The sequence below is a fragment of the Polyodon spathula genome, chromosome 6, assembly GCF_017654505.1.
Source record: "Polyodon spathula isolate WHYD16114869_AA chromosome 6, ASM1765450v1, whole genome shotgun sequence".
Classification (NCBI taxonomy): domain Eukaryota; kingdom Metazoa; phylum Chordata; class Actinopteri; order Acipenseriformes; family Polyodontidae; genus Polyodon; species Polyodon spathula.
In genome coordinates, this window is record NC_054539.1 from 40,561,296 (window position 1) to 40,614,207 (window position 52,912).

General features: G+C 39.6%; 1 protein-coding gene across 1 annotated transcript; it reads left to right on the forward strand.

The window, feature by feature from the left end:
- Positions 1–12,575: 12,575 nt before the first annotated feature.
- On the forward strand, positions 12,576–38,454 carry LOC121317674 (cation channel sperm-associated protein subunit epsilon-like). Its single transcript, XM_041253836.1, has 14 exons — positions 12,576–12,992; positions 14,171–14,663; positions 15,691–16,067; positions 16,211–16,269; positions 16,648–16,726; positions 19,757–19,809; positions 20,023–20,076; positions 20,165–20,198; positions 22,904–22,983; positions 24,569–24,668; positions 26,551–26,646; positions 26,951–27,108; positions 31,054–31,107; positions 38,328–38,454. The coding sequence occupies exons 1-14, from the start codon at positions 12,576–12,578 to the stop codon at positions 38,452–38,454; spliced, it is 2,181 nt and encodes a 726-aa protein (XP_041109770.1).
- The last annotated feature ends 14,458 nt before the right edge of the window (positions 38,455–52,912 follow it).

Genomic DNA, 52,912 nt, shown 5'->3' on the forward strand with positions numbered 1-52,912 from the left:
TATCTGTACGTCCTCTTTGATAGTTGTTTGTCTGTACCTATTGGTCCTGGTGTGCGGCTGAGGGAGGGCCAGTGGGATGTGCCCGAAGTCTGGTACTCTGTTTGCATAAGGAGGTGGGCTAAGCCTATAAGAAGGCACTACAGCGAGGGGTTGTTGTTGTCCTGATTGCCACGGTTGTTGTGCTCCTGTATGTGAATCCTGTGTTGTTGACAGAGCTGTGGTCTCTGGTCTGGGTGCTGAGAGATTGTCCAGAGAAATAAATATAGAGAAAGGATTTGAAAAAGGAACCAGCATCTCTGTTTTCTGCCTCCTATGAAACACTGCATTGGTGTCAGAACAGGATTTGGGCAAACCGATGCGTGTCAAGCAGGAGCAGGTAGAAGACTGGAGATGGACCAGTGGAACCGTTGCAACCCCGACCCATTACAGAACTGTTGGAACCCCTTGGTGGCCTTGAGGATCAAACTGGTTCTTTGGCTGTGAGGAGTTCGGGCACTAGGTGCTACGCTGCACCTTCCAGGAGGAAGAGGAGGTACTGACTGCCTGTCACAAAGATGGCTGCAGTGGGTGACGTCAGACCAGAAACCAGGAACCAGGAATGAAACAACAGAGCGGTGGTGTTTGGTGAAGCTGAGCGATTGGTACCGCTCAGCATTTAATAATTAAACAAGCAGAAAATAAAAGGTTGCAAAACAAACAAGACCCGGCACTTGTAGCCAAAACAAAAAGACAAACAAAACGGACTATACAGACAAAACACGGTGAGCTTCTTTTTATTATATCTATTACAATTAACTCCGTCTCCAATCCCGTTCTCCACTCACTGAACACACAACCCTGAGTGAGTGAAAACATGTTGCTTTTATGCAGCTGTACCGAGACTCGATTGCTAATCAATCATTCAGTTGGAGTCGCCGTACAACTGCACGTGAATTAATAAAGTGCAATTCCCTGTGCTCACATATTATTACATTTTACTTGCACGTGAAGTGCTGTGCAATCCTCGTGCCTAAATACAAATATACATTTTAAACACTCGTGTTACACAGACCCGTTTATATCCCATGTACCAATGACTATACACCAACATTAACACACAACATACAACACCAAATACAGACAGGGGCACGGCACTTTGCCACACTGCCCCAAAGCGAAGGAGGAGGAGGGGCGGCCGTTCTCAGAGGCAAGCCAGGGAACCGGTGCCGCTGCTGTATAGGACTGTGACAGAGACAGAATGAGTCTTGGTGATAAATCTCTCTCCTGACCTGTGAGGGCGCTGTGTAAAGGGAACAGAGTGCCCTGGACTGGATGGCTAGACAATTCATTCCCAGGGTTAGAAGGAAGTCGGTCATCTAGAAAGGGGGCGGAGCTATGATACACTACGTCATTGACCTGGAAGGGAAACGACGTGGCAACTGGGTATTGGAGGAGTTATTGCGCTAGTTAACCAAGGGATCATGATTAATGGTACAAAAAGGGGCGTAGCGAAGTGATCTGTTCCTTGTTATGGTTAAACTCTGAACTGGAAGGAGACCTGTATTGTAAGAGTAATTGACCTGAGTGTTTTGTTTGCTTGTCGTGTCTAAAAACTGTTTGTTTGTTATTAGACAACTAACATGATCCATGGATAAACTAATTTAAAAAAAATAAAAACTCAAAAGATAAAGTAATAATTAGTGCTGGATTTTTTTTTCTCTGTAAAATGTCTTATTTCACAACAGTTGCATCAAGGTCGGAGTCTGCAGAAGCCTCATTGCATCAAGGTCGGATTCTGCAGAAGATCTTATTATATTTGCCTACTACTTCTTTCTGTTTACTATACCACTCATTTATCTTTGGCAGAAGGAAGTACTAAATCTTGACTTTTGGTGTTGCGAATATATTTAAAATGAGATGCAAATTCTGATCTCTCCTATATAATGAGCAGTAATTTATGCTGTTTATAAACTTGCAGTAATATTATGGTAATTGTTCATGAAAAAGAGCTGTTTTGAGCTGTAAATCGCATGCAGAAATTCTCCGAAGGTTGGAGGCTACGTATTTGCAGTATTTACGAACAGAGATAAAATTAGTACATAGAGCCCATTCTATTTTCTCCATCAGTAAATTATACAAAAAAATAAAAATAACAACAGACACATGAAATGTCCCCTTCTTATAGTGGACAGAGTTATCTTTAGCAAAAATATTCCTGATCTTTGATGCAGCTGCTGCCTTTTTCATTGAAGATTCAGTTTAATGAAATTGTGCAGCTTTATGCAGTGTGTTGATCCGCTTATGCAGTCACATTTACATATAAGTGTTGCTGTATTTTACTATTTTAATGTGTTTTTTTATATATATATATATATATATATATATATATATATATATATATATATATATATATATATATATATATATAGCCTATAAAAAATCTACACCCCCTTTCAAAATTTTCACCAACTTTTTTCATTTAATCTACACATCTTAGCCCACACCTTCTAAGTGAGAAAATTAAAAAATAAAAAGAAAATTAATTATAAATAAAAACTGAAATAGCTTGGTTGGATAAGTGTCCACCCCCTTGTAACAGCAATCCTAAATTAGCTCAGGTGTAACCAGTCACCTTCAGAATCACACACCAAGTTAAGTGGCCTCCACCTGTGTTAAATTGTGGTGATTCACATGACTTCAGGATAAATTCAGCAGTTCCTGTAGGTTTCCTATGTTGGGTAGTGCATTCCAAAGCAAAGACTCAACCTTGAGCACCAAGGCGCTTTCAAAAGAACTCTAGGACAAGTTGTTGAAAGGCACAGATCAGGGGAGGGGTATAAAAAAAAATATCAAAGGCCTTGAATATCCCTTGGAGCACGGTCAAGACGATTATTAAGAAGTTGAAGGTGTATGGCACCACCAAGACCCTGCCTAGATCAGGATGTCCCTCAAAACTGGATGACCCAGCAAGAAGGAGTCTGATCAGAGAGGCTACCAAGAGACTAATGGCAACTTTGCAGGCTTTTATGGCCAAGACTGGTCAAAGTGTACACGTGACAACAATATCCCAAGCACTCCACAAATCTGGCCTGTATGGTAGGGTGGCAAGAAGGAAGCCATTACTAAAGAAAGCCCACCTTGAATCCTGTTTTAATTTTGCAAAAAAAAAACAAAAAAAACACAGGAGATTCTGTAGCCATGTGGCAAAAAGTTTTGTGATCTAACAAAACTAAAATCCCAACACAGCGCATCACCCAAAGAATACCATCCCTACTGTGAAGCATGGTGGTGGCAGCATAATGTTATGGGGATGTTTCTCATCGGCAGGGACTGGGGCACTTGTCAGGATAGAAGGTAAAATGAATGGAGCAAAGTACAGAGAAGTCCTTGAGGAAAACCTCCTGCCCTCTGCAAGAAAGCTGAAACTGGGATGGAAGTTCACCTTTCAGCATGACAACGACCCAAAGCACACAGCCAAAGCGACACTGGAGTGGCTAAGGAACAAAAAGGTAAATGTTTTTGAGTGGCCCAGTCAGAGCCCCGACCTAAATCCAATCGAAAATGTGTGGCATGATTTGAAGATTGCTGTCCATCAATGCTCCTCAAGGAACTTGACAGAGCTTGAACAGTTTTGTAAAGAAGAATGGTCAAATATTGCCAAATCTAGATGTGCAAAGTTGGTAGAGACCTATCCCAACAGTTTCACAGCTGTAATTGCTGCCAAAGGTGCTTCCACCAAGTATTATCTCAGTGGGGGTGAAGGCTTATCCAATTATGATCTTTCAGTTTTGTATTTTTAATATATATTTTCTCAGTAACCACGTAAGGTATTTTAATATGTAAAAGTATCAAACTTTTTCCCCCTTAACAGTTTGGAGTGTGGTGTGTAGATAAGTGGGAAAAAAATCCTCATTTAAATGCATGAAACTCTGAGGCACTGACACAACTCACACACACACACACATACACATATATGGTAATGGGTACATTTCACTTAAATCTCGATAACTGTGAAAAAACACAGCCTTTTAGTAATAATACTCACATACTGTAGCAACTTAGACTTGCTAGCTTGTAGAAAAACAAGGTACAACAGGTACTCCACTGCCAACATCAACACATCGGAAATGGCTGGTGTTGCCTCGGAGATGCCTGGGTCCCACTGGAGTGTTTGTAAAAGATCTGGGGTGGAATCACATTCCAGTGCTTCTGATCCTTTTTTTTTTTTAAATAAATTTAGTCCTGGTTTTCTTTAGAAATTTTACACTGGTTTTCTCCCCAATTTGGAATGCCCAATTATTCTTTTTATCCCAGTTTACTGCTGCAACCCCCTGGTGGCTTGGGAAATGGAGACTGATGCATGTATCTTCTGACATGTGTTCCTGCCAATCTGTCATTTTTTGCACTGGTGATCCACAGAGAAGCCACCAGACCTATAGTGCCTGAGGGCAACACAGATCTGAATGGCTTCACTGCCAATCTACAGGCTGGTATGTGGTGAACTGTGGATTCCCTGCTGACCTAATCCCTCCCTACCTTGGCAGCACTCAGCCAATTGTGCTTTACCCCCTGGGAACCCCTGGTCATGGTTGGCAGTGACATAGCCTGGATTTGAACTTGTGATCTTCAGGCTATAGGGCACATCCTGCACTCCATGTGGAGCCCCTTTACTTTATGCGCCACTTATGAGCCCCTTGTGTCTTACCCTTTTAACTTGTTTTTTGCCTTCCACGTTTGTGTAATACTATTTTGATCATTGATCTCACAACATTTAAGCACACTGCTAAGAGCATATAACTAAAGTACACAATTACAAAAAACAATAAACAGTTGATGGCTGATTTATATTTTGATATCAATTTTTAATGTTCATGTTTCAAAATTATGATTTTGTTTGTTATGATGTTTATGATTTTAGCCGGTGCAGTATCAGTTTGCAGTTTTTGTTTCAGTTTACTATATATATTGAAAAAAACAAAAATAACATACAATATGTTGATCACAGTGGCGTAGCAAACAAATTTTAGTCCCGTTCGGTTTACACATACATTCATAACTTTATTCTCTGCTCTCAACTGTAAATCACATGTATGTCTCGAGACCACCTATTTTTCTGATCTCGGGTCACATTGTTTTTCAGACCATGGCAATGGGACAGGATTGGCACATGAACACACGTAAATATTTATACTGTAAGACACCCACATTTAAAGATCTAGCCATGTGCCCAGGTTAAACAATAAGTGAAACAGCTTAGGATCTCTAGTTACTACTTGGGCAGCTTTGTAACTGTGGGGACTCTTAGAGACCCTATAGTTCCCCAAAAATGTAATCTTCAGACTGCACTGATGTGCTGGAACTCTTGCTGATTCAAATACTGATTCTCTGCTAAACTCATTGTAGGTTTATTTTGTGTCATCCTCTTTTGTAAGCACCCAGCAAGGCATGGTTGAATTTTTCCAGAACAGGTCAGGTATTGTTGATTGTACATGCTTTCTCCAGTTTGGAAGTTGAACTCTCATAACCACTGTCAAATACATCATATTATCAAACCTCACCTGATCCAGGATAGCAGCCTTGACTTGGTTGTAGTCTTCTGTATTAGACTGTGTTTTCTTGTACAAATGCTTCATTTTCACTTTTTCAGCAAACACCAACAAAGGTTAAAATAACCCCCCACAAAAAAGGTCACCTGCATAAGTTATCCAGTTCACAGTTAGACAATTATCAACGTAAAGAAGGAATCAGATATCCTTGAAGTTTCTATTTTCCCTGTTACCCTCAAACTACTTGTCTTTATAAATCTCTGACAAAATAAAGAACACTTGTCGTACCTGGAACATCTGTTTCATTGGGTAAGGTATATAAACCCTGTCCCAATCTGTAAAACAATGTTGCATATATGTAAACATATGTAACGGTATGTTATATATTTTGTCTTATATAAATCCACTTTCATAAAAGGGTGTAAGGATTTCTGTTTTCAGATATATGAACCTGTATTGTAAATCAGTTCAATAGGAACAATAAAGCAACATATCTGAACCCTTCTTCAAAGCTGCATTTTTTTCAACTCGAGGTCATCAAAATCTGTTATTTTTATTAAGGTTATACGAGTATGGGCAATGGATCCAGAAAATGCAGACCCCAGAGAGAAGAATAACACTGCATTATATCCTTCCAGGGTAAGCTAAATAGACATTTAGGAAACAGGACATTCTTTAACACAATTTATTTAGATATCAATGGCCCATATGCATACAACTTACTGTCTCCTTTATCGTGCCTGAAATAGTGTTTAATGTCGGTAATTTACTGTCAAAAAACATTTCATCGCAACATTACAATAATGTGCCCTTAGAGACCGATTTTCTCATTAACATATTCGTCTGATGCATAAAGCTGTAGTAAACTGAGCACTATAAATGTGTTTGTGTGTGTGTGTGTGTGATTTTTTTTTAAATGTATTTTTTTAAACCTGACATCTCGATATTTTGGACAACAAGTCTGTCTCCCGACATGTCCGGTTTAGAGAGGGACTACTGTAGCCATAATGTGATGATATAACAACTTTAGTAGGGGACACAGCTTATTTACATACCTCTGAGATACAATCTCTCGTTAACAATCTGTGGCGGTAAATCACATCTAAAACCATTATTGCTGGTAAAATAACAAAGCTATAATTTTATAAATCATGTGTTAAATACCGCCCAGTAATTTTTTTTAATGGCCGGAAATCACTGCATACAGGCCTTCATCTCATGATTTGGTTTGTGCATACAAATGTATCTTGTGATCTTGAGGTAAGAATTTTTAATGTTGAGATCCTGGGATAATTTTTATTGTGATCTCAACATACAATAATACTTTGAAATGCAGAGATCCTGAGAATTTATTTTATCATTAAAACATACAGTAATAATCTGAAATGCAGAGGTAATTTATCTTGTTGATTCTGACATAGCAATTTGAAATGTTTCTCTCCTGTGATAATTTAAAACAAATGTATTTTTATTACATAAAACAAACAAAACAGTTCAAGTAAATTGTACCTGATATGTATTGTCATCAGTTTAAAAATCTCCCAGTTTTCTCTAAAAAAGACAAACACATTATAGTAAATGTATACTTTATTATTTAAAAATGATAATTTACTGATCATTCCTTACTAATGTTTCAATGCTGCACTTCTGGTGTGACCACACATTCAAATTCACAAGGTTAGATGAAGAATGCAGGCAATGCTAATAAGTGACTCATTGAAAAAACTTTGGCTCTCAATGCAATAATTGCAGATTTTCCTGTGACTCATGTTTTCAGTGTCACTGCTTTCCTTCATGTAACCTTTTCAATTATAACAAAGGAACACAGAGGTGTAGAATTATAATATCTGCAAGAATCCATATGCACATTTTTTAAATTGTGTTAAATAGTACAAAAATGTAGTGTGTATCAACTGTATTCTATGATTCTCTCCATGGGGTATCAAGTAGAAGTTAACCAATAACCATTAAATTATACAGATATTTTTCACATATCCATTTAACTTAATGTTTACTAACCATTCAGTCTTACATGACATTCCCTTTACAGTTTGTTCCCGGGTAGTCATTGTTTTTTGATAACAAAATCTAATTTTTCTGTTAGTTGTACTGTGTGTGCTGAGCCACTGTGTGTTGCTGATATGTCCATATTCAGTATAAAAAGGGTTAATGTTGCTGTGAGATAAAATGGGACTCCAATTCCTGTAATACATGTTTCTGGAATTTTTGTCCAGTTTTAAAGTGTCCTTTATACTACATTATAAGTATGAGTATTATACTACAGTTGCAGGTAGTGTAAGTTATTTTAGGTCATTTACTCAGTTTAGAAATTCATTGTTTTTATTTATTACAAGCTTAGGTCAAGTTTATTATCAGCACTTAACTTTGTATAAAAGGAAATAATTTGAATTAAGCTCAAAAAAGTATAGTGCTGCTTCGTTATCATTTAATATTGTAGCGTACGGTGGAAAATGAATGAAGGAAACATGCTCAATTTGCAAGTACTCTAATCCATAGTTTATCGGGACGATTATTCCCAGCCCTGGTTAGCGTGGGTGACACCAAAAACAACAAAAAGTCTTCCACTCTCACAGCAGCACACTCTCACAGCAGCACATTCACACAGCAGCTCACTCTCACAGCAGCACATTCACACAGCAGCACACTTTCACAGCAGCACATTCACACAGCAGCACACTCTCACAGCAGCACATTCACACAGCAGCACACTCTCACAGCAGCACACTCACAGCAGCACATTCACACAGCAGCACACTCTCACAGCAGCACATTCACACAGCAGTTTGTCTCACTCTTCAGCACATTTTTTTCCAAGAGCAGTCCTGTTTGGAGTCAATCTTGTCAAGAAAACCTCTTTGTTTTTCTTCATCTTTTAGCCATCCACGCTAAATATAGATTCTGCAACATTTAAATCTTTTGAAACTGCTGCTTGAGTTTCACCTTTTCTTACTCTGCCCACCGCATCGAGTTTCATTTTAACAAAGAAAGATTTTCGTTTATTGCTGTCTGACATGCTTCGTACTGTATATCTGGAACGTTCATCCAAAGTTTGCGAGTCAAATGGGGGAAATGAGAACCTCAACCTTGCTGTGTTATAACCGATTTCGCACTAGAACAGGTTACGTTGTAATGGGTTAGCACTGTATATTGCTTACTATTTGTGTACTACAATAACATTAATATACTACTACCATCTGATGATAATGTTTATATAAAATGTTTCCTTTTATGCCATATTTTGTGGTGATGCTATAGTATGTGACGTGTGTGCTTTTCTGTTGCAGAACTCAATGTTTATTAGCAGGCAGTTCTTCTCATTGGGACAGGACCCTGTTGTTAAAATAAATGATACTTGGACAATTCAGCTTTATTTTGATTTTGTTGAAGGGTACGTTACAACAAATATTTAAAAGTTGGAGTTTAACTTCTGTGGTAGACATAATGTATTTTTCAATGATGTAAGCTCATTTTGTTGCAATAGATTCTCTGAAATGTAGTCTTAAGAAGACATGGGGTCAATTGCAGTGCACCAAATTTAGTGCACTTGATGCGCCCAACATGGGGATTAAGTGAGTTTGATCCTGTTACTTGGACTAAAGTTAGTACCATTGCTAGTCCCAATTATAGTACCAAAAGTTGATTAGATCATTGGGATCATCAGTTAAACTATGATTACATCACCCAGGATTACTGTATATTTTAGTAAAGACATTTTTTAATAGATATCTTTTTAATAAGCATTTTAACCTTCTAATACAACCTCGCAGCCCTGGTCATTTTACAAGGTAATATTACATTTTCAAAGGCTTTTCTAATATTAGTACTGTTCATTTACACTTACTCTGCTTACCATACCTCCTCATCCATTGTGCTTTACAATGTTTTCGTATATTAAACTGTGCTATGTTGTTATAATTTTATTATTATTATTTTGCTTGAGCTTTTATTTTTAATATTTGTGTTTCTCTTAATAGACTGTATAGATTTTAAAGACTATGCCCTATCTAGCAACGTCCGCAAAACTCTTTTGCAGACAGTTAGCACACCAAAATCAGGCGCACTTGTAGGCAAACAGACTTTTACCCACCTATGTGATTTAACAACCATGTTTTAGTGCCCACCTGGCAAGCCAGCGTTAACGCTGGACACGTGCTGAACATTAGGGGAGTGTGCTCATTTACATACAAATGTAACAATTTAGCAAACCATTAACAGTGTTAGCGTTTGTGTTTCAATTGACATGAAAACCAGGTTTCTAAACTGTACGCAAATTACATGGTTGACAATAAATACAGCTGAAACTACCAGGGAAACAGGTAAAGAAAAGAGCATTTTTCTGAGCCTGTCTGACACACAATATATGCAGCAATTTTGCCTCAACACACAAACAATCACTGACATCTGCCAGCTGCTTCAGGCAGAGAGCACACTATTTGCCTGTAGCACCAACGGTAACATTTTATGCCACTGGCTCGTTCAAACGTACTGTGGATTACTGTAAAGCCATAAATATTTGTGACCAACATATATGGCGAATCACACCCATAAAACCTAATTTACTCCAGAAATTGGCTATCTGTTGCAATACACAAAGTATGTATTGTTAGTGGAATTTGATTTTGTGCCAAGAATGTTTGCAGTTTTTTTTTTCATAGACAAAAAATGCATAATAAAAGGCTTGCAAATATTTATGGCTTTACAGTATACTACAGACATGAGCCAGTCGGTTGTGCAGTGCGAGTTGTACCTACAGCTTTAGTAAAGTGGGCAGGATAATTCATCCATTTCCCTGTCTTTCACAAGCTGAAACAAAATACAAACAGGGTTTTCTTGGGACTGTGGCAAATTGGTTAATAGTGTGCAGCTGCAGGTGATCAATGAACAGACAGGCAATTATAATCCAGGTGCATGGATTGTTTTGTTTGGTTTCTGTCCAGTGCCTGATGGTAAAACAAACAATAAACAAAAAAGCTGGTAAGTAATACAGCGGCATGTATTACTTTGTAATCCCTGGGTTGGTCCCAAAATAATAGTCCCGTTTATTGTATCCCCACTTAAACACAAAACACATAAACAAGTCTGTAAGTATGTGAATTAGTGATTGTGGTACAAATACAGTTTATGGTGATATGAGTGCAGTGCTGTTCCGGGTTTGTTAGCTGTCTAATAATAACAAGCAACAATTAGACAAAACAAACAAACACTCACGATACGTATATTCACAATACAAGTCCTTCTGGCTTCTTTTACCAATAACCAAAATGAAGGAACCGATTACGTCGCTTCGACCCCTACTTATTCTGTCACGCATGGCTCCTTGGTAAATGATTGCAGCAGATTCCAATGATTCCATTCCACGGCTGCCACATCATTTCCCTTCCAGGTTGATGAGTTAGTGTACCGAAGCTCCGCCCCTTTTATAAATGACGACTACCTTTTAACCCTCATAACTAAGTGTCAGGCCATGTAGTCCAGGGTACTCTGTTGCCATTACTTAGCGCCCTCACAGGTCGGGAAAGAGATTTACCACCAAGAATCATTGTCTTTTTGTCACAGTGACCTATTATGTCAACGTGCAAGTATGTGATGCCAACAACTACATCACAGATGTGTATGCAAACCATCCTGGTTCATGTGAATCATTGCTCTTTTGTCTGTTTTTTTAGATTTCAAAATGCCATCCGTTCGCTATTGTAGACGCACAGGTGCTTTTAAAAGGAAAGTTAAATCCTTACTGGTTGTAACCTTACCCTCCCCCCACCGTGCTTTGATTGGCTCGGTGCATGATTTGTTATTTCTAAATCACGTTTTCGTGCACTATCGCTGCGGTTCACTAATGTCATTTTTGCCCTAGTGAAAGTGGCTGTGCACATATTTGCTAAATAGGGCCCTATGAATATTGTTTCAGCTTTGTACCTTTATAATACATTTAATCTATAACAATAAGCCATGTTGAATCTATAGATATAATAACATAAGAAATGGTGAATTTTCACTAAAATGTATCTTTTCTTTTATTTGTGAAATTCCTCATGCTAATTATGCATATTGTTAATTTCAATGGGGATGTGTAGATTGTCCTGCAAATGTATACTGTTTTACAGCATGTGGCACAGATAGTGGAAATTGGTGGATTCCACTTATCTTTTATATGACAGATAATATTAGTTAAGGTCCTGTCAATGTTAAAAAGTAATACAGGGGAAAAAAATGAGATGATGTAAATCTATATTAAAGAGGGGGAAATAATTTGGTTGAATTCTATTTGCACTGCAGCACACGGATAATGTTTCTTGAAATCGTCTAGTGTCCTGGTTTATATTTTCTATGTGCTGGTCTATGGGATGGTTCCCATGATCATTTTAACTTGGTCCACTTGATCACATCAGCTAAACTAATCAACGACCTCCTGATTAGTATGCTGCAATTGGGATTAGTTTACTTAGTTCTGGGGAAGTTAGTCTGCTTGAAGTGGACCAAACTACTGGTATGCTGCAATTGACCCAGGGAGATTTAAAAACAGAATGACAATCGTCTAACCTAAATGTGTCAGGTATAGGGAACCTGTAGATTACATAAGGACGATGTTTTTTCAGGTAAATCCTGTCAGATGTAGCATCCAACATATTTAGCAATCCAAGAAACCTATGTCACATGAGTAGTAACTTGCAATAGCTAAATGACATATTTCAATTCAAATTATTTACAGGTTTCTTCCGTGTTAGATCTATCCCGATACCTGCTACATAAAGACTAATCTATGCATGAATAAAAATCTCAGCGTAAACTTGAGAAAACATAGGTCCTAAATATATTTTTAAGATGGAAAACAGTAATCTTAAAATGTGAAAAATCTTGAGTTGATGAATATTATAAATGCTAAAATATTATTGAAATCTTATAAAACAAACAAAAAAAAAACATAATTATATTTTTTGTAGGTATTGGCAATACTTACCCACCGGTTTGGGAGTTATTTCGAAGTTATGGATTTCGGGAAAGCCGCTAAATTTCCAAGACTGCTTCATCATGTCCAGCTCTTGGTCTGTCTCTACCTATTATGAAGAAGGTCAGCCTGCTGATTCTGAATTTCCACTAATCCTGCCCAGAGGAAGTAGCCTGTTGCTGACGCGGTACACTTGCTTTTTCGACAAAGCGATTCTCTTCACCGACTCTGGTACTTTTATAACACACAATGGATTTCTGAAAATAGAGGAGATAAGAGTTGTTCTTGTTGGCATATCCCCACCTGCATCAGGCTCCTTCACAGTAACAGATGCAGCATTCTTAGAAACTGGCATTCTTTTCCTGATAGAGGACCGTATCTACAAAAGGGAAAGTACTAGAGAGCTCTGGCAAGTTGGGGAAGCACAAAATATTCCAGCCAGCGGATTGCAGGGTCTACAGTCCCGAACATCGTGCTCAACAAATAATTACCCAATTATTGTGAGTCTATCATACTCTACACCAGTGATCTTTTTGTGTTGGTGGTCTTTGTTAGTAGTTAATGAGAAAAGTTGCTTCATGGCAATTCATAGTATAATTAAGCATTAAGAGGCCTTTAACCCTTTAGGGGTGTGATTATGTCATGTAAATATTTGATGCAACATTTTTTAAATATTATTTTATTGTTTTGTTTTATTTTCTTAATGTGTATATGTGCCTCAATGTTGTTGAGAAATAAGTTATTTTAAAATCATTTTTAAATGAAAGACCTTTCGTTGCCAGTGCTGTGGTGGAGAAACTCGGGCTGCTACCATCAGAAATTTACTTTCAGTCTTTTTTGCACACGTACAGGACCAAAAATAACATCTGTATTCTAGATCAGAATAAATGCTGGTTACTGTCCCACTGTAGCAGTTGATTGTATTACTGTCCCACTGATCAATTGTATTACAATTGCTGAGCATCTCAGTCTGCAAGAATCAGTCATGAGAGATTTATCATTTTGAACAAAGTCCCATTCCATTTCATATCCTGTAACATAACATAACTATGTACAGCCTCCACTATGTTCCCCTTGCTGAGGATATGCATTCCCATCAATTGATGATTGGAAGAAAAATGTATTTAAAAGCCTTAATTAGCTTACTTTGCTGATGAGTGAATGCATGAATGCATTTATGAGTGGATGCATGATTTTTTGTATATTTTAAGGTAAATATAACTTCCCATGATATCCTTGAATAAGCTTTAACTTAATCTTGACTGCCATCCGTTATATTAGTAAATTGATTTCTTTGACCTGAACATTTATTTTTGATTAACACCTAAAGTGACTATAATGGTCAAGTGATAGACCTGTGTACACCGTTTTATGAAGCTAATCGTATCATTATCTCCGGTCAGTTCAAACCACTTGCTCCCGTGTGGGCGGGGCTTTCCAAAAACAAAGCAAGGCCGTGGACTAGTATCAGCAGCTGTGGATAAAAATAATTTCAGAATGCCACCATCAAGCGTACTGAATAAAATCACGTGTATTTTATCTACACATATTTTCAATGCAATTAGAATATATTTAGTTGTATGTGCATTTTTAATGATATTTGTAAAAGTCTTATGTATGGATGTATAGTTTTAGACATGTACGTTATATGTCCATCTTTTTCTCTCTTTTGTGTTAGAATGTTGAATTCAGCAAAGTGGCCGTGTGGACAGCAAATGAATTGTACCTGGGGAATGATAAAAATAAAACTAAGTTTGTGAAGAAGGCAGACTTGGCCCTGTTTACAAAGATTTTACGCTTACCATCAAACTATTCTATAACAATAACTGCAGTAGCTTACGGGTCTCGTCCTCCAGAGTTGGGGGTTTTAGTTGAGGCCTGCTATGTTTGTGACTCCACTGACAAGAGGCTGTTTCTAATAATTTTTAACGAGGAGACAAATACTTGGATCCAGAGTGCCTTTTTAGCCAAGCTCAAACCTCACTCTGTGCCACAAGGCCCCTTTAAGATGAAGTTTATCTTGTCAGCATGGCCTTCCCTACTGCTCTGGAACGATGAGCTCATATTCTACAGCTACAAAAACAACAGTGAATACGGCAACCTACATGTGTCTGGCGCCTCAAACCTCAGACTGCTATCTGGAGGCAGCAGGATCCACCAAGTCGTTTTAGGTTGAGTATCTATTGTCTTGCCATTCTAGTTCATTGTACCTCGTTGCATGAGGCAAGTGAGACACAGCCCTGTGGTAATCCCCCCTAAAACAGTGAGATTTTCTGTTACAAATCTTTTTTTTTTTTTTTTTAACAATTAAAATGTTCTTAATATGTACAACATAAATAAATACAGTTATATTAACTATTTACAAAAAAAGCAAAAGGGAATATTTATGTCAGAATAATGTCCTAGCAGGCGTGGCAGTGGCTGACCAAGTGTAAGCACTGGCATTGCACAACCTGGCTGTTGTTTGGTCCAGAAGAACAATGATTCAGAAGGAATGCAATCTAATGCAGCTCTGAGGTTAACCAGGATCAGTTGCCCAGGATCCCGACACTATAAAAAAGCTTTCTAGCTGCTGAGAAACCCACCAGTAAAAGCTTACATGTACTAAGGGTCAGATGGAACTGGGAATAATTAAGTAGGAGCAATGGGTTTTCAACGGTACCTTGGGATCTGAGAGAATAGAAACTACATATTTTAAGAAGCTGCTTATCATAGGTGCAAATCTTGACTGAAATAAAGAGTATAGGTGGTAAAAAAAAAGTTCTAGTACAGTCAACCAAGCCCCACAAAAATTAATTTACACATACTGTATGATAATTTGTTTAATAAATATATGTAGACAGTATTGAAATGAATCTCACGTTTTGGAACAAAGCCCATTGTTTTCACACATATATTAACAAACATTCTAGGGTTAACTCTAGCGTCTGTTTAATTAGAGTCTGGGTTTTTAAACTCAAAGGACATCTCATCTTATGAATAAATAAATTTATATATATATATATATATAATATATATATATATATAATATATATATATATAGATATAAGTATAGAGATCTTTTTCAGTCAAAATGAAAAAAATCATTCACAAATTTTTCCCAGTAAGTAAGATAATTGGAAGCCTCTAAGATAATGACCTTTGTGAGGATTTGTTTTCTTCACAAAAACTCCCATGTTTTTTTTCCCCTCATTGCAGACGATTCTTGGAATATAGTGGTGAAGATGGAGAACAATGTTTTTTTTTACTGCAAAGCTGGCATGGATGAGCTTGTCAGACTTCACAATTGGGAAGAGAAAAGCACAAACATGATCTTTTACTTAAATAATAATGGACATCTGTTAGTCCTTAAGCTTAATGGGTCTAACATTGAGCCACACAGATATCCTCTCGACATGGAGGTTAAGAGTTCCATATCCACAGTCTGCACCTACTTGACCTTCCAGCACAGCATGAACAAGCCCTGGTATTTCATTGATAAGGGAGAACAACTGGATTTTTGGGCTTTGATCGTTTACCCAGAAAATATGGGTATGAATCTGCAGACATTCGGCTACAGGCTAGACTTGCTTCAAGTGAAAACTAGGACGCAGTTTGAAATAGCTTACCAAATTTGTTCTAAAAACATGGTAAATATTATTGAGCATTTTGCCTCATACTCAAATTCCTGTTTTTGGTTTAAACTGCAAAAAGCTTAATTTATTTTTTTCTTTCTCAGACAATAGCATTCCACCATGATCGTGACTACATCAACACAGAGAAGTATTCAGAACTCATGTAAGCCCAGACTGCTTGTTTTACCCCACTTGGGCTGCTTTTTTAAAAAATACCAATATATTGGTATCCCTGAATAAGTCACCCTTAGATTTGCAAAATATCAGATTATTAGCATCGTAATTAAACAGTAATTACATTTAACTCCGAATGATTCTCCAACAAACAGAGAGGCTGCACTTCCCTTATGTTTTACTTCAAGCAATGAAAATTTATATACAGTATTTTATTTGTTGATTCAGATTGTGTTTAAATTATATATTTCTTCTGTTTTATCTCTTAATGCTTATGGAAATTATTCTACCTTTGAGTTTTTGATAATGTTTAAAGCATTATGTCTAAAACTATTTCTGCTAACTGTTCATGTTATTTAACATTTAGCAACCAAACAAGTGGCATTGCCACTTTTGAGATGGTGCCCAATATACCTGGGAATACTTGCGCCTTGCCAGCCGACAGGGTAAGTGCTATAGGTAGAGAATGCATTTAACAGTTTTAATAACCCCTTGTTATAGACTGCTGTATTCAACGACACATTACTGAGAAACCCAATTCATGTAATTTTTTGTGTTTTCCTGTGCTGTATTCTCAATATTTTTATGACATCACCTGGTTTAACACAATCGCTCACCTTCATCAGTTATTTAACGGTATTCTCCTTATCAAACCTTTTCTTCTTTTTAATGATAAAGGTTGCTGATAAAGGGTTGCCATGAATGGAAACAAATATTGTTGGATTTTATAAATTTGTATATTAACAATAAAGCAATACCGGTATCCATAGAGGTATACATGTATAGAGACGAATAAAAAATGTATTACGATGAACAGTCATTCAATATTCAGTTTATAACACAAGAATATATTTTTTAAATAAATAGCTATGAACAGGCTGGCTGCAGAGGTGACGTCAGGCCAGGAAATTAAAACCAAAACACACAGCAACTGCTGGTGATACTGAGACGCTGTGGCGCTTAACATTTTATTAACACACAGAAAATGAAAGGTTGAACAAAACAGCATACGGCACTTGAGGCCAAAATAAATAGACAAACAAAACAGACTAACACTATACAAACAGTGACTAACAGACAAACAAACACGGTGAGTCAGAACAAACACGTATGCTGGTCCTTCCAGCACGAAATAGCAATTGTGTTATTTATTTTATTTATCCTTTTATTTAATTCTCTTCTCCACATCTGCTCTCCACTCACCAAACACACAACCCCGAGGAGTAAAACGTGCACCTATATATACTGTTGTGCCGGGATTCAATTACTAATTAATTATTCACTTGAATCTCAGCATGTGAACTAATTTGTGCAATGCCATGCACACATACTATTACATACTTTGTCTGTACATGAAGTGATTATGCAATCCCTGTGCCTAAATACAGCTGTATATTTTAAATCACTCGTGCTACACAGACCCATTTATATTCTGTACACCAGTACACTAACATTAACACACCATATGCAACACAACACATAACACACACATGGGCGGGGCACACTGCCACAATAGCAATACTATATATATATATATATATATATATATATATATATATATATATATATATATATATATATATATGTTTTGTTTTTTTTAAATCAATTAATTCAGGGATTATTTTACATAAACCCTGCTGGGGCTCATGGTTTACTAGGACATCCTCTGGTCAGAAATAAAAAACATATACCACGAACAATCATTCTATATTCTGTTTATACCACAAGTATATTTTTTAAATCTATAGCAATACAATTTTTATTTTATTTTTTTTTATAAAATCAGTTAATTCAGGGATTATTTTACCTGGCAGATCTTTCATTTTCAACAGATTATGCTTCCATGCAGATTCATTTCAAACCCTGTTCATGGCCTAGTGACGTGAGTGGTGTGGTAATGAAGAGAATGTCCAGACAGCACTTATGTGCAAAACGTCTGTGTTTATTAACAAGACAAACAAACAAAACAAACAGTGCTTCGGCTTGTTATTCTCATTCAGTGTAGTGGGCTGTACTCACGTGGCTGCATCCCTTTTGTACTACCAAACTCCTGCATGCCCCACGGCTGACCACAATGGAGTTGTTTAGTTTAAATTCACAACTACACACTTCCTCCAAAATGGCCGACTTCAGGTTGCCACCTGCCATCGAGTCGCCCCGTCTATGGGAAAGCATACCACCAACCTTGCACAGCAATCTGGTAGGGAGGGAGATTTGCAGCTCAGATTCCTTCTCTTTCTGTCACAGGCCTCTTCACTCACAACTGTCTATTTAGATAGAACCAAGCTTGAGCATTTGAAACTAGTCCCTGTAAGCATGTGGAATAACAAAAATGAATCCCACATTAGATATACCCACGCTTGTGCCTTGGTCTGTTCACTTCTACTTGTGCTGATATTTACCTCGTACACCTCATGAAATCTCCTATGAGGGGGATATAGTGGAGCCCTGTGATTTACATGCTTTCAGTATGCCTTTACCATTCTGCACTACACTTTGCTATGCTTTTAGTGTAATACACCACAGGAAACTTTTCAAAATGTAACAGGTAACCCATAGGGAGAGGGGCATGCACTTCTAAAATAGTATTTTTGATTATTACCGTTAAGCAGGCGATAGTTGTAGTCCCGACTAAGCCTCTTTAGTGATAACTAGAGGTGACAGATTCTGAAACATTGGAATAATACCCAAACACTGTACAAGTTAAACCGAAATAAAGTAGTTCCACACACAATACTTTTGCTTGGAAGATCTGATTGACAATCACCACACATGCAGGAAGGAAGTTTGTCACACCAAAAGTTTGTTTCAAATCGAATTACTGTGAATTTTATTGAAAATATGGCTGTAAGAGGACTTTTAAAAAGTTGCAACATTTGCAACTTGAAATCTGCATGTCCCATTTTTATCAAAGCATTTGTATACCACAAAAGAAAGGCATCAACATCAGGGTATTGAGCAAAACGGAAACATTGGTAATTTGCATCCAGTTTGCTGTTCTTAAGCCTGTATTATTCTATCCCACTTTTTTAGAATGGTTGACAGAGTGTTTGTGGGAATGTTGAAGTCTGTAGCAACACCTTTCTTTTTCTTGTATGGTGATGCATTATCCACCACAACTTTTGTCTACAACGATAGTACACGTTTTTGTGTCGTCCTTTCTGTAGTCCACAAATAGCACTAAAACACTGTACAGTATAAAGTTAATACATTTCACAATATCCTTTACACAGCTGTTCGAGTTAGAGCATTTAGTTTGATTCACATTTTTCTTCCCTAGGTCTCCAAAATAATTTGCACTAACAGGAAATTCGTGTTAAGTGAATTTGTATTATAAGAAGTAATTAATGTTACTGATCAGAGAATATTTTTAACTGGTTTGCAATCCTGGTGTGCCACTTCAGTTACATTGTAGTAAATGTATTGCAATTAATGAATATTAATTAAGATAATACATTTTTTGGTTTGATTAACAGGTAGTACATATACATGTTGGTTGTAATCCAAAAAGAAACATCCGTGTTAATAGGTAAGTATTTTAAGTATTATAACACCGGTATGCATATGTTCTACCTTGGCGTGGCATTGTAAAATGTTTAACAACTTGGACTGGACACCACTTGTTTAGTTTGTCTACAATTTGTCTGCAAAAACTTAACATATGTACATGTCAGTCTTGCGTCAGTAGTCTATTATAATATTATTCTAGCTTTTTTAGCAGCACTGTGATTCCTTTTTTTAGACCTTGGGGATTGCCTTGCAAAATGATGAATTTTACAAATTACACTATTCCGGCGTAAGTAAGAATTGGAACATTTTAGTCACAATACAAATTATTTCTTAAAAGTATGGAAGAAGAGGACAATTATTCTTATTTCTTTCAGGTCTATACTCCAGATTCCTACAGAAGAAGATTTAGTAAGTCTGTAAAAGCTGTTTTTTTTCACTGCAGTTCCTCTAAAAAATTATTGTATTTAGTTTATTTTTATTTTATTTTAAGTATTTATGCTATTTTCTCATTTGCTGTCAGATCCTTAACTCTCCATCTGTTGAGCTCACATGGAAGGCAGAAAAGCGTGCAAATGCATCCCACGTACATAAACGTGGTTACCATAATTTAAACCAAAGGAAGGACACAAAACTGTTTTATATTTTTTCAAACAGTTCTATATCGAATCGACGCTGTTTTGAAGTGCTAAGAATTTTTTTAATATATATTTTTATTTATTTAAAAAAAACGTGCTGTCAACAGTAAATGTCTTTTAAAATGGCACAAACATAAACTACAAAAATACATTTTTTTTGTCATACTTGTTCTCAATATGCCACGTAAAAAACTGCTTCAGTCTTTTTGTTAAAGAGAACTTGCATATGTAATAGGTTTAATCCCCTGAAAAAAAACTAAGAATGCCTGTCCAAACTAGATATTGAAGTATCAAAGTCCTGTAGATGGCCTGTCATGGCAAATTTCACCTAGTTTGTTAATATATTTTATAGACAGGAGGGCAAAATTTGGCAGGTGGTGAAATTTGCCTTGCTAAGGGCACATTTATTCACAAGTGCCTCTCTCAGGCATTGTCAACGGGCTACGCGTTCGTTGTCGCCTAATAAAATAATGTTTTCAGTAATGCATCAATCAAAGACAGTGGTGTACATTAATGTATTGTACATATATAGATGTACATTTTCATGAAAATTATTCAACAACTAAATATTTAGGGGTAAATCAATCATTTTAAAAGCAATACAGTAGTCTCAGCATATAGGAACATCTGCTAAGAGAACACTTCGGCTTATGGAACCTTGTGGAGAAACTGAATTTTCCCCTTTCTAAATGCTCTGCCTAAAGGAACAGGAACTTCGCTTAAAATAATTCATTTTTTGGCACCATTAGCAATTTGTTTCTAAACAATTTAAAAACTGGTACAGTACTGTTTTGTAACCTGTTAACTCATCATCCTCAAACTCCATTTCGAATGGTTTATTCAATCTTTTCAAAACTGACTTGTAATCGCAAGAGTACTCTAGAGCTGCTGCTACTGCATTTTTTTTACAAGTGTAGGGTGTTGCTGTGTTAATAACCATTCTGCTCAAATTCATTGTCATATTCATAATGGCTGTCAGAGTTTGTTAGTTTGTTTATTAACGTTAGTTTGTCGGTTAGTTTATTCTAGTTTATTAGCAAACACTTTCCTATTGCTTTTATCTTGATTATTCTGTTAATAACATACTGTATGTTGTTGCATGTGCATCATGATATAAGTAATAAATACATTTGTGTATAAAGATTCATATTGTGATTGGCCTTGGCATATTCTGTCCTTGGTCAACTCTGACTTAACTTAGCCAGAGACTACTGCACACAATTTTTACATCTCCCCCACCTTGCTCAACAATCTATTAGCACGATTTGTGATCAATCCCACCCAGAGATATTTTCGGGCGCGGGCCCAGCATAAATATTTCCTCTCATCTGTAAAATGCCAATGCACCCCAAAAATATACTACATACAACCTGAATAACAAACTCCCATTTCCTGAATCAGCCAAGGACATGCTTGGTATCAAAATAAAGGTAAGCGATTAGTATTTTAATCACAGTAAGGATATACAGCGATCTTCAAAGAGTTACAAAATATGTTAATTTGCACATGCTGGGGTGCATTTGTGCCCCTTGTCACTGAGGAAGGGTTAAAACTCTTATATAATACTGCACCAATAATATGTACACTATAATGGTAGTAACCTTAACTAAAGAAATAGGAGCACACTGCGTTGCGGCCACTGGCCTTCGTGAGTACAGTACAAACATTTAAAAAAAAACACACACACCAGACATTTAAGTGCCTTAGACAATAATTGTTCAATTAACTTTGTCTTATACAATAACATCCATAAATTAATTATAACAAGCAATTTCACTCTCTTAGTGAAATGATGTTGGTCCAATATCTATTCACAATATCTATTCAAACATAAAAAAAATTAAATAAAATAAAATAAATAACTAATATTGTAAGATATTTAATGACTAATAGATCCATAACAAAAAGCAAGATGTTACTCTCATGGATAAAGAAATTACTTTAAAAATTACAAAAACGCTGTGAACAACAGTTCCTCATTCATACCACCAGGTGATTCCATTTGTAAAGTATGTATCCAAGAGGCTGCCCTTTGCAAAAAAACTTTATTACGATCTCCACCCCGACGTGGGGTATTAACAAATTCTAGCCCCATAAATCTGAGTGCAAACACTATGTTGTTGTTCATTAAAATGTCTAGCTACAGGTGTTTTTAAGTCCTTATTTCTAATAGCGCTTTTGTGTTCACTAGATACCTGTTTTCAATTCCCTAATGGTCTTGCCCACATAGCAAAGATCACAAGGGCATTTCAACAGATAGACTACAAAAAAGTCTATTTATTGAAGTAACCTTAACTACCGTTACAGCATTTGACTCATCCTGGTAAAAGCCTGGAGCCACTAGATCCACTGAATTCATCCCTTTACTCTACAAAGCAAGCAACATGCTGTGATTTTGAACTGCCATTTATGTGAGCTTTATTAATAAAAATGTGGCATAATCCAGTTTATAAATTATATATGCTTTTACTTTTCTAGGTGGTTGACTATGATTGGAAAAATTATGGCTGTCTGTTTAATATATATTACACTCAGCCTTTTCTGCCTTCCTTAGACTTGTAAGTAAAAACAAACCCAGTCATTTTTATAATAATAATAATAATAATAATAATAATAATAATAATAATAATAATAATGCAAGTGAATACTGAAGACAACAATTTTGACTTTTGTTTACCAAAACTTTGTTTATTCTAGTATTACTGAGATATAGGGCCTGATTTTGATGACGGGGCAAACCTCTAAGGCTAGGGCAAAACATTTTGATTTTGATTAAACAACTGGAGCAAACTGCATTTGCCCTGTAATGCAGTTTTGGTTACATGCTTTGCTCCATCTTTTTCTGTCTCTTAGTGCTGGTGGACCATCTGTATTGGTTAATACAGAAATGGCAGTGGAGTATAGGATAACTATTGTCCCTATGTATTCATATATTGTCAGCCTTTGGCTTCGGGCATATATCCCTAGGGAGACACTATGTGATATATATATATATATATATATATTATATATATATAATTATTTATCTCATATATATATATATATATATAGATAGATAGATAGATAGATAGATAGATATGCACAGTATAGCGACCCGAACCGCAATAAACAATCACACAATATGGATAGATTCTGATTCTAGCGACTTTAAAAGTTGTGTACGACATACACCACGTTTGAAATTAGATATTTCACAGAGATGTTATATGTGACACTGGCTATAGTATTCTTAATTACATTTAACATATCATAAACTATCTTCTTGTGATGTAATGTCCCCTTCTGCACAGTACGTCACTTTCAAGATAAATTACAATGCTGGTAAATAATGGAGTAAGAAGTCTGTATTGTAGGGTGTGGCAGAGCAGAGCTCTGCCCTTTATAAACTGGCAGGGATGGGGTTAAATTCCCCTACCTGCCTGGGTTTATTGTGTTCAGGTGGCTGGGGTTGATTAGAGTAATTAAAGATCAATCAGCACCCAGCCACCTGACATAAAAGGATGTCTTAGCTTCCTATTAGGGAGGAGGGAGCTGAGGAAGCAAGCAGACGGTTGTGCTTGTTGTTTTTGGTTTTGTGAATTTTCTAATCCAATGAAGGCATCGCCCAGCCTGGAAACCTTTATTTTTGTAAGTTTTCTTTTGTATTTTGTTATTTGTGTTTAAATATCTTTGTTTTTGCCCTTGTGCCCTTTTATTTTGTTTATTTATAATAAAAGTATTATTTTTTTTGAACTGCAGAAAACAACAAAAATACCTAATAAGCAGGTCCTGCAAAACAAACTCAATCAATATTTGCTCTTTTCAGTATTTACAGTTTTTATAAAACCATTTGTAAGCCAAAAAAAGTCCAGTCCCCTCATCACCTCTTTGCTGAAGCTAATCAGCAGGTTTACATACAACATTGAAAGGCTATGATTGGCTGTTTTTAAAAACCTGTTAAAGGGACATTCCACGTCAATCTAGCCCTCTACCCTCAACAACTTTGGCTTTGATGCCAAAAGTCCCATCTTAATTGTAGGCTGCAGGCCATCTCAAGTCTTTTAAGGTCCTAATGTCTGTCTGTATACTTCTGTATGAAAGTCCATTACATTTGTACAACACAAGTTTGACATGGAGTAATGTTTCTTTACTCTCTACATTTAGATATGATGGTGATGTCTTTCTGAAAAGCGTGGATGCAAATTTCATAATTTGGGAACAACATGGTCGGAGAGACTTCTCATATAATGCTTCGATGGAGGAGGTATCATTATTTGTTTATATTTCTGCACTTATTATTTGACTGATTCCTTGTTTTGTTCATTATTTAGTTTTTACTTTAATAGTTGGAATGTCGAATCTGAAGTTTCTTTATATTTATTTGCTTCAATCATCACTCGAGCTTTTCCAATCTCTGGAGAAGTAGTTACTGCCATTCACGAAACAACATCTTAATTCATATTGTAAGGCATCTTATTTCATTATATTTGACTCACAGTGTTTCATTAAGGAATACAAAATGACAAGTCGAATCCTGTTAATGCTGAATTTGCCCACAGGACAAAGGAGGAAATTCAGCTTGGGATAGTTCACAGCACTGCTTCAGCAACACTTACTGGCCAGGGGATACTTTTGAGCATGTTCAAGACAGACTAGGACATAAAAATAGAATGACACATAAGAAAAGAGAATTATGTACATAAAACCCATAACCACTTCTACTGCCTTAAAAAATTGATCAGTGAAAAAAGTAACACCTGTAGAGAAATAACTAATAAACAATATTAATTTTGTCGACTAAATATGTTTATTGGTATAGCGTAAAATTGACAATTGTATTGAAGAGTCGCATCACTCTGGGCTGCAGTGAGATAGAACTGCACAAATTACAATGGATTAATTTCAGTTTTGTAAGATTCCAAAACATACCCTTTTAATGATGTCATTTATGCCTCCTGTGGCAAAGTGCCCCGCCCCTGTGTGTATTTTGTGTTGTATGTTGTGTGTTAATGTTGGTGTATAGTCATAGGTACACAGGATATAAACGGGTCTGTGTAACACGGGTGTTTAAAATGTATATTTGTATTTAGGCACGAGGATTGCACAGCACTTCACGTGCAAGTAAAATGTAATAATATGTGAGCACAGGGAATTGCACTTTATTAATTCACGTGCAGTTGTACCGCAACTCTAATTGAATGATTGATTAGCAGTCGAGTCTTGGTACAGCTCGGTACGGAGATTATAATAAAAATAATAGTAATAATAGTTAATAGTTAAAATATCAGCTCACCGTGTTTGTCTGTGTAGTCCATTTTGTTTGTCTCTTTAATTTGGCGAAAGTGCCGTGTCCTGTGTTTTTGTTTGTTACAACCTTTTTATTTACTGTTCTGTTCATTCATTAAATGCTGAGCGAAACCAATCGCTCAACTCCACCTCTCTGTTGTTTATTTCCTGGTTCCTGTTTCTGGTCTGACGTCACCCACTGCAGCCGTCTTTGTGACACTCCTCACTATATCTGGGTACTTTGCCAAGCCTCACAAACATTCCTTTGCATCTTGTCATCTATTCTTCTATCCCCTCATGACATCAAGAAGAACAGAACAGAGAACCCCCTTTCACAAATGCCCATAAATGGTCATATTTGCCCTCTCTTTAGTCAATCTGTAATTTGTTGAGGCAGACCCTGCATTCCAAGATACCCCACTATAACTGTGCTCAATATCTCTCTATTGAAAGTACCTTACCTTCCAAATATTCTAACAATATAAGTATGGACTATCACATTTCCTGACAGTCCAGAACTCAAAAACCCAAAATACCACTCCCAGCTTCTTTGTTCAGTTTGTAACAGAAAATAGCATATTATAATCAGTTCTAACACAAAAACTATTACAAAATTCCTTTCACACCATCTTAAGAACTTTTTATGAATAGGCTAAGTCAGCTCAGTCATCTCAAAACCTGTCATTAGGTATACTTCATGACATCATCAAAATGACCTTTAGTTACATTGCAAGGATGCACTTCCTATGGTAATTCATAAAGTATATTTTTACAACAATTACAACAAAAATAACAAATCAGCTTGCTTTGCTGTTTTATTAATTGTTCAGACATACTGTGTGCTTCTGATTTCTCCACAGGTTTACTGTTTGCGTGAAGCACAAACCTGGAAGTCCATGATTGCATTGAGCAACAATTTGTCAAAGAAATCGACAGGCGAAGCTTGGGGACCAAATGTGAGGATAAATACTTTTATAAAGCCAGTGCACAAGGTTTAAGGTGAATTAAGGATGACCATATTCTGACATTTTAATTGTAGGCTTAAGGTTTGAACTACTATATAAACAACTTGGTCACAACTAATTGAAGTTACTACCTGTCCTAGAATATTTGTAAAAAAACTGGGGAAAAAACCAATCAATCCAACACCCAAGCCAAACCACTAAAGATGATGCAAAAACAAACAAATAAATGTATCTGGCTCAATATAAGATCTTTCTGCAAGATCAGTAGGCAAGGATTATTGTTTGTGTTTTTCAGAATTACAGAACCTGTTTTGAGGTGACACCTGGAATTTTTGGGGACCTGAGACAGCCCTATGAAATCCTGAACAGAAGCGGCAAAAATTTCATTACCTGGTCACAGGAGCAGAGTGGCATTTATGTCTTCAATGTAAAGATTCTGGATCCTAACTTCAGGTTATTCCCCCTTGTATACATAACCAAAAAGACAGATTTGATAGTTGTGTGAATATCCATTTTATTAAATTAAAGTAAGTAGTTTAATAATTTAAACGGGTTTTAGAAAGTTGCTGCTATGTGAACCTTATGTTTACTAGTACAGTAATTTGTGAGTAAAATTGAAAGTAGAAATGTCTTGGATGAGCTGCTTTCAAAAAGAAAAATGTGTTGTATTTTATTGGGATTCATTAGTTTGGTTTTCAGTCAGATAAGCTAATTACCACTATACTGTGAGTTATTAGGGCTTACTGTTATTATACATGACATGAGTTGTTATACTTTTTGGACAAGTACAAAAAAAAAAAATTGCCACGTAAATGTTTCTAAATAAACACGTTTGTCAGCATTAATTCAATTTAAAGCAAGCAATGCTATTGGAATCTGTTGGGTCTGTCAGTGCAGCAAACAATGCTATTGGAATCTGTTGAGTCTAGAAGTACTTTTGTGTTGTATTACACAGCTCATTTCTGAGTCATTGCAGTAACACCAAGGGCCCTTTAGATGGTGGACTTTAGCTTAAGTTGAAGTATAGTAGTGTTCTGGTAAACTGAAAATAGAAACCGTGGTCTGGTGAAAAATGTTGTAGAACCTTATGTATGTTGCTTTTTTAATTATTTAGGTAGGTTATCATACGTGCAATGTCCGACTTCCGGTTTCGCCACAACACAGAGCTCGGCCATTTCAGAGACGCTGTAGATGCCCGGTTATCACGGAGGTACTATCAGCCGACTGTCATCAATCACCTTCCCCATTTATACACCCTTTGCTCCTTCTTTGTTTTTCTTGGGCAGAAACGAGCAGGGAATAGATCAGCCTGCACCAGGAAAATATGACCAATTGCTTCCCCTGCCGCCCCAGTTGTCTTACCAGAGGCTGGATCTCTTTAGTGACAATAAAACTGGATGTGGTAACTTTTTTGTTACCGCTGTGGTTACGCAGCAGGTGTGACGTCCCACGGTCAAATACATTTTTGTGGTCGGGTATGCCTTGGTATCCCCATGGATACAGGAGATGGTCACAATTCCCTGGGCCTTCCAAGACATATCTTACAAGAGAGCAGCTTCAATCAAAATGAGTCCACTAATGCTTGGGAATTACCTTGCTCCAGCGGCCAATAGAATGTCCCATTCCATGACCACAGGACAGTTGCTTTGTGACCGACCTCATGGCACTGGTAGGTTGGGGGGAAGGATGCTCACAGAGCCTGCGTGTCCCGCTGCCTGCTGGGCTGCGGGTTAAGGGACCCCTGTTCTGCCCCAGGCAGGGGCCGTCTTCGACCTCTATGAGTAGGGAGGAAGACCACCCATTGGGTCTCTGGGTGGTTGCTCTGTACAGTGTGGTAGCAGGGGTGAGTGGAGCTTGGAAGGTAGACAGGAAAGAAAGGATGACTTGGTGGCTGGGACGGGTGAGAAATAGGTGGCAGACGGATTAGATAGTTGCACTGGCTGTGAATTCTCAAACAGTTTTATAGCCTTCTCCAGCATAGTGGTCTGATGATGGATGACCCAGGCTTGTGTCTCCGCCCCCAGCGCAAAGCTGAACTGTTCAACAGTACACAGCTTGACCACCTGGTCGGTAGTGCGGGCTTCGGGGCTGAGCCACCTGGTCGCCTGATCCCTCAAATATTGCTGCACCGTGCGGGGCCTGGTTCCCTGAGGTCGTTGGTAATTCCAAAACCGTTGATGGTAGGTGTCCTCTTTTATGTCAAGATGCTGGAGGATGGCCTGCTTAATCAGGTTGTAGTCCAGGGAGGCCTCATGTGCCATCACCCAGTAGGCTGCCTGGGCCTCCCTGATCAAGTTGGGGCCCAGCTGGATGACCCATACCTCCTGGGGCCAGTGGTACGCTGCCACTAGCCGCTCAGAAGCAATCAGGTAGGCCTTGGATTTGTCCTCCAGCGTCATCTTGGTCACCCTCGGATTTGGAAGGACTACCGCGGACTCCCAGGTGCAGCCAGGAGCAAGTGCCCATCCGATCCACCAGACCAGTGTATGTCTCTCGCTGCTCTGCCTGACATCGGGCCTCCCATTCCGTCTCCTTGGCTTCTCTCCTCCTCTCTTCATCTCGGCGCTGGTCCTGCACCGCCAAGAGAGCCGCTACCACATTGGGGTCCATCCTCATGATCCCACGAAGACACCACATGTAAGGATGTGAGTGGTGACATGCAGGAAGTGAATGTCCACACAATGTTCAAAATAATGCAGTCACTCCTGCTACCAACGATAGTATCGGAGGGAAGAAAAAGACAACAGCCTTGAAACAAAACAACACAATAATTAATCCAGCACATCGGTACCATCCTGATCCCTCTGCGCATGAAACTGTTTTCAATACGGAGGTTGTGGTGCGGTGCTGTGCAGTGCTTTGCTCTTGGTCCTCTTGCAATCAGTATAGCTGCAGCTACCGTTTCAATCCTCTGCAACGAAACAAAAACAAAACAGCGCTCCGGCGCATCATCAGTCAGCAGCATAAGGGCAGTGCTTCTGCAGCTGCACCCCTTTAGTGCTGCCAAACTCCACCCTGTAATGAGCCCGGCGCCACGCCTTATCTAATCACTGCGTGGCCATCAGCTGATCACAATGGATTTATTTGGCAGCACTGCAGCCACGTACCCACCCCTAGATGTCTGACTTCCGGTTTAGCCATCTCGGATACGGCGCAACACTAACCAAACGTTGGGAGACAGACTTACAGCCTCCCAATAATTCCTTCTCTCTCCATCACAGTCCTGTTACAATACATTGAACATTGAAATATGTACTAAAACTTTAACATACCATGGCTATATTAATGCTATTATAAACTGAAAATTATATTTTTTGTATGTAATTTGTATTTTTTGTTTGTATCTGAAGAGATTTTAATATGATTTGTACTTGATCACATAAGGGTAATTGAAACTTCTGTGTCTGCATTACATACATGTACATGTATGTGTTGTGCATATATCAATTCACATTTAAAAAATCGTCCACAGTTTTATGAGAAATAAATAAAAAAAAATAAACAAAGGATTTTTTTTTTTAGTATTTGGTACATTTTCGGAAGGAGTTTTGTTTGTATAACCAGATATTATGTCTGTTATTTCAAGACCTGTGTTTGAGTATTTCCATTGCGATTAACATATTGTAGTGATTAGTGTATCTGCGTGATAACTACTGAGCTTATATGCTACGTTAGGACATATTTCCTAAAGTGTTTTTCCCATAGGAGTGTACCAGGTGGATGTAGTTGCTGTTTCAGTAGGGCTCCGCTGAGCTTAGATAGAAACATAGAGCAAGAAAGAAGATCACTGCAGCCACTACCTGCCACATGTTTGTCTCTGCATGAAACACCCAATGTTTAAAAAAATAAAAATAAATAGAGTGCCTATAAAAATCCCTGAGGCTACACATTGCACTATGTACAATTACAAATGTTGAATTGCAAACACAAACAGATGCAGGGCTAATACGTTTGAACTTGTATAATTGCAAGAGATGAAACCTGACATTAAAGTTAAATAGTGTTAATAGACTGATACTTAATTTTGAACTGATTGAGCTGATTAAAATACCACTGAACAGGACCCTTAATAAAAGAGCAAATCAGCTTTGTGGGCAGTGATATTTCACACTAATGATGATGCCATCGTTGGTGCGATGTTAATGCTCAAATCCATTACACGGCTGGCTGGCAAAAACAAAAGTGAAATGATCCTTGAAAAAAACAAAACTTTTCTTTATTTGTGGAAATGTAATTCCTAAGGACAGAAAGACTAGCTTCTGTATATCCCCAGATCAAAAGATTAAACAAATAAGATCTGTGTTTTTCATATTTCAACAGCTAAATTAAAAGTATTGATTACAGTTTATTTACTTTAGAAGGTTTTTTGCATTTCTAACATTGGATTTCTCTTTGTAGTTTCTGTGACCTGAGAACAGTGTTTACCGTACAGACATATGGAGTTCTGACAAGGTAATTTTATATATTCTGGCTTTACTAAATTGGCCATAGCAGCCAAATAACTAGCTCTTTAGGAAAATTATAGAGCACCTTTTTTTTTTCGTAACCTACTTAGAACACAATTAACACAAAATAGATCAAGATGCAGCATTGACATGTTATGATACTATACAGTACCTTACATATACTTCACACACTTCACAGAAAAACTATTTTTAAATGTACATAGAAAACTTTGCAGTGTACAGGGTGGCTGCAAGTAAAACACATAGCTTACCTGCTACTTTTGTTTTGAGTCAAACCCTTTCACAACCGTTCGATCACAGTAAGTTTAAACTCCGTGTGGTATGAGTTATATGCCCTTTTTAAATCATGTTTTTAATTTTAGTGATTTATTAGGCTACTTGTATCTGCTCTTTGGTTTATTTTAGTCCAGTCTTTGGTGTCAGTATAACCATATTTTTCATTTCAGTGTGTCTCTGGATCAGGCAATTCAAAGTGACCTACTGTAGCGTCACACTAAATTGGTTATTATTGGGGGATATGCATTGTGTCAGGCATATCAGAATGTACATTATAACAGTGTCTGTATTAGCAAAGGACTAATACACTCCCCTGGAACTCACTGTATTAAAAGAAGCCATTGCAGATCAGCTGTTCGAAAATACAATGAGTTCAGTGGCTGCCTGTAAATATAATATGATCGAAGATAGTTGATCGGGTTAATGTAGTTGGTAGCCTACTGTAAAAAGGGAGCTCATAGACTGCCAGAAGTACTGGCAAGATGAGTAAAAGAAATCTGTGGGCTCTTCTCACTCTTCTGGGAGGAACCTTTTCCAACAAGATATTTCCCTACTCACACAAGCACACCAAACCCTGTCATTTTTTCCACTTGTCTATTACTGGCACAATATCTACATGATCTAGCAAAATTATAAGCTGATCCGTTGTGAGTTATAATTTACTGTATAACGGTCCTTCATTAATTTGCTGTTTATATTTACACTCGCAACAAACCTCTTTGATTTGGTTCCTCGATATACGGACCAGAAAACAGGATTTGGTACAGATATAGAAGCACTTTAAATTATTATATTGGGTACTGACATAAATATGTGAACTATCACCTCCTCCCTGCCATTTCTGTATGAAAAATGTAATCCATCCTATTGTTACAAATATTGTTAATTGTCTTAACTAGTATATAGCATTTTAGGTTAATGCAAAATAATGTAGGATTGCACCATCAGTGAAAAATGCACCTAGTAGCATCCCCTTTCAAGGGAAAATTGTATTTTATTTACATTACAGACATAAATAAAATTAAACTTAAACAAGCTCCATACTTTCTGTATTTTTTGTTTGCTTTCATTGTGGTTGCATGATTAGTAAAGGACAATGCATTATTGTGTGGGTCTTCCAACTATGACCCAAATTTATAAAGGGGAAAAAACGACCACAAAAAGCCACGTAATGTGCGTGTTCGGTACAGCCGCACTCAGTGTCAAAATAACAACCTATTTGATAAGACTAATTAGGTAAAGCAGGCGATTCCGCAATCAACCAATTTAAATACCTCTCACCGCAATTAGCGATGGAGAATTACACACCTCTCACAATAAATAGCGGGTTTAGGTCAACCCTGCGTGTGTAGGCTACACATTCCAAAAGAAAATGAATGGCACACAAAGAACTCAGCCTGGTACAAGCCATGATGATGAGGATGCTCAGAAGTGAACACTGAAATTTACCAGTATGGAATTGGAGATTTTGGTACAAGCAGTACTTGTAACACATAAAGATGTCCTACAGGCTTGAAATACTTCACCAGGACAAATTAATAAAATGTGGAATGTGTGGTGGCTTCTTAATAAACAAACGTATCACTTCAGAGTTTGTAGTAGGTTGCTTATATGTTATGATCCATCATCCAGTTACGCATATTAGTTCAACTTCTTATTTCATATAGAATAATTCCAGGCTGTAACAGGGGAGATCTGTGCTGACTGTCTGACGCATGCGTGGTTCTGCAGGAAGAAGGCAGCAGCCTCGTAAGATCCGCCTGTCAGTCATGGCGATGACACGGAGAGGTGGGGAAGAGGGTGTGTGGGCTTCCCCTCTCTCTGAGTGGCTGAGAGGCGGACCTTGGGGGATTGCTCAGCCCATAAGTACTGCGCTTGGTTATGCATTCAGGTGGCAATGATTGGGAATACACAGAAACGCTGACCGAGAAGGCCAGTGTAAACATAGACCAAGCAGGAACGTCAGTGGTTGGAGCGAGATAATAAAATAAATTGTTACGTATGCGAAGGAACTTGTGTGATTAGAAGGGGAACCTTGGCCACCCCAGTGTATAGTGCATAACAGAGCGTAGGATGGAGACCCAAGCTGACCGGCTTAGCGGCAGTGGGGGCACTGCGTAAGCAGCACCGTTATTTTGTAGTTTTCTTACTGTGTTTTATTTTCCCTTTTAATTTCCCTTTTGTTTTCATTATTATTGTGAGCACCTGCGAGTGCGCCATCATCAACCTGACTGTCTACCTGTGTTGGTAACCCTGTGGTCATTACCATTGCCAGTATTCAGGCCATGGACAACACCGCCATCTGCAGGCCAAAATAAATCAGTGCACCTGAGTGGCGTTTTCAACTACAGTTCTATCTCCTGTATGTCAATAAATTACTCCCACCTTACATCCTATCAAAATGAACACAAAGGTGCAGGTAATGAACACAAAGGGCATGAGGGATCCTCACCCACCCAGAGGTTTAGGTTCTGTGGTGATGGGAGAACATCATATGCTGATCTGATGAGGAAACTGATCCTGCTCTGTTCCATTGTCCATAGGTCTTGCCAGCCAATCTTGCGTTGTTCCACACGCTCCCATCTCATCCATTCTCCCTGCTTGGCCTGGGAAATGGCTTTTACACACCTGATCCTCTCCTCCTACTTTTGCACCTCATTGACTACCAGCTTCCTCCGTTGAGCCAGGGTTGCCTTGTGCCATGTAGGAGGAGCTGAACTGAGACCAAAACCTCCTTTTCCATGCTAAACTTGCCCCAAAATATCTCCGATTCGAAGAACAGCCTTAGCATCTTCCACAGCTTTCTTTGCCGTCCATTTTCTTCCAGTTTTCAGCACAGTTGCTGCCTCCCTTACGCATTTGTCACATGAATCTACTAATATAATTTCCAGTTTGACTTTGGCGCACTTAAACTCCTCGGTTAGAGCAGAGATTGGTAGCTGCAGTATTCCTTTACCATAAAGTCCCACTCTGCTGAGGCAGTGTGGAACTCCCAATCATTTCCTGACATATGAACTGATTAAAGCTTCTAGCTTCTCAACTGTTGTCAAGGAAACGTTGTACACAGTCAATGGCCACAGCAATCTTGGCAGTAGACCAAACTGAAAGCACCAGAGTTTCAGTTTGCCTGGTAAAGCGCTGCTGTCTATGCTCTTCAGCCCTTCCACTGCTTGTTGTCTAACTTCTCCCACACGAACTGTGTCCTTTAGATTCCCGTCGTACCATCTCCCTAGACTTTTCACTGGCTTCTCGGACACTGTTGATATTGCTTCACCATTAATGTAGAACCTTTTATCTACTACTTTACTTTTAATTATAGAGATGCTCCTTGATTTAGTGGGCTTGAATTGCATTCGTGCCCATTCAATGTTATTGGTTAATTTGCCCAATAACCGATTAGTGCAGGCTGCTGTTGTAGTCATTGTTGTCATGTCATCCATGTATGCTCGAATTGGTGGTAATCGCATTCCAGAAGCCAAGCGCTCTCCTCCCACTACCCAGTTTGATGCCCTTATAATTACTTCCATTACTATGGTAAAAGGCAGTGGAGAAGTGGTACTTCCTGGCATTCTTCCAACTTCTAGGCATTGCCATGTAGTGCTGAATTCTGAAGTTGAAAAACTAAATTGTAGATCTCCAAAGTATGCTTTCACTAAATTTTTTTATTGTATTAATAACATCAACAAGGACATAAAATACATCCTGTTTAAATTCAACCTCTGGCTCTCTGGAGCTCTGAGTGTGGTCAGTATTGTTAGTGACCACTTCGTCATGGAACGATTTTTGTTTTCTTACTCGCTTTTGCTCAAACTCCTTACTGGCACCAAGGTCGTTGGCAGTTGTACGTGCAGCAGCAACAGCTTTGTTCCATCCATCCTCTGTATTTTGACAATAGTGTTTTTAAATTCCCAAGAAGCAGAACAGCGGTGTTTAGGGTAATGTGCTTTGATTGCATTGCAATACTAACATGTATGATTTCTGTTAAAAGATCGTGCCAAATCACCAGAGTTGTAAGACATTCAGTTGACTGAATTCCCTTCCTCAAAGCCTGAGTCTCTGAGCATATTGTGCTATCTTTAGTTGTGAGCTCCAACTTCTCTAAAGCTTCAACTACATCATCAAGTTAATTTTGAAGTGGTTTAACCAAGTCAAATTTAGCTTTCCATCTTGCTTCACTCAGTGGCTTCAATGTAATATTTACATATTCTTTCAAAATTTCCCAACGTTTAACCGATGAGGCAAACATTGTGTACAACCTTTGGACTGTGCTGAAGAAATTCATACACGCCCTGTTAGATGAAGCTGCATCGCAGAGCAGTATATTTAAACTGTGGCTTGCACAAGGTAAAAATAAAACTTCGGGATTCTTCTGAAGTATCAATGCCTGAACCCCACGATGTATTCCACGCATATTTGATCCATTGTCGTAACTTTGGCCACGACAATTTGATATATCGATTCCTTGACTGTGAAGCATATTTGTGAGCATTGATTCTAATCCTTTACCAGTTGTGTCACTCACAGTAGTAAACCCCATGAAAGATTCTTCAGTTGTGGCTTCTTTATTTCCTTCATCAATGTTTACATACCGGACAATTATTGAAGCTTGCTTCTGCTTCGATATATCTGGTGTACAATCGAATTCAATGGCATAATATTTGGCAAATATCACTTGCTCACAGATTTTGTTAATTACACAGTCTGCAATGCTTTAAGAATTCGTTCTGCGTACACCACGATAAGTAAGTTGTTGCACATTTTTTTCAAATTTGATTTTTGCAGGTGATCAGCCACTATCATAGCGACCCAGCAGTTCTAAAAGAACCAGGAAGTTTCTGTTATTTGGATTTCCTAATTCTGCATGTTTCCCTCTCAATGCAAGATTTCTTTCCGCTAAAAACAAAATGCAATCTAGCAACCTTGTTAAAACTGCTCTCCATCTTTGTTTCTCTACTTGTACAGCAGTTGACTTCTGCAGTTGACTGTCGATCCACTTGCCAAGTCTCAGTCTTGTTTCAGTTTCCTTCCCAGCAAGGTAGCTTGTATGTGTTTGCCTCCTCTGTCTTCATTATTATTTGTAGTTGATTGGCAAAGGCACTTCATCATGTCCGTTTTTAACTTTTTTCTTTTGTCCTCTTCAGCTTTTGCTATTTTTCTTTTCTGAGCCCCAGAAAGTTATTTCTTTTTTTATCCATATTTATATAGCTAGAGGCGAGGATACACAATCTAAACGGCAACTTCTCACACTCAACACTGCGTGTTTGCGTGCGACGCACTGTGGCGTATTTAGATGGCCGTGAATACTGTTAACCCCCGCAAACATGGTGCAAAAGTAATCCATGCGATCACAAGGATACAAATACTGTTTTAATAGAAACACTACAGTGAAAACCAATATTAATTTTGTGTTTTCTGGCCCCTCCTGTGCCCTGGGCCCATGTTCACCGCACCTCTTGAACCCCCCCCCCCCCTAGTTGCGCCCCTGCCAAAGGGCATGGTCTGGAAATGGAACAAGCAATCTGGGGTAGAGAAAGCAGTTTTCTCTTGCGAACTCGGGTTCAGTGGAATTTGCCTGTATCCCTTCGTCAGGTCCAAAGTCGAAATTAACCACGCTCCTCCCAGTCGGTCGAGGAGCTTGTCTACCTGAGGCATGGCATATGTATCAAACTTGGAGATGACATTAACCTTTCTGAAATTCACGCAGAACCAAGTGGAGCCGTCCTTCTTAGGCACCATCGCTATCGGACTGCTCCACTCTCTCTGGGAAGGCTCAATGACGGCCAACTGCACCCCATGCAGCTCTCCGGGATTCAATACGGTCTCTCTCTGACCATAACACCTGCTGTAGTAATAATAGCATGTTCAATCATATTAGTTCTGCCAGGAAAAATTATCACTAAATTGTTTCACTAACCTACAGAGTTCACGTTTCTGATCAGGAAGTAATTGTTCCCTGTGGTGGGTTATGGGAGGAAGTGATGTGACCCGGAAGTGAAACAGGAAACATGTAGTTGGGGTTGGATTTTTATTTACAGCACACCCAAAAGTACAAAGTCTCAAGCAGTGGGTTTCCACACAATTGCAGTGAACAAAAAAAACTGCCTCAGAGGCTTGCAATGAAAACAAACAATCCACAAAGAACAGCAGGTGGCTTGGGCTCCCACTCCCAAGCAGGATAAGTAGTTCTTGGAGATGCCAAGGATCACAGGTGCAGTTCGGGCTCGGAGGGAGCCGGCTTGAGAATCCTCAGTCTGGGTATACAAACACAACAAAAATAAACAAACTCACAGAGCTCATGCAGCACGACCATCTCAGTTAAGGATAGGGAGACCGAATGGCAGAACTCCACAGCTAAATAGTGCCGAGCCCCACCCCTGCAATCATTGCACTGCCCCTCCTTAGCCAATCATCGAGGGCAGCACAGCTTGCTGCAATAATGCGGCTTGACCATGAGGTCTTGATGACCTTGAAGTCAAGATGGCCGCTAGCACTGCGGCTTCTGCCCAAACCCTGACTCGGCCTTTCTCCTCAGTCTCGGTCCTTCCTGCACCGCTGCCAGTAGTCGGGAGGGCGAATTACAAGAGGGACTCCTTTCACTCCTGTCACACATCCCCCCCTTAAGAGTGGAGCCGTAGGCACACTCATCCAACCCTAACTTCCCTGATTGACCCCCCCCCCCCCTGGAGAAAAAATCAGCGTTTAGATGTTCTTTACCTGCACGATGTTTCACAACAAAGTTGAAGGGTTGCAGCACCAGACTCCACCGAGAGATCTGTGCGTTTGTGTCCCTCATCATGTGCAACCACTTCAGAGGAGCATGGTCCGTGACAAGAGTGAAAGGCTGACCCAGGAGGTAATAGCGAAGAGAGTCCACAGCCCATTTAATGGCTAAGCACTCCTTCTCTATGACTGCGTAGTTCTGCTCCCTAGGGAGCAACTTCCTACTAAGGTACAGCACCGAGTGTTCCACATTATCTACCTCCTGAGACAAGACAGCCCCCAGATCAACATCCGAAGCATTAGTCTGGAGGATGAATTCCCTGTTAAAATCCGGTGATATCAGCGCCAGGGCCTGGGAAAGAAGCTGTTTAACGCCCCAAGTCAAACGCCCCCTGACACTGACCTGTCCACTTTACCAAAGTTGCGGCGCTCTTCTTGGTGAGGTCAGTCAAGGGGCTGACAATGGTGGCAAACTTGAGGATAAAGCGGCGATAATAGCCTGCCAGCCCCAAGAGAGACCTCATTTGTGCCTTGGTTCATGGAACCGGCGCATCCACCAAGGCCTGGACCTTGGTGGCCGCCGGCTTCACACGTCCTTTACCCATAATAAAGCTGAGATATTGGGTCTCTTGGTAACCAAATGTGCACTTACCCAGGTTGGCCACTCTCTCAGAGATTGAAGGACGGACGCTAGTCTAACAAGATGCTCCTCCCAGGTGAAGCTGAAAATAACCACGTCATCAATATACTCAGAAGCATACTGATGATGGGGGAATAATACCTTGTCCATCAATCTCTGGAAAGTGGCAGGGGCTCCATGCAAACCAAAAGGCATGGTCTGGAAATGAAATAGACCATCCAGGGTAGCGAATGCAGATCTCTCACAAGAGCTGGACTCCAATGGGATTTGCCAATATCCCTTCTTCAGGTCCAGAGTTGACAAGTATCTTATCTTACTCAACCTGTCAAGGAGCTCATCCACCCGGGGCACTTGGAGATGACGTTCACCCGATGGAAATCCACACAGAAGCGGGTGGTACCGTCCTTCTAGGAACCATTACCACCAGACTGCACCACTCACTCTGGGATGGTTGAACAACTCCAAGCTCGAGCATGTCCTCTACCTCCTGACGCATCACACTCCACTGACTCTCTGGGATCCGGTAAGGCCTTTGTCTCACTCGAACACCTGGTGGAGTAATAGTAGCATGTTCAATGATATTCGTTCTATCGAGCACCTTCGAAAAACCATCACTGAACTCCTCAATTAGAAGTAGTTGTTCCCACATCGAAATCTCTGTTGTTTGGTCAGATGACCCTGCCTCAGGACCAAAATCCTCCTCAAGGCTCTCACTAGTGACAAACAGGGCCTCTCTTTCTCTCCAGGGCTTCAACAAATTTACTTGATAAATTTGGAGAAGTTTTCGGTGGTTGGGCTGTCTGATTTCATAATTGACCCTCCCTACTGCCCGGACCACCTCATAGGAGCCCTGCCACTTGGCAAACAAATCAGAGGAGGGAAGGAGCAACAATACTTTGTCGCCAGACCGAAAGGTCTGAATTTGTGCACTTTTATTGTACTGCTGCTGTTGCAGCTGTTGGGCATTGCACAAGTTCTCTTGTGCCAATCAGCTAACTAATTCCAAGCGGTCTCTCAGGAGTAGTACATATTTGGAACTATTTTGTCTCAACTCTCTCGCACCAGATCGAGAATGCCCCGGGGTTGTCTGCTGTACAGAAGCTGAAATGGAGAGAACCCAGTTGAGCTCTTCGGCACCTCTCTCACTGTGAACATGAGGAAAGGGAGGAGTTTAGCCCAATGTTTCTGCTCTTGATCGACAAAGCGCCTCAGCATCTGCTTCAGGGTCTGATTGAAGTGCTCCACCAAACCGTCTGCCTGCGGCTGGTACACAGAGGTTTGAATTTTATACACCTCCTTCAGAGTGCTGGACATGAAACTAGTTCCCTGATCCGTCAGAATCTCCTTGGGAATCCCTACTCTTGCAATAACCTCCAGTAATTCTTTGACTATGGCACTGGCACTAGTGGATCACAAAGGCACCTCCTCCGGATATTGAGTTGCATAGTCCACCATCACTAGAATATGTGTATATCCGGAGTCGGAAGGAGGCGATAGCCACAGCACCCTGAGAACTCCAAGACACACCCTCCAAGAGAGCAGGCCGATTTATAGTTTGCTCACACCCGGAGTCCACTAAAGCATGGGTGCTCATCTTGCCTACCTTTACATTAATAATACAAGGTCCCTCTCGTCCCTTTCCCTGATACTCACATGCTTCCGCTGAGTTTAAATGGGAACCATGTCACACTCCATAGCAGCTGGGCAGTACCTGGCAATATGCCAAGCCTCATGGCACCGGAAGCAGATCAGGGGTGGCAATGCTGTGGGAGACAGCTGCTTGTCTCCCACAGCACGAGGAGGTTGCTTTGGCTCAGCTTAGAGTTCAGCTGGGAGCTAACCCCCATCTCCACTTTGGAGGGGAGGCGCTCGGTGAGAGTGATGGGGAGGCAGCCACTGCCTTCGGGATCCCTGCCTTCTGGGTCGGGGCCGGAGTCGTCATCTGAGGTTTGGAGGGGGTCACTATGGAGGAGACCGGGCTGGCCTGCAGAAGGGAATCCTCGTAGGCTTCTGCGAGCTCAACGGCCTTCTCCAGGGTCTCCGGGCTGTGTCTGGTGACCCAGGCCTGGATGTTGGCCTCTCACCACTGCCAAGAACTGGTTGATGGCCACAGACTCTGCCATAGCCTTGGCCCCTCTCCTGGCAGGCTGCAGCCATTTCGCCATGTGATCCCAGAGCTGCTGGGCAACGATTCGGGGTCTCACTCCATCTGGCCACTGGTACTGTCGGAACCGGCAACAGTGGGTCTCCGGCATGATATTGAGACGCCGTAGAATGGCTTGTTTGACCTGCTCATAGTCCAGGGCAGCCTAATTGGAAAGCGCACGGTAGGCAGCCTGGGCTTAACCATACAGACACGGGGCCGGTTGTGCTGCCCACTACATCTTAGGCCACCCTGAGACCGTGGTCACGCGCTCAAAGGTGGTCAAGAACGCCTCTGGGTCGTCCTCCGGCATCATTTACTGCAGCCTGATCTTTGGAGTGGGCTGTACTGTTGGCCCAGCTCCCACCGTCGCCGGCACCATGACCAGCCCCTGGACCGCAGTACACATGGCTGTCAGTTGCTGCATCATGGCAGCCATGTGAGCTGTTCGCTCAACCTCCCGCTGGGCATCCCGCTCCTCACGTCTCCGCTCCTCACCATCCCTGCACCGATCCTGGGCCTCCAGCAGGATAGCCACCACATTTGGGTCCATCCTCAATATCCCGCTCCTGACACCACGTGTGGTGGGTTATGGGAGGAAGTGATGCGACCCGGAAATTGTGGAGACAGGAAACACGTAGTTGGAGTTGGATTTTTATTTACAGCACACCCAAAAGTACAAAGTCCCGAGCAATGGGTTTCCACACAATTGCAGTGAACAAAAAAAACTGCAATGAAAACAAACAATCCACAAAGAACAGCAGGTGGCTTGGGCTTCCTCTCCCAAGCAAGATAAGTAGTTCTTGGAGATGCCAAGGATCACGGGTGAAGTCCAGGCTTGGAGGCAGCCGGCCTGGGAATCCTTAGTCTGGGTATACAAACACAACAAAAACAAACAAACTCACAGAGCTCATGCAGCATGACCATCTCAGTTCAGGATAGGGAGACCGAATGGCAGAGCTACAAGGCCTAAATAGTGCCGAGTCCCACCCCTGCAATCAGTGCACTGCCCCTCCTTAGCCAATCATCAAGCGCAGCACAGCTTATTACAATAATGCGGCTTGACCATGAGGTCCTGCCCCAAGTTAAGACGGCCGCTACCACTACGGCTTCTGCCCCAACCCTGACTCAGCCTTTCTCCTCAGTCTTGGTCCTTCCTGCATAGCGCAGCTAGTAGTCGGGAGGGCGAATTACAAGAGGGACTCCTTTCACTCCTGTCACATTCCCCCATTGGAATGTTAACTGTAGCTGGTGGGTTGACAGAGGGACCAAAATCCTCTTCTATACTGTCAATGGCTATAAACAGGACCTCCCTTTCATTGTAAGGTTTTAATAAATTGATATGATAAATTTCTGATTTGTTGTGATGATCGGGTTGTCTTATTTCATAATTTACTTTACCAATTGCCTGCATCACTTCGTATGGTCCCTGCCACTTAGCATACAGTTTAGATTTTGAAATGGGAAGTAACAACAGTACTTTATCTCCTGGCCATAAAGTCCAGATCTGTGCTTGTTTATTGTACTGCTGTTCTTGGCGATGCTGAGCCTGTTTTATGTTCTCATGTGCCAAATGACCAACCAATTGCAGGCAGTCTCTCAACATAATTACGTATTTCATTACATTTTTAGAATCTTTATTTTGCTCTTTCCATCCTTCCTTTACAAAATCGAAGACACCATGTGGTTGTCTCCCATATAGCAGCTCAAAGGGAGAGAACCTGGGAGCTCTGAGGCACCTCTCTCACTGCAAACATCAGGTAGAGGAGGAGTTTAGCCCAGTGTTTCTATTCTTGGCTGACAAACCTCCTCAGCATCTGCTTTAATGTCTGATTAAAGTGTTCCACCAAACCATCCGTTTGTGGGTGATAAACGGAGGTACGAATGATCTGTTCTAATTCTTTTGCAATTGCTAATGCACTAGTGGACCTCAATGGTACTGCCTCTGGATATCTGGTCACGTAGTCCACCACTGCTAAAATATGTGTATATCCAGAGCCAGACTGGCTCAATGGGCCCACTATATCCATTGCAGTGCATTCAAAGGGGATATTAATCAGGGGCAGTGGGACCAACGGGGCCGGGTGGACCCACTCCGGTACTACTTGACTTTCGGGATATCGAGTGGGGCTATTGTAGCTTCAGCACTCGGAGTCTCAGTAACCAAGCACGGTCGGCCACACTGGATCCCAATCCCCTTTCCCTGGTGTTTCTCAGACGCAGAGGAGTCTCCCTCTAAACCACAACATTGTTTCATTAATGCACTCTCCTATCTTTCCACCCTTCTTTCATGTTTGGTTTCCTTGGGGTGGAACCGAGAGGGGAACAGATCAGCATGCAGAGGAAATACTCTTCCAATAGCATCCCCTGCTGCTCCTATGGTCTTACCGGAGACTGATGTTACCTTTTTATTTATAATTATGTCAAAATCTGGCGAGTCTCAACCTAAAATAACCAGGTAGGGCAACATTTTTGCCACAGCTCCAATTACACGGCGGGTGTGACTACCAGTCTTCGTACCCCTCAGCCAGTCTGACTGCTGCGTCCAGTGTGGTGGGTCGGTGCTAACTGACCCAATTACTGGCTTTTGGCTCCAGTAATCGTACGACCAGCTCGATGGTGACAATCTCAGCCACCTCTTCAGCTGTACGTTCACCAGGGCAGAGCCACCAGGTCTACTGGGCCATCACTATGGGTCGGACTCCTTCGGGGCATTGGTACTCCCGGAACCGGTGACAGTGTGTCTCCTTCGTGATACCCAGTCGCTAGAGTATGGCTTTCTTCACCAGGTCATAATCCAGGGCCTGTTCCTGGGTTAAAGCATGGTAGGCTGCCTGGTCTTCCCCAATCAGCTGGGTAGGGTCCCAGCTGGGTAGCCCAACACTCCCGAGGCCATAAGGCTGCTGTAGCCTGCTTCTGGAAGGATGTAAGGTAAGTCTCAGGCTCATCTTCCAACAACATCTTCACCACCTTTGGTTTTGGAAGAGTCATTGCTGGTTCGGCCACTGGTTCCCTTCTCTGATTGGCCTCAAGGAACATGGTATACATCTTCTCCATTACCGCTGCCAAGGTCTCCTCATGCCTCCGTGCCTGTGCCGACAACATCGTGTTCAAAATCCCAGGGTCCATCTTTCAAATCCCGTTTCTGGCACCACTTGTGACAGGATGTGAGTGGTGCGGTATAATAAATCCAATGTCCAGACAGGATTCTCCCAAAAATGTCTGTGCTTTTATTTCAAAATGAAAAACAATAACAGTCTGCCCCTCTACCAGCTATGGTATCAGGGAGAAACACGGCAGGTTTCAATCCTGATAAATAATAAACACTCCTCAACCATAATCCATGTGCACGAAACTGTGCTCCTTTCTTCCAGGGATCGTGGTGAGTGTTTGGTGCTCTGCTGTGCTGTAAGGCACGTGGTCCGGGGTTTGTGCTGGCTCCATGGCTGCAGCTCCCGACCCTCACTCCTCCTCTACAAAAGACACAAGACAAACAATAACAAATGCACATGTACTCAGGCTGTGTTTATTCAGCGCAAGGCGGAGTACTGATGTAGCTGCTTCCCCTTTGTACCCAGAAACTCCTCTCTGCAATCAACCTTGTCGCCATGGTTTCTCCACTGGAGGGCCGACCCACAGCCGATTGCTAATTCTGGTTCGGAGGGAGATTTATAGTTTGGATCCTTTTTCTCTCTGTCACACCTTTCCACATATAGACTTTTCAAACTTCAGAAAAAATAAGTTTTATTTACTTCTATCCATGGCAGTTAAACAGGTGGATAATCCTTCCATTGTTGTACAGCAATATGTTCAGCAACAATACGGCTGCATACGAACAGTCTTCAGTTTAACTACAACTTATGTCTTCGTAAAGTCTGATGCAGCTACAACTCTCCTATTTCTTATGTTTTTCTGTATTTCTTACTCTATGTATGATTTTAAAGAATATATATGTGGTATATATGGTTGCAAAACTGCACTTGTTCTAGCTACAAACTAACAGTGCCATCTGTCCCTCTGTCCTTTTTTTTTGTACCGTTTTCTTTCCAACTCGAATTTAACAGTACTGCCTGAACCAGTATTGTTAAATACCAAAATGCTGTATTACAAAAAATATATTCTAAAGGCATTACTAAAAAAAACGGTGGATGATGAACCCTCATTATATATGAGACTTTTTCTTTCGTGCGCCTCGGAATATCATTCGATCTTTTCTTAATCTCTTCCACCGTTCTTTTAATAATGCCTACACTAAGAAGTAAAGGCTGTCATTAGAACCTTGCTTTGCCACTGTGGGGAGACCTTTTTAGGTGCTTCTGAGAACCTTTTTTACATGGATTCTATATTCTCCATTTGCAGACTTTCTGTTTTGTCATGTACTATGAAACATGTATTGAAAATTGTAGTTTGCAAAACATTACGGTACCGGTATTATAAACCGTAATTTACAAACTGACTTGATCAGAAGGATTAAAAAATTAGCTCTTTGCAAAATGTTATTAAATGTTTCTTTGTCCTTGAAAACGACCTTGCCTTCTTGCTGCCAACAAGTCTCCCACATCACTTTACCTTTTATATAGCCTACTGTCTGACTGCAGCAAATTAACAGCTGCTTTTCAGAGTTCTTAAAATAATCACGCAAATACGAGGCCCGCAATTACCAGCAGCTTTAATAAATTAGACGGAATATTTAATAGACCTCATTTGTAAAATCCCCTCCCAATTTTAGCGATTTTGTTCAGAAACGCCCCAGAATTACATATGCATATACAGAATTACATATGGCTCAAGGGCTAAAGCACACAGAGACATTGCCCCCGCAAATCACGTTTTAACTGCGTGTTTATGCCATTGCATGTGTTTTATAAATTCAGTCCAAGAATTCAGAACCCTCTGCGCCCGTTATGGTCGTAAAACATACACAATCCTTTTATAAATCTGGGCCTATGTCTTTACAACATTTTAAGAGGGTCTGTAATGCCAGATACACGTGCCTTAGAATATCTTTCAGTTACTGCAAAAAGTTAAGCTGTATGTCAAGAAAATCGTATTTTATTGGATTTGTGTCTGGTCAGTGATGTCTATTCTGTATGCTTTCATATATGGCTTTTGCGACAGTTTGCACCATTATCCTGCAGAAAGTTTTCAAACATATTCCAGTAAAACAATGTAAGGTCTATTCTTCTTTTGATCAATACAAGCTTGGATCTGCCACTATTCCGATTAGTCAATGCTTTGAATACACAGAGCAGAACTGGTACATCTATTCTTCCCTGCAACCCAATATATTAGTGTTTGTTTCATGCAAAAAAAATAAAATAATCTAATTAGTGACTGATCAGTAAAGCAAATAATATTACAGTAAACATGAGTCAACTAGCACAGGTGTGAGACAACACTCAAAATGGTACCTTCCTTTCATTTAAATCTCATTGTATGAAGAAAGGGTTTTTGACTGATTTACCCTGAAATTACTTGGAGGCGCTCTGCTTTAATGATCAGTCGATCATTAGTTGATGAAAATGCATGTTAAAAAATAATTTTGCATGAAACAAACATGCTTTAGGGATATTCTCTTGGGGCCAAATTACAAAAGCATCCTAACTTCATTCTTATCTTATCTTCAGAGATAGAAGGTCCAAACTGAAGTTTAGGAGACTTGCTATTACAGAAAAAATTCACCTAACTTATCTTCTTATATTAATTTAACTCGATAAATCAAGTTTGGACTCATTAATGTACAAAATTATATTACACACTTTCACACTGGAGGCACGAACATCACAGTGTTTTTCTTATTTTTAGCTTTACTTTAACCTATGAGATATTGTTGTGGGTTGGCATTCCTAATTAAAATATAATGGTGTTTATGACTGCAAATGAATAAGTATTGGTTCTTTTTTTAAAATACCGATATTTATTTATTGTTGTTAACTAGATTCTTCTGCTTTGCCTCTAAAGACTAAAGTCTCTTCCTGAGTAAAGTGTAGAGCCCTGCGTTTCTTTGCCCCATCTGAACCAAGTTTAGACGTCATAACTTAAAAACAGGTATGTTCTGGTGACTGTTACCTGAAACTCGGGCTGTAACCTGCTCTATTCAACTCAATCAATTGTTTACGGATAAGATTCTGGTTAGATTGGATTTTCTACCTAAAGTTTGGCAGGATAGGATGAGACACTTAGGAATTTGTAGACACTGCTGACTTAGGAAATGCTTTTGTCATACCAGTTTTTCGAAAAATCCTATGCTAGCCATGAAAGATAAGATAGGAAAGCAAGTTAGGAAATTGTTCTATAATACGGCCCCTGGACATTGCACAAAAACTGTGGTTCCATACCCAGGTGTCTTCAGGCACTAGACAGAGGTGATGGTTGACCCAAAATTAAGCATACGTGTACACTGTGTACACTGGTGTTCAAAATAATGTCAGGAATCTGCAAAAAGTTGTTCTTGTAAAATCTGTTTTATGTCATTACAGCGACCATTCCATGCTAATTGCAACAATTGAGACCATCTTTACGTTTGTTGTACTCGGCATACTTATCTACAGCTACTTCCTGTACGTGAAGATTTTCAATACTATGTCTGTGATTAACCTAAACCCGGATGAAAAAGACAAGCACCAGTAAAGTTTTAGGACAACACTGAGGGCAATTATTACACTGTTCTGTTCATGGTTATTAGTTGAATTGTTATATGTGAACTCTTCTTGTTATATTATGAACTAGAGTAAATCATTCTGTTGTTACCTTCATATTGTTTGTGATTATTTACTAGTTTTAAGAATACTTTCACAACCATTCACAACAGAATAGAAAAATAAGAACAGAAGAAAAACAAGCAATAAGTGGCTTAGAGGAATACTTTATTGCTCAGTGATAGCATCTAACAAGACAATCATTGTTGGCAGTCAATATTTTAGGGGTGATTTTTTGCAATCTAAAAAGCAAACATTTTATTAGATGATTTGAGCAATTGCAGACATGGGTCATTATTCAGAAGGTTGAGGCCAGGGACACAGGCACTACTGCTTCAAGCAAGACAAACAAAGCGACCTTGTTTCAAACATTGCCTATCACAAGGCATTCTTAGCAACAGTATTTTAAACCTGCTTTGAGTAAACTTGTTTGGCTAGGATACCTAACAACATTTCAACTTCCCAACAAGTTTGCAATGGGATGCCATGTGGCCAGATAGAGGCAAATACACACTGTTCTAACATGTATGTTTAATAATACAGTATTTATGATATGACAAGACCTCATTGACACATTAGAAGATACAGTAAAATGATACGACAGGCACTAAAAAGGTGTGTCCAGTTAAAGGTTGCTCATATTGAGAAAGCATCCTAGCTCTAACACTCAAGGTTTGTTTCTGGATATAGCTGTATAAATCAAAAAATATGGAAGCTGTACATTCATTTAAGACCCTGTAGTGTGTGAAAGCCCCAATAATCATAAATCCCTTAACGGAATGCAATTTTCTTACTGAATTCAGTTTTACCCCCGAAGGGACTAATGAGGTCTTTAAAGGGTAAGTAGCGGGGTTCCGAAAAATATAGCGTTACACATCCCCATGTGTTGCTACAACTGTTTAAATAACTTAACTGAAATTTGTCATTTCATTAACATCCTAACAACTTTTTACACTTATAACTTCTAAAGTCTGTTTTAAACCTATTTTCAAAATGGCCACGCTAGTGCACTATAGTGCATGGATTATTGCTCACATTGTCAAACACTGTGGGTCTCAACCACAAATTTGTACTTATAGTAAATTGTGTTTTTTACTGTGATTTAGAGTACTGATCTCAAACCCGACTGCACTAGAGTGGACATTTTGAAAAGAGCTTTGAAACAGGCTTTAAAATTCTAAGTGTAAAAAGTTGTCAGGATATTAAGAATGAAAAGAAAAATTACTGGTACTTTATTTAAACAGTTGTAGTAACGCATGGTGACGTATAACTATACTTCTTACTCTTTAAGGCTCTTACTCTTTATGTATTTTCAACTTCATATCTTGGTCCAATAAAAGTGTTTTTTTTGTGCGTTAAAACACAACAAATCCCTGATTGGTTGAACTGATGGTTTGTATTGTTTCTTTGTTGCAAACATAGCCCTTACATCATAAATGATGGCTTAATTATGACATCAAAGAACAATTGGTTATATAACTAATGGTGACATTTACCACATACCATTTAATAATAATAATAATAATAATAATAATAATAATAATAATAATAATAATAATAATAATAATAAAAACATATCAGTACTTTCATTTATTGTTTGTTTTAGGTTTGTTTTTTTCAGCTTCACAAAAAACAAGTTGTCATCTTTGGTAATAAATAACTAATTTAAAAAAAAAGTCTGACCAACAAGACCAGGCAAGTCTTTTAATGGATGTTTTGTAGTTATTGTAAGTCAATAAACCAGCTGACTTAATAAAAGTAGATCAAACTTACGTTTTGTCTATCGTGACTGGTTCTGGCTGCATCTTTAATATATTACAAAAAACATGTATAGTCTTTTTTCACAGGTTGTTCTGTCCAAACCTAGTACAATTTAAATAATATACATATTTTATAGTCTTTTACTACATATTTGCCATTCAAATGTGTTATGCCAATCTGCATAACAATAGCTGTTTTTAATTTACTGCTTTTATTCTTAAGCAATCATTTATTTATAGTGTACAAGGTGATAAACATGAATTTGGAATGTTTATTTACCATTCCTGACAAAATAAACTAGTATAAAACAAGATTACTCCAACAAGTTATTGCTAAATAAAAGTATCATCCTACTCTAGTTTACCTGATAAAAATGATACCAAACAGAAATGCAATCCTGGTTACTCAAAGTCACTGACCTGAATAGATCCCTATAATGAAAATCAAGAGACTGACAACCTCAAGACTCAGAATCAATATCCCTTTAGAAATTCCTTTCTTTCGTACAAATAATGTATAGCCTTAGTTTTCACATATATTGATTGGTTTTCATGTGTACAAAATACATGTTAGCTTTAATTGAGAGATAACAGCACCTCAAATGTATTCTGTTCATATACAGAAAAAGACTGGCTAACATGTAATTTGTTATACTTCTGAAAGAACACACCTTAATATAGCTATTCAATGGAAACAATTTCTGGCCTGCTTGTAAGGAAAATTAAAACAAATTTTTAAATGCCAGATGTATGACTAAGACCATTTGTTTTCATTATTGTTTGTAATGCAACTGAGACCAGCTTTCATATGTATCCATGGGTAAAAGTTTTCTGTCTAGATAATTAACACACAATAGGTCATGGTCCTTGTGACAAGTGTGAGTGGTGTGGTGAGCAAAGTGAAGGTCCAAACAGTATTGTACTCCCAGAACGTCTGTGTTTTAATTTATTAAATGAAACAGAAAAGGACCGCCCCTCTACCAGCGATGATATTGGGGGGAACACGGCTGGCTTGCAGGCCACAAATAAAAAACAGCAACAAAAGGTAATCCCCAATCCACAGTCCAGTGCACGACAGTGTGCTCTTGTGGCAGTGTGGCCGCTCCTGTGCGTCTTTATGTTTATATGTTGTGTGTTTAATGTGGGTGTGTGGCAAAGTGGCTGCTAATCGTGTACAGGTGCAGAGGTGATGCATTGCAGAAATAACCACAGACAGGCAATTATAATCCAGTTAGGAAAAGGGCTTTATTATTTTGTACTCCCGGACTGGAGACCAAACCATAAACCTATGTGTAAAGCATGGAGGGAATTTTATAAATGGTTCTGCACAACCAAATAATAATACACATTATTTTATCCGCCCCACTATAATACAAAACACAGTCACTAGTCTGGGTGCGTGCTGAAGTACTCGTAGTGGGTGATAATAATTACAGAGTGAGTGAAGTGCAGTGATGATCCGGTTTGGTGCTGGCCCACAGCGACAGTTCCGGATATGTGCTAGCTGTCTAGTGATCACAAAAACATAGACAGTTACTAACACACAAAAACAAACAAAACTCACAAACTCTTTCTCTTTTATATATTTATTTTGGGACAATCTCCCATCCTTCCAGTTCCTCATATCTCAAACCAAGTGAACGAAACGATTAATGATTCTCCGGCCCCTTTATGCTGTCACGCATGACCCATGGTAAACGATTGCAGCTGCTTTCATTGCTTGCAGCTGCTACCTCGTTTACCTTCCAGGTCAATACGTTCCTGCAACGACATCTCTCCTTCATCCAGCCAGACCGACTTCCCGACCCTGGAATAAAACTGTTTTGCTATTTCATGCCCTCACAGGTCGGGAGGGAGATTTCCAACCAGAACTCATTATATCTCCGTCACAGGGTGTATCTGTATAGATGCAAGGGATATAATATGGGTTATGAGCACGATTAATGTAAAATGTAGATTTGTATTTAGGCACGAGGATTGCAAATCACTTCGCGTGCAGATAAAATGTGTATAATATGTGTCACGAGCGTGAACTAATTAATTCACATGCAGATGTACCGAGACTCTAATTGAATGATTTATTAGCAATCGAGTCTCGAGAATCTAGCAATCGGTTGCTAATTTCAGATGTATAAAAGGCACACATTTTCACCTACTCAAGGTTGTGTGTTTGGGAAGTGGAGAACAGGTGAGAGAGAGAGGAGAGTTAATTTAAAATAAAATCTAAAATAACAAATGCTACTCATGCGAGAGGCCTTGCACAATACTTGTTTAGTGTTCGTCCACTCTGTCTGTCTGTTTGTTTGGCCACCGCACCGTTTTGTTTTTGTCTGTTCGTTTTATCTATCTATTTACTTTGGCCTAAAGTGCCGTGTCCTGTTTATTCCAACCTTTTTATTTTCTGTTTGTTCATTTATTAAATGCTGAGCACAACCAAGCGCTCAGCTTCACCAAAACTCCACATCTCTGTGTGTTGTCTCGCTTCTTCCTGGTCCGTGACATCACCAAACACCTGCGCACTGCGACCATCCTGTCACAGCTCTCCAATCATCAGGGTGGTGATGAGTGCTGGTGTCATGGTAGTGCTCAGTTGTTTGGGCTGGCTCTGTGGCTGCAGCCCCTGGTTCTTACAAAACATAAAAACAAACAGCACATAACAAAACAAACACTCCAGCTGTAGGTTACATTCTCAGCCCAAGGGGCTGTACCTGCATAGCTGCATCTCCTTTGTACTACCCAACTCCTCCCTGCAATCAGCTCGGCACCCCGGTGTAACCAATCGCTGCCTGGCCCACAGCTGATCACATGTGAGTCGTTTTACGTACTGACAGCTACATGCCCCCATCAAGATTGCTGACATCCTGTTACCGCTCACTGTCAAGTCAGCCCATCTATGGGGAAGTGTACCACCAACCTTATACAGTGTCCTTTCCAATCGTGAGGGAGATTTACAACATTGATTCTTTCTCTCTTTATCGCATATCTCACCCCTCAGAGTGATACCAAAGGAACACTCAGCCAACTCTATATTCCCCAATGGTCCCCCCTCCCTTGAAAAAAATTGATTTATTGCTCCTTACCAACACAATGTTTGACAGTATAGTAAAAGAGTTGCAGCGCCAGATACCATCGAGTTATCCTGGCGTTATTGTCTTTCATCATGTGTAACCACCTTAAAGGAGCATGATCAGTGACAAGAGAGAAAGAACGCCCTACCAAGTAATTTGATGGCCCATTTGATGGCTAAACACTCCTTCTCAATGACAGAGTAGTTAATCTCCCTAGGAGCCATTTTATGCGCAAGTAAATAAGGTGTTCTACTCGTGTCAACTTGCTGGGACAGGACCGCCCCCAGACCAGTGTGGGAGGCACTGGTCTGAAGGATGAACTCTGCTGAAATCTGTTGAAATCAGAGCAGGAGCTTGACAGAGTCGCTTCTTAATCATATCAAATGCCTTCTGACCCAGCCCTGTCCATTTAACTAGTTTTGGAGCAGCCTTTAACGTGAGATCTACCATTGGGTTGACTATGGTGGCATACTCAGGGATAAAACG

Bases quoted from the DNA above. Each gene is read 5' to 3' on its own strand.
- LOC121317674 (XM_041253836.1), top strand. From the start codon at position 12,576: ATGTCCAGCTCTTGGTCTGTCTCTACCTATTATGAAGAAGGTCAGCCT. The intron at 24,669-26,550 runs GTATCATTATTT...ATTTCTCCACAG, and splicing joins ATAATGCTTCGATGGAGGAG to GTTTACTGTTTGCGTGAAGC. The intron at 26,647-26,950 runs GTGAGGATAAAT...TGTGTTTTTCAG, and splicing joins GCGAAGCTTGGGGACCAAAT to AATTACAGAACCTGTTTTGA.